This window comes from Chelonia mydas, chromosome 3 (assembly GCF_015237465.2).
Source record: "Chelonia mydas isolate rCheMyd1 chromosome 3, rCheMyd1.pri.v2, whole genome shotgun sequence".
Taxonomy (NCBI): Eukaryota; Metazoa; Chordata; order Testudines; family Cheloniidae; genus Chelonia; species Chelonia mydas.
The window spans coordinates 173,690,095-173,762,183 of NC_057851.1; the positions used below are offsets into that span (position 1 = coordinate 173,690,095).

General features: G+C 41.5%; 1 long non-coding RNA gene across 1 annotated transcript; it reads left to right on the plus strand.

The window, feature by feature from the left end:
* Positions 1–8,391: 8,391 nt before the first annotated feature.
* On the plus strand, positions 8,392–39,655 carry LOC122464856. The gene is made up of 4 exons (XR_006289250.1): positions 8,392–8,631; positions 9,450–9,462; positions 25,594–25,597; positions 39,627–39,655. It is a non-coding gene; the product is annotated as an uncharacterized LOC122464856 (long non-coding RNA).
* The last annotated feature ends 32,434 nt before the right edge of the window (positions 39,656–72,089 follow it).

A 72,089-nucleotide genomic window follows, 5' to 3' on the forward strand; every position in this document is an offset into this window, starting at 1 on the left:
TTAAAGATGGGCACTATATTTGCCTTTTCCCAATCATCCTGGACCTCCCCCAATCGCCACGAATTTTCAAAGATAATGGCCAATGGCTCTGCAATCACATCAGCCAACTCCCTCAGCACCCTTGGATGCATTTCATCCAGCGCCATGTACTTGTGCATGTCCAGCTTTTCTAAATAGACCTTACCCTGTTATTACACCACTGAGGGATGCTCATCTTCTCCCCATACAGTGCTGCCCAGTACAGCAGTCTGGAAGCTGACCTTGTCTGTGAAGACAGAGGCAAAAAAAGCATTGAGTACTTCAGTTTTTTCCCACATCATCTGTCACTAGGTTGCCTCCCCCATTCAATAAGGGCCCCACACTTTCCCTGACCTTCTTCTTGTTGCTAACATGACTGTAGAAACCCTTCTTTTTACCCTTCACATCCCTTGCTAGCTGCAACTCCAGTTGTACTTTGGCCTTCCTGATTATACCCTTGCATGCTCAAGCAATATTTTTATAGTCCTCCCTAGTAATCTGTCCAAGTTTCCACTTCTAATAAGCTTCCTTTTTGTGTTTAAGCTCACCGAAGATTTCTCTGTTAAGCCAAGCTGGTCGCCTGCCATATTTGCTATTCTTTCTGCACGTCAGGATGGTTTGTTCCTGCGTCCTCAATAAGGCTTCTTTAAAATACAGCTATCTCTCCTTGATTCCTTTCCCCCTCATATTAGCCTCCCTCAGGATCCTGCCCATCAGTTCCCTGTGATTTTTTGAAGTCCAGGGTCCATATTCTGCTGCTCTCCTTTCTTCCTTTTGTCAGGATCATGAACTCGACCACCTCATGGTCACTGCTGCCCAGGTTGCCATCCACTTCTACTTCCCCTACCAATTCTTCCCTGTTTGTGAGCAGCAGGTCAAGAGGAGAACGGCCCATGGTTGGTTCCTCCAGTAGTTGCACCAGAAAGGTGTCCCCAACACTCTCCAAAAACTTCTTGGATTGTCTGTGCACGGCTGTATTGCTCTCCCAATGGATGTCAGGGTGATTGATTTCCCCCATGAGAACCCGGGCCTATTTTCTGGAAACTTCTGTTAGTTGTCCAAAAAAAGCTTCATCTACCTCATCCTCCTGGTCTGGTGGTCTACAGCAGATGCTCACCACAACATCACCCATGTTGCTCTTGTCTCTAAGGTTAACCCAAAGACTCTCAACAGGTTTTTGGAGCTCTGAGCAATCATACTGCTCTCTTACATACAATGCAACTCCCCCACCTTTTCTCCTCTACCTGTCCTTCCTGAACAGTTTATACCATGACAGTGCTCAAGTCACATGAGTTACCCAACCAAGTCTCTGCTATTCCAATCACATATTAGTTCCTTGACTGTGCCAGGACTTCCAATTTTTCCTGTTTGTTTCCCAGGCTTCTTGCATTCACGTACAGGCACCTAAGGTAACTAGCCAATTGCCCTACTTTTTCAGTATGAATCAGGAGGCCTCCCCTGTTGCACCCTCCTCCTTGTGTTTCCTCCCGGTATCCCATTTCCCCACTTACCTCAGGGCTTAGTTCATCATCCCCTGGCAAATCTAGTTTAAAGCCATCCTCATTAGGTTAGCAAGCCTGCCTGTGAAAATGCTTTTCCCTCTCTCCATTAGGTAGATCGCATCTCTTCCTAGAAATCTTTTTTCCTGGAACAACATCCCATTGTCGAAGAATCCAAAGATCTCTCTCCAATACCACTTGCGTAACAACACATTTACCTCCACACTTCAATGGTCCCTACCTGGGCCTTTTCCTTCAACAGGGAGGATGGATGAGAACACAACTTGAGCCTCAAACTCCTTTATCCTTCTTCCCAGAGCCACATAGTCTTCAGTGACCTGCTCAAGGCCAAGGTATGTTAAGCTTAGTTTGTGTTTTTGTTTATTTACTATGTAACCTGCTTTGGTCTATTTCACTTATTATCAGTTAAAACCTGTCTTTTGTAGTTAATAAATGTATTAGTCTAAACTGATGAGTTTGCATGGAAGTGCTTGGGAATCTTAGCTCAGAGCATTTCCTCTCCACATTCAGGGGGAGGCGAACTGGATAATAAATTCATACTGGTTGGGGTTTGGACCAGGGCAGGACAGTACAGCTCTGGGGCCCTAGGCTGGGAAGTGGGTTAGTTTGACTGTAGCCTCTCTATTGTTGGTTTATGCAGTGGCTGGTCAGGCAGCCAGCATATAACTGCCGTTGGATGCGTCCCTACTGTGTGAATGCGGGAGTGGGTCTGCCACTTGTCACAGCATCTTAGTGTGAGAGGGAGTCCAGGTTGGTGGGTCAGAGGGCTCAGAGGTACTCCAGTTTCAGGTGGCACCCCTGGGGGAATCCATCACAGGAGGTTTGGGGCGTGAGGGTTATTTTAACTAAACCAGTTTTCCCATTCCTATTTGTATCCTATTCCTATTTGTAACCATAAAATCATGAAACATGATAGAGCAACAAGAATTTTCTGTAGCCTGATCCAAACCAGTACATGAAATGCTAGGTCGTGACAATCACATAAGTAGTGAATCATCCATCTGTACAAATTTAGAATAAAAATCTCACTTAGATCCTCTCTGGGTTTTGGCTGTCTTTTAATATTCTTCCCAGCAAACAGAAAGGTTGATTGCAGCTGGCCTAATTTATTATGATTACAGCTGGCTGAACATTTTTCCATCAAAACTGTTAAATGGAAAATGGATTTTGACTAGATTAAATTTTTCAGGAAAAGTGTCTGCTTGCTCTGGAAAATTTTGAGATTTCATCAATTTCTTAAATGAAAACAAAATTTATAATGGAATTTTTTGATGAAAATGATTTTTCCTCTCTCAAATTTTCAATGGAAAAATATCATTTCCCAACCAGATCTAGTTCTGACCCACCTCAGACATTCTTTTTGGGGAAAACCATGGACGGATCTTCCAATGAGTTGAAGCCATTCATATAAAAACAATTCATTATGTGTGGGAAGACTGCATTAGTTTCACACAGATTATATCATTTCACCTCTGTTCCAGTTAGTCTATATCAATGTGAGTCAACTGCACAGTATTTCAGACAGTAAAAGGCTATAGGACTGACATACTTTTATGCACTGTTTATAGTTTATCCTACAAGATGGCCATGGCACTGATAATATCTTGTGCAAGATATATAACCTATGGACCCCCTGTCCAGTTTGTGAAGATTAGATAAATTCTGACCCCTGTGCAGCAAGAAAACAATATACCAAAACAGCAGCTCTAGCAAATACTAAGATGACATTTGCAATTACATCAACCCCTTTGAGTTTGTCTAGCTCTTTCTATTAACATCTCTGGTACTCTTCCATCATTCCTGGCATTCACAAGTACATGTATCTGCAAAAAAGGAGTCCAGAAGGTCATCAAATAGCTGTCTTTGTCATCAGGTTTTATCTGACAGAAACCATCTTTGGTATCTGAAACTGGCAAGGTCTTTACCTCTGTGAGTTTTGGCAGAATTTCTTCCTTTCTTTGTTAATGGGTGGTTTTAGAATGTTATTGAGGTTAAAACATATGCAAATTTTGTCTATATGTTGTTGTTTTTTTACAGAGCTCCCATACCGTTGATCCAGTCTATGAGTCATGTAACTTTCTTTAAGACTTCCATTTCTACAAAGTTGTCAGGCAAGAAGGTCCTGCCAGCAAGCTGGTAAGAATCCACTCCAGAGTGACAGCAACCCACAGAAGATATGAGCAGAGCCACAGGTTGCAGAAGCCTACAGAACCAAGGGAGGTCGTAAGGAGGTAGCAGGACAATTGTTAAGGACTGATTCTGCCTGCCTGAGGTTAGGACCCTGAGCTGGAACCCAGTGAAGTGGGTGGTCCTGGGTTCCCCTACCTAGCCCTTAACAGTGCCTTAAGAGTCAAAGAGGATTCCAGCCCATCCAGGAGAAGGCCCAGGTGACTCCTGCACAACATAAGGGGGAGTCTGCACACCCCAGTGGGACGGAAATTAATACCCTTGCCTCCAGAATAGGACTAGAGACTCAGACCAGAAGGGCAGACTGACAGCCCCTCCAGTCTGAGCAGACTCTGTGCAATGCCCTGTCTGACCAAAGGGGGATGCTGATTAACTGGGACATCAGCCCACAGTAAACTACCTGGGTGTTGGCTGTCCCATTGGACATGTAGGTGGAGATGTCTTGAGATGGCGCCATGTAAAGAGTACTTTGTACCTGTGAGGTAGGGTTGCCAGGTGCCTGGTTTTTGACTGGAAAGTCCAATTGAAAAGGGGAGCTGGCAGCATCTGGTCAGATGTACTGACAGGACACCAAAAGTCTGGTTACCGCCGGCCGGGGGTGGGGGAAGCACCTGGTCATTAACCTGCACCATCCCTGCTCAGCTGGGTCCTCCTCATACCTGCATCTTGTTAGCAGGCAGGCTCCACTTCAGGCTGCAGCTCTGGAGCAAAGGGAGTCCAGTTGGGGGGGTGGGATGGTGAGGATCCAGCTATGAGGAATGGGGAGAGAGGAGTGAGTAGGGGGCGGGGTCTTGGGGGAAGAGGTGGAACAGGGCGTGGGGCGGGGGCCAGTTGTCAGTAGTTAGAAAATTGGCAAAGCTAAGGGAGGGACTTAATATTAATATGCAAATGTGGTGGTAATGCTGCTCTTCTGTCCATTCACTATGGAAGCTTCCTGTGCTGACCCCATTGGCTCATGCTTGGTACATTTTTACCTTCTACATGGAAAAATTACAGATTATTTTTCTTGGTCCCCAGTTAGGCTGTTTTTGTGTTTAAATCAGTGGCAAACAAAGATATTCTTAATGTTGAGTGGTTTATTGCAGTGTGCCTTGGCAAAGACTTATTTATATTCCCAACATATGTATCAAATTGTTTGTGTGTGTGTATGTATGTGTGAGAGAGAGAGAGAGAGAATACATAAAAATGTTATCTACCAATGTTCCTTTAATCAAAAAGCAAAATTAATGAAATATAAACCAACCTACCTGCAAGAATAATGTGCACTGTATGCATTTCTTTTAGCAACAACTATCTGCACTATGTTTTATCAACATTATTAAAAGTGATGCATGGTAATTAGAATGTGCTTGTTTAGTCCTTCTAAATAAGCATATGCCTCCTATCAAAGAGCAAATGAATGATCTTAAGTAAATTAATTCTCTATATTCAGTCATCTTATCTTCTCACTGATTCATACGTTGTCATAGCAACAATTGACTTCACATGGCCTGACTCAGCTCTGAAGAAAATATGAAATCTCCTGTTTTCTGTAATCTGGTGTAAATCAGAGGTGATTCCTTCAGATAACTCATTAGCAGTAGATGATGCCTAAATCTGAATTTTAATTCCTGAATTTAGTACAATAAATAATTTATTCAAGATGAATACATTACCTTTCTTGTTCTAGTAGCTATTTGACAGTAGATCAGTTTCATTGAATGAGTGTTTAGAAAGCAAAATCTTAAGTATTCAGCTGGTGAAGACAGGAATCCTCACCTTTTTGAATTATTCTATTTTCAGAAATATATGAATTCTGTATATAACTCAGAATACAGTACAAACGTCTCCAAAACAAGCATCTATGGGCCAGATTCTGCAGCCTCTGTTCAAATTTTTCATCACATGGGGCTTAGCTGCACAAGGCCAGACAGGACTGGGATCTTACTTGCTGAGATTAAAAATTCCAAATTCATCCAATAGAAATGGTAGAAAGATTAAGAAATCTTTAGGGAAGCAAATGGAAAGTAAAAATAAAATGAAGGGATGAAGTTGTAATAATAATTCTACCTTGGAGCATTCTTTAGATTGAAAAATACATTAAAATATACAACATTATGCAAAGGAGAAATTATAGTTTAATTCAGCTCATAAGTGAAGGTACTTCTTCATATATAACCTAATATATTCTTTTTGTGAGCTTCACAAAACAAGGATAATAAATTAATTCCCTCAATCAAAACATTTTATGCATATGGCTAAGTTATACATGTGGGTGGCTGCCTTTGAAGACAATGACAATTATTTGCATTGGCCCAAGAAAAGAATTTTGTCCCTATTTTGAAAATAGCAGGTGAAATCCTGACCTTGTTTTAGTCCAGGGGGCCAGGATTTCACCCAGGATATTTCCACTAAATTTACTTGCTTTTATGAGTCTAACTCATATTCTTATTTTTATAGTAATTTAAAATGTGGTTCATTCTGAAAAGCGATTCAAATAGGAAAAAAACTCACACTGTGGAGTTCCTTGTTTAGATTAAATCTGCTAACTGTATAGATTAAAAAGATTTATTTGTAAATACAGACTATAGTTATTCAGCATAAAATCTGAAAGCTGTGCTGGATTCTTCCTGGACTGAATAGCACCAACAATAAAAATTCTAGTTTTAACATTCTTAACAATTCAGAGAATGATGCACAAGCCAGATCAGATTCCAGCTCACTCTTCCAGAATTATATGGGTTCTGTAGTTCTAAGAGGTGTAAAACTTACTGTAAAGTAAACAGATATAGCTTTGAATAGACATAGGGAGCATAGTAAGAAGTTGTCATTTATACACAGTCACATTTCAGAGTATTAATGGTACTTCAGTTGATTTTATGTGTAATATATACTATATACATATCTGTATATGATATTATGTAAAATAGATTTCTGACAGTATATAAAGGCTAACTTACAACTATTTGGGAAAAAAAAAGTGCAACACAATTACCAGCATGTCTTAACAAAGCAAGTTATCTTTCTTAATGGCATTATGTCAAAGTTCATATAAAATTAAATAACATATCCCTATCTTTTAAATTCCTACATATCTCTACAGATTAATGTAGGTACGTGCTGCATGTAAAGCAGTGTCCCTGCATGTAATTGGAATAAAATGCTTTTTAGTAAGAGTTAATAATTATTTAAAAGCTGGTAAAATTAAGAGGACTTTTAATGGATGCTCTAATTAGACAATGTTTCTAGTGGGAATATTGCCTAAATTAAAACTGGGACAAATATGTGCAATATGCTCATTAGCATTCACTGGAGAATTATTGGGCATCTACGCTGATTCAGTATAAACAAGGGGAAAAGGTGCTGCCCTGAGGAAATGGTTGGGCTAATTTTTTTTGTCTGTTTGGCAAACCAAAACACAAACTTTCAATTTGTGAACATTGAAACATTTTTCCTTCTACATTTTCCATCAAAATGAAATGTTTCTACATTTCCAAATCAAAATTTTCCATGAAAAAGTTTCATTATTAGTACATTCTGTCCCAATTTGTGTAGAAAACAAATATTGAAATATTGGAATTTCCTGTGAGACAGAGTTCAATTTCTGGCCACCTCTAACTGCACTCCTAATATTTACAACTTTCAAAAGGACACAATCAAGATGATAAAGAAGCTTTCCTATTTTTTGAGTACCTTAACTCTCAAAGTATTTGAAAAATTAAATTTACTTTTCACTGTTGGTTATTACTTTTTATATTTTGTTCACCTTGGCCAGTGAGATTGTACCTAGACAATTAAGTCAGTTTTGTTCCAGTGTTTAGGTTTCTAGAAATCTAGGGGAATGAATAATTCCTCCCCGGAAGAAAACATTTTCTGTAAGAATTCCCTCTTACAAGCTTTTTACGTTTTTCAAAATGTAAATTTCAGATGACAAGGTCCCTTGAACAAAAATGAGTTAATCCTGTTATTTCTTTGCTGATGTAAGTGGAAGACTTAATGGGAACTTCACAGGGAGCATAGCAAGCAACCTGCACAGCACTTGGAGAGAGGCAGGAAGGAAGAGTTTGGAGGCAGCACCAGGAAATCAGTCTGTGTGCACATGGCTGGAATGCCAGCTATGATTGCAGTATCTCTGTAAATTGTTCTCTTAATAAAGCACCACTTGAGTTTTAGAAACATGCAGTCTTCTCAAGTTATTACCCAGCATGCGGTACATGAAATAGGGACTGTCCAAGTGAAGGAGAAACTTTGGCAAACTTTCCCATCACTTCCACTTCACTGCGTGGGAAAATTCCTGGGCCTAGAGGTAGTGTATTGGAAGCTGTACCTGGGGATTAGCCATTCTCTAAATATACTCTCTCTCTCTCTGATAGTGTGGATATTTGCAGTTGCTGATCTGGGCTGCTGTGGGCAGTGTGGGTACCAGAACTGAAATCAGGGAGCCTGTCGCTCCTGTGCTCTAAATGCCATCTCCATGATGGGCATTTAGATCGCAGGCAGTGTGGAGAAGCAAGCTGCTTAACTCTGGGACAAAGGGGATGCCAGGAAAACTTGCAGGAGCAGTGGGGAAGTAGATTGAGACAGTGAGCCTGGAGGATGGAGAGTGGGTATGAATCAGGATTGCATACCGTATACTCAGAAAGAACAGGATACTTGTGGCACCTCAGAGACTAACAAATTTATTTGAGCATAAGCTTTCGTGGGCTACAGCCCACTGCATCAGATGCATAGAATGGAGCATATAGTAGGAGGATATATATACATACAGAAAATATGAAAAGGTGGAAGTTGCCAGACCAACTCTAAGAAGCTAATTACTTAAGATGAGCTATTATCAGCAGGAGAAAACAAACTTTTGTAGTGATAATCAAGATGGCCCATTTCAGACAGTTGACAAGAGGTGTGAGGATGCTTAACATGGGGAAATGTTAAGCAGCCTCACACCTCTTGTCAACTGTCTGAAATGGGCCATCTTGATTATCACTACAAAAGTTTTTTTTCTCCTGCAGATAATAGCACATCTTAATTAATTAGCCTCTTAGTGTTTATATATATATATATATATATATATATATATATATATATATATATATATATATAATTTCCTTCCCCATAAGGTCTCAGATTTACCAATTATAAAAACAAAACAAGCAGCAATTAAGTCCTTTTTGGGGGTTGGAAAGAGGGGTTTGGGAGTAATAGCAACAACAGCACAAATGCTTTCAATGGCTAGTCTACCCAGGGCTTGGCATTTTTTTTTAAATGCAAAGTTTGCTAAGAAGTTATCACTGCCTTGATGATTCACTTTATCCAGCAAGTAATGCCCAAAGGGCCAGTCATCATGCAGCAAAGTGTGAAAGGGTACATAACAGAACTGGGACAGAGCAACCCTCCCAGGATATTACACTAGCCCCATTTGCTTAGCAACAATGTATCCATTTACAGTCCATTAATTGTGATGGTACCTAGCCTATTAGCTTCTTCTCTCAGCTTTCCCAGGAAAACAAAATAATTGTATCATTCAGGATATTAACACTAGAAACAAAGCTGACTACATCTTCTGCATCCATATCAGAATTTATTGATCTATAGTGTATTAGTCTCCCAATCCCCCAGTTTATCAGAAATGCCTAAGAATGATCATATTTGACAAGTATGAACATCACATCTTACTTTTGTTCATATTTTATTAAATGACTTTCTAGCAAAAGGTTGCTGGGTTTCTTGGCATATTTGTGATGGAAGAGATTAAATGAGTGTGAAATAAATGCTATTCTCAGCTGGATTCATAAATAGGAATTGTTAAATAAATAGGCATCCCTCTTTAAATATCACAATTTAATTACCAACCATAGGTATTAGAGATGGAAAAGACCATTTAGGTCATGTAATTCATGCCTCTGGCAATGCAGGTTTCCTCCTTGTGGTATATTTTGTATGGCTTTGTCCAGTTTTAATTAAATTAAAAACATCTAATTAGCAATGCAAGGAAAGACCAACTTTCTTGCAGTTTATGTTTCTCAAAGGAATCTTAAAAACATGTTTTGAAAGTCAATCTGCAAATGGAAAATGTTATCTTACAAATTATAGGCAATGCTTGATAAATAGAATTCACACAGAGGTAAAAATTCAGTACAATATTATGCTCTAGGGTTAAACAATTATTTATTTCCTGTTTACTCTACCCAGCTGTAGTGGCCAATTCCACATGTTTCTTCTTATGCCATGCTAAGTCCTGTCCTTTTCCAGATGTGTGTGATAAGAGGGGGTCAAAAATTCAAAAGCAGATCTCTGAATGTATACATGAAAAGAAGTTTATAATCCGGTTCATGTCTCGCCAGTGGTATTATGCTGCCATATAACTGGAATAACACAATGGTGAATCAGACATGCATAATATAATAAAAGGAAAAATAAAATAGTAACGAGTACTTAACTATCTGATTAAAAAGTGCAGCTTGAGTGACTTCTGTTAATACTTTCTAAGGCCCCAATCTTACAAACTACTCTGTATGGGCAGACATTTACGTCTTTGGGCAGCCCCATTATTTCTCATGGAGGCTGGGGTCTGGAGCCCAACACAGACTATAGTACATAATTAGGGCATAAGAGATTTGTGCATTAAAAACTGATGTCACAATGTGTCCCCAGCTTGTTTTCCTTTTTTTATATCTCAGCTTCCAGGCAGAGACAAAGTGCCCCAGACTTCAGTCAGGGAAGAATTATTTTTGAACATGTCATGAGCCCATGAAAATACAGATTTATAGTGGAAGTGTGGTTAACATGACACTAGAATGCTGCTGATAAAAAAAAAAGGTGAACAGAGTTATGACTGGTGCATGGTATTTGTCTGTCTTTAAAAAAAATGGACTGTTTTAGTTTGACTGACTTAGCTTTTTCCTGGCTAAATATATATTTTCCTTCCTCTGTCTAGTAGGAAGAAATAAACTGTGAAACTAAATGTGGGAGGTAGACTGGGAATCCTTCCAATTAAGGACTCTTATAATAAATAAGATCACATGCAAGAAACAAAAATACAAAAAGATATAAGGAACCTCAAAGTTGACAGTAAATTATAATTATCTGCTGACAATTTCTGCTTTAATTTTGCATGATGTCTGGTATTTACGCTGTTTACAGTGACTAAAACAAGTCTTTTTTACAGACAATCTTTTTCCCAGTCATTAATGATGCATTTTACTTTAAATAATTTATAATATTCTTTATTGACTAAATATTCTTTATTGACTGACTTTTATATTTTCTCCTCTCACTTTAAAAAGTAACAATCTTTATAATAAAAATGGATTGTGTTAGCCGAGGAGAAAAGTGATGCAGGTGTAGGTGTAACTCTTCTCCCAATGACACTGGCAACAATCAAGGGCTGGGTCCTCATTTTCCAGGTTTTTTTCTAACACTTTTATAACTCTGTCTTGAGCCCCCATCCAGTAACCTGGGAACCTGTATACATCTAAATCACTTTCGGCACCACTGATAGGCAATTTATTCCCCACTTGCAAGCACAGTGATCAACAGGTTTTAAACAGGAAACCTTTATTGGGGCATAGAAGGGAAATGTCCCTTTTCATAAAAAGCCATGAGTGGCTGATGGAGTATTGTAACCTTCCCACTCAGTTGGTTGGTTGGTCAGGAAGTCCAAGGAGAATCTAGCTCCAGTTTGCCTAAGCAGCTCTGGGCTCAATAACCTGAGTAACTATAGTGACATTCAGCTGTGATGTTGGGTCAGGTAGGCCTCACCAGAGTTTCTAGGTGGGATGGACACTGGGGCCCATAATCCCTCAGATCTACTGTTTTCCATACACTCCGCCCTAAATAACACTTCTCCCCACTCACCATTGTTAATAGCCCAAACTGCCACCTTTCTCTATCCTTTGGCTGTGAATGGTAGCTCTGACCTATGTGCTGTTGATGGTGGCCTGGAACTGCAACTCCACTCTGGCCACAGACTTTATTTCTCAGTTGGGGACTGATCTGCAGCTCTGCCCCCATTACAGGATGCAGCTACTACTCTCAGCTCAGCTTCTTAAAAAAGGGATTAGTGGTATAAGGAACCCTACCTGACTCTAGGAACCCACCAGCGAGAGAAGTGCTTTCAGCAGCAAGTCACAAACATAACAGTCCTCTTTAGTTCTGGCCAGGGGTCTCATACCCAACCTTTGCAAACATCACTCGTGTCAGGGTGACCCCAAGCCCAGCCATTGTCCAGGCCTTGCCAAGGTGGTTCCCAGCAGAGTGGCATCTGAAATATTGTCCCCAATTACAAAACTTAGTCAATTTATACCTATTGTCCCCCAGTTATTCACAGTTAATCTGCAAATGAGGTATTGCTCAATCAGTAAACTCCCCTTGCTCTCCAGCAGATGCCAGAAGAGAGCTCACTTAGTTACCTCCCTTCTCTTATATGCTTCAGGCCACACAGGGAGGATCTCAATATTCACTACAATGAATGAAGTAGTTTTGGTTAGTCCTGGTACAATCATTAGGTAGGTACGAATACTTTTTTAAAAGGATGGTATATTTCATAAATAGCTATGGGGGAATCTCAAAAGGTGTTGTTTGGTTAACTGCCCAAGAGTACAGTATGAAATTCACCCACTGTGCAGAGATACATCACTCAGTAAAGATCCAAATGAACTTTGAGTCCTCCCCTCATAAAACTTCAGCCTAGTTTCTTCCTATTTGATGAGTTTATTTCTTTGGTTATGGTGAAGACCTGGCAGTCTGCTACTGTCAAAGCTAGGGTAAATGGCTTAGAGCAGGGTAGATAAAAGTATCTATGCTGGGTGCACACCAGGTCTCCACCAAAGATGTGGAAAGAGCTGAAAATTAATTGTGCCCATAAGGGCCCTCTACTCTACTTCTCTAAAGTGGTCAGGGAACACCCTGGGAGACCTATGGCTGCATCACCACACTGTCAGCTTGGGTGTGTGGCACTTTCTCAGGATGCCCAGGACTGTGAATCACTTTGTTACCCTCCTTCCACCAGCAAGTGGGAGATTTGCTCATGCTAACTTGGTGTCAGCACCCAAACATCACCAGTCTTTCAGTTACCCAAACAATCTCCTCAGGGCTCTGCCATCCCTGTGTTTGCCTTCCAGGTAATAATAGGTATGCTCCAGCGGCCAAGCAGCTCAGTTCTATGGACAGGTGCACAGGGAAACCAGGCAAAGTCACTTCCCCCCATCCCTTTGCCTCCTCATCCATTTTGAGGGGCAGCGTAGTGTGCTCCTGAAGGAGGGAGCAGCCCCTATACTTCTCTTAAGGAAGGAGGGTATAATTTTGCTTGGCTCATATGTGGGCTGCACAAAGGTAGCGTTTTGGGAGAAGGAACATTATACGCCTTCCCCACCTCTCCTGCCCCAATCTCATCACCACATAAAAAGGTCAGGCAAAATCTACCACTTTATTAAGTAAGATTCCAGTCTGTGTAGTACTGAGAATAAAGACTCCACTCTCTATAACGTCAATGCTACTTCTGGTAATATATATTTTTATTTTTGCAATGATAATTTTTGTGATTAAAAATGTAATTAGCCACTAAATGTGGAAGAATAAAGCAGAAGTCTCAGTGGCACAAGAGGTTCCTGACTCCTGCAAATATGTTATTCCCATTTGAGAGTTTTATGAGAAAAAACATGCAGCAGTAATTATCTAATTAATGGACATCACAGTTCACTTCTTTTCTGCAATCATTTTTCAATCTGTGTTACATTTATAGGAAGCGAATTTGCACATTGCAATAACTCCAGGGTTAACCTACCAGTAGGGCACTGCACAATTAAAACTAGAAATTGAGAACTGAAATGTTAATAAGTAAATTATGAATTGCCATTTCTGATAAGACTTCCTTCCCCTAAAAAAGTGAAAAATTCTCAGGCAGCACTTTAGATAGGTCAACACATGTATTTTACATTTTAAAAATAAATGCTCTGTGTATCTTGCTGAGGTTAAAGATCAATAAACTACTGTGTGTCCCTTTTATATTATCCATTTGTAAAACATTTCCATTGTCATACTCTTGTACCTGTCCAAAAACATGGCTATGACAGGTTCCCCTCAGGGTGCCACCTGGAACTGGGGTACCACTGAGCCCCCCAACCCACCAGCCTGGGCTCCCTTTAAACTGTATTGCTGTGACCAGCCTGCCAAGCCCTCTCCCAGGCTCCAGCACACATACAGGTAGGGACACACCCACCTGCAGTACATACAGATGCTATAATCAGCTCTGCATAGGGAGGTTACAGCTATGGAACTGCACAGCTACTCAAGTGCACACCCCTCTCTAGAGTGTAAACCCAAAATGATACCGTTTTGTACTGCACAGAGATCTGTACAGCGTAAGCTCATGAAACTCGTCCCCTCCCTCAGTGTGAAGAAGGATATGCAACACCTTTCTGCCCCAAGTTAGGACTCTCACACACTGGTTTTAGACAAAGCAAAAATAAGTTTATTAACTTCAAAAGATAGATTCTAAGTGATTATAAGGGAGAGCAAACAGATCAAAGCAGATCACCTAGCAAACAAACAAAATACACAAACCAAGCTTAATATATTAAAGAGATTGGGTATGAGTAGCAAATTCTCACCCTAAATGATGATTCAAGCAAGCTGCAAAGATTCTTAAAGGGCCAGCTGCACTTGCTTACAGCTTACAAACCCCAGGTGTTCCTTTCACAGGCTAAAAATCCCTTTAGCCTGGGTCCGTTTCCCCCCAGTTCAGTCCTTGTTCCTCAGGTCTTTCACTGTGTCCCTTTGGGTGGGGAGGCAGTGAAGAGCCATGATGATATCACTCCCCTGCCTTAAATAGCTTTTGACTATGGCAGGAACTCTTTGTCTTAAAGCTTAGTTCCCATGCCAGTCAGTGGTAAAACACTGGTATTCCAAGATGGAGTCCAGTACCAGGTGACCTGGTTACATGTCCCTGTAGTGCCACAGCTGCCATTGCTCAGAGGCCATTTGTAGCATCCCCAGGAAGACTCCCTAGTGGGAGATAAGCTCCTTCTAAGACCTATTATTTTTTTCCTAATGGATAAACCTGAATGGACGCTTCCCAGCCAGCCATCTTGACTGACAGTCTTTTGCCTAGTGGATGTTTCCTAGGTAGAAACACTTTTGTAATAGACATATATAGCCAATATTCCTAACTTCAGATACAAAAATGACACATGCATACAAATAGGATAATCATATTCAGTAAATCATAACCTTTCCAATGATATCTCACATGACTTATCTTGCATCTGAGGATGCTAAAGGAGTTGGCTGATGTGATTGCAGAGCCATTGGCCATTATCTTTGAAAACTCATGGCGATCGGGGGAGGTCCCGGATGACTGGAAAAAGGCTAATGTGGTGCCCATCTTTTAAAAAGGGAAGAAAGAGGATCCAGGGAATACAGGCCAGTCAGCCTCACCTCAGTCTCTGGAAAAATCATGAAGCAGGTCCTCAAAGAATCAGTTCTGAAGCACTTGAGGAAAGTGATCAGGAACAGTCAGCATGGATTCACCAAGGGCAAGTCATGCCTGACTAACCTCATTGCTTTCTATGACGAGATAACTGGCTCTGTGGATGAGGGGAAAGCAGTGAATGTGTTATTCCTTGACTTTAGCAAAGCTTTTGATACGGTCTCCCACAGTATTCTTGCCAGCAAGTTAAAGAAGTATGGGCTGGATGAATGGACTATAAAAGGTGGATAGAAAGCTGGCTAGATTGTCAGGCTCAACGGGTAGTGATCAACAGCTCCATGTCTAGTTGGTAGCCGGTATCAAGCGGACTGCCCCAAGGGTCGGTCTTGGGGTTGGTTTTGTTCAATACCTTCATTAACGATCTGAAGGATGGTGTGGATTGCACCCTCAGCAAGTTTGCAGATGACACTAAACTGGGAGGAGTGGTAGATATGCTGGAAGGTAAGGATAGGATACAGAGGGCCCTAGACAAATTAGAGGATTGGGCCAAAAGAAATCTGATGAGGTTCAACAAGGACAAGTGCAGAGTCCTGCACTGAGGACAGAAGAATCGCATACACTGCTACAGACTAGGGACCAAGCGGCTAGGCATCAGTTCTGCAGAAAACGACCTAGGGGTTACAGTGGACGAGAAGCTGGATATGAGTCAACAGTGTGCCCTTGTTGCCAAGAAGGCTAATGGCATTTTGGGCTGTATGAGCAGGAGCATTGCTAGTAGATCGAGAGATGTGATCATTCCCCTCTATTCGGCATTGGTGAGGTCTGATCTGGAGTACTGTGTCCATTTTGGGCCCCACACTACAAGAAAGATGTGGAAAAATTGGAAAGAATCCAGCTAAGGGTAACAAAAATGATTAGGGGGCTGGAGCACGTGACTTATGAGGAGAGGCTGAGGGAACTGGGATTATTTAGTCTGCAGAAGAGAAGAATGAGGGGGGGATTTGATAGCTGCTTTCAACTACGTGAAAGGGGGTTCCAAAGAGGATGGATCTAGACTGTTCTCGGTGGTACCAGATTACAGAATGAGGAGTAATGGTCTCAAGTTGCAGTGGGGGAGGTTTAAATTGGATATCAGGAAAAACCTTTTCACTAACCTCTCACCAAGATGGAGTAATTATGACGATGGGAAAGTGCTCTCCCATCCATATAGTGCATCTTCACCAGATGCACTACAGTGGCAATGCAGCTGCGCTGGTGTAGTGCTGTAGTGTAGACTGGCCTTAAGTCAATGTTTAGTGACAGTTATCACACAGTGGGATTGAAGACACTACAGTACTCCTCTAAATTTAGAATAAGGCATAAATGTAGTATATCTCAGAGACCGCTCTGTGCTAACTCGGTAAATGTTGGCCTCCGAGCAGTGTGACAACATCCCTTAAAGACACATTATTAGTATGAACGATGGCCCCTTTTGCAGGTGGAATGGAAATCCATGAGTTACAATCTTATACTAGTTAAATAGGAAAGTACAACTGAATATTCAGTATGTGATTTTCAAAGTTAGAAGAGGATTTGAACATGCAATTTCCATTAATTTCTAGTAGGAACTGTATCAGAGGGGTAGCCGTGTTAGTCTGGATCTGTAAACCATCTGCTCCAACCCCTCAGACAGAGACCAACATCTACAAGATCTTCACCATGCATCCTCGAAACTATGATACCTGCACGAGGAAATAAGGAAACAGATCAACAGAGCCAGACGTGTATCCAGAAGCCTCCTGCAGTGAGACAAGCCCAAGAAAGAAACCAACAGAACTCCACTGGCCATAGAATCATAGAATCATAGAATATCAGGGTTGGAAGGGACCTCAGGAGGTCACCTAGTCCAACCCCCTGCTCAAAGTAGGACCAATCCTCAACTAAATCATCCCAGCCAGGGCTTTGTCAAGCCTGACCTTAAAAATATCTAAGGAAGGAGATTCCACCACCTCCCTAGGTAACGCATTCCAGTGTTTCACCACCCTCCTAGTGAAAAAGTTTTTCCTAATATCCAACCTAAACCTCCCCCACTGCAACTTGAGACCATTACTCCTTGTTCTGTCATCAGCTACCACTGAGAACAGTCTAGATCCATCCTCTTTGGAACCCCCTTTCACGTAGTTGAAAGCAGCTATCAAATCCCCCCCCCTCATTCTTCTCTTCTGCAGACTAAACAATCCCAGTTCCCTCAGCCTCTCCTCATAAGTCATGTGTTCCAGTCCCCTAATCATTTTTGTTGCCCTCTGCTGGACGTTTTCCAATTTTTCCACATCCTTCTTGTAGTGTGGGGCCCAAAACTGGACACAGTACTCCAAATCAGGCCTCAACAATGTCGAATAGAGGGGAACGATCACGTCCCTCGATCTGCTGGCAATGCCCCTACTTATACAGCCCAAAATGCCATTGGCCTTCTTGGCAACAAGAGCACACTGTTGACTCATATCCAGCTTCTCATGCACTGTAAACCCTAGGTCCTTTTCTGCAGAACTGCTGCTGAGCCATTCGGTCCCTAGTCTGTAGCGGTGCATGGGGTTCTTCCGTCCTAAGTGCAGGACTCTGCACTAGTCCTTGTTGAACCTCATCAGATTTCTTTTGGCCCAATCCTCTAATTTGTCTAGGTCTCCCTGTATCTTATCCCTACCCTCCAGCGTATCTACCTCTCCTCCCAGCCTAGTGTCATCTGCAAACTTGCTGAGGGTGCAATCCACACCATCCTCCAGATCATTTATGAAGATATTGAACAAAACCGGCCCCAGGACCGACCCTTGGGGCAGTCCACTTGATACCGGCTGCCAACTAGACATGGAGCCATTGATCACTACCCGTTGAGCTTGACAATCTAGCTAACTTTCTATCCACCTTATAGTCCATTCATTCCGCCCATACTTCTTTAACTTGCTGGCAAGAATACTGTGGGATACCATATCAAAAGCTTTGCTAAAGTCAAGGAACAACACGTCCACCGCTTTCCCCTCATCCACAGACCCAGTTATCTCATCATAGAAGGCAATTAGATTAGTCACATACAGTCTTCAGCTAAAACCTTTCCAATGCATCATCAGTGATCTACAACCCATCCTGGACAATGATCCCTCACTTTCACAGGCCTTGGGAGGCAGGCCAGTCCTCGACCACAGACAACCCTCCATCCTGAAGCATATTCTCACCAGCAACGACACACCGCATCATAGTAACTCTAACTCAGGAACCAATCCATGCAACAAACCTCGATGCCAACTCTGCCCACATATGTACACCAGCGACACCATTACAGGATCTAACCAGATCAGCCACACCATCGCCGGTTCATTCACCTGCACGTCCACCTATATAATATATGCCATCATGTGCCAACAATACCCCTCTGCTATGTACATTGGCCAAACTGGACAGTCCCTAAATAAAAGGATAAATGGACACAAATCAGATATTAGGAATGGCAATATACAAAAACCTGTAGGAGAACACTTCAACATCGCTGGACACGCAATAGCAGATTTAAAGGTAGCCATCCTGCAGCAAAAAAACTTCAGGACCAGACTTCAAAGAGAAACTGCTGAGCTTCAGTTCATTTGCAAATTTGACACCATCAGCTCAGGATTAAACACAGACTGTGAATGGTTAGCCAACTACAAAAGCAGTTTCTTCTCCCTTGGTGTTCACACCTCAACTGCTAGAAAAGGGCCTCATCATCCCTGATTGAACTAACCTCATTATCCCTAGCCTGATTCTTGCTTGCATATTTATACCTGCCTCTGGTAATTTCCGCTACATGCATCTGACGAAGTGGGTATTCACCCACGAAAGCTTATGCTCCTATATGTCTGTTAGTCTATAAGGTGCCACAGGACTCTTTGCCACTTTTAGTAGGAACTGAGCGTCCAAATCTTTTAGGGGGATTTGATAATCCCACCCACAATGCAATAAAGTTTTAATTTAACATAAAGACATACCACCTTCATAATTTTGTCCACTGATGGTATAACAGCCATATGAAATAGATGGTGCTGGGTTTAGATTGCAGAGATGGCTATACGTTTGTATTAGCAAACCACTATGATTTATATACACATAGGTCATTATAGTGATTCACTGCTCTAATCATTTTGATAATGGAGCCTAACTGCTAAGCTCCTCTAGAACCTTAACAAAAATAAACTCTATGCTAATGCTATCTCAAGGCAGGCAACAGTATATTGTTTCTGTTTTGATCATAACTCTGATTTTTGAGGGAGGAAGGAAAGCTGAGTAAATAGCAGAATATCTGCTTGGTTCTACAATCCCAAGGTTAATAGCCTCAATAATGATTATAAAAGTAAAGAGCTGTGAGAGCTTAGGAACAACCTTACAGGTGAGCAGGCTCATTTTAAAAATAGAAGATTACCAAGCTCTCAGGAAAAAGTTTAATTAAATATATTCTGGAAAGGATAAAGGGAAATAAAAAGCACTCACAAATGGTCTGGAAGCATCTGCCTTCAGTCTTCATCTCAGAGTCTTTTCTGATTCTCTAAAGTTCAGTGTGTGTGTACACAGATATAATATCCCCACATCAAATCCTTTTTAAACTTAAAGTTAAGGGTGGATAACTATATTTCCTCACAGCAATACATGCACTACAATGCAAGGAAATCATAAATTGAGGCAACACAATCCCAATTGGCAAGCATTAGCCTGCAAGCATCAGGACACTGAGGCACATCAACATACTGTCACTTTCTCTAGCACACTTACTTTCAGTTCAACAGATTTATTCCCTTCAGTGCACCCATAAAAACTGAAATTCACACTGCAGCTCTTAGTGTCCAACACAAGATGTTAAGATCTAGCTACCAGGGGAGAGCCAGTTGGGAGGGTTGGAAACCCAATGCTTTTAACACTTCACATTTGAAGGCAGGCATTGTCTTGGCACTCTACGTTCTTTTTTCCATTTTTCTTCAAAATTTCATTTTAACGCACATTTTCTGACCAACTGTAGTACCTGGTTCCTCAGTGCTCATACTGTGTGTTCCAGGTGTGTACTGCCTGTTATCATACCAGCTTAGGGCTTTAATTCGGCTAAGCACTTGTACACTAAATAGTTCATGTAACCCTGTAGTTCATGACCATCACAGAACTCACACAGTGCTACCCATGTCAAGGAGGGTAACCTATCTTTTCACTCGGCATGCTCTATCTCTTCAAAGAGGTCCCTATCGGAATGGCCCTCAACCCCCTGATTTCTCAGTATTGTGCTACAGTTTGAGCTGCACCATTGATTCCTCACTTGGACATGTTTGAAATTCACTTGTGGTTCAGCTGCATGGCAGTGTTGTTTTCAACTAATTTTTGATCATGGGCCTAAACAGCAAAGTCAGCAAGTTCACTATCTAAACCTTATTAACATAAGCTTGGTCTTTTTATCAGAGTTTGAAACTCTGGTAGATGGTTCAATGCAGTTCAGCTATTAATCAGTGCTAAGAAAATATCCCTCGTGCACATGGCCTCTCAGCCTCTACAAATTTGTCATTTATAATGCATCCGATTAGACATTTATTCCAAGCCTTTTAGAGGTAATACCAGTAATGCTGTTCAAAATTACTTTCCATTATGTCTTTTATGGAAACAAACTCTTAGAAATGAAAACTGAGGCAATTTGAATCCAGCATTTTGGGTTTAATAAATATGTGCATGGCACTTTTTCACCAAACACAGCGAGGATGATAGGGTGGTTTGGGGAAATTTAAGTCCTTGAAGTGAGCTGTAGCTCACGAAAGCTCATGCTCAAATAAATTGGTTAGTCTCTAAGGTGCCACAAGTACTCCTTTTCTTTTTGCGAATACAGACTAACACGGCTGTTACTCTGAAACCTGAATTAAGTCCTTGACGTATACATCAGCTTAAAAGCTTGTCAGCTACTTTGATGCATTAATTCAAGTCCTTTGTGCAAACCAAAGTTCCTGTTCTAGGCAATATTGGTGTAGCCACGTTTGTCCCCTGATATTACAGAGACAAGGTGGATGAGGTAATATCTTTTTCTAGAACCAGCTTCTGTTGGTGAGAGAGAGAAACTTTCAAGCTCACATAGAATTCTTTTTCAGATCTTCTGTGTTTATGTATTCCAGGCAAATCATATACTATGTCACTTAGCACATGACATGCTTTTAAATCACACTTTCTGCATGTGGACGGTGCCTTGTCCTGCAAACGGTGACAGACATGACTAGTCTATTAGTCATGTGTAAGGCTAAGATTTTGTCACAGAGGTCAAGGAAGTCATAGAATCCATGACTTCCAGAGACTTCTGTGACATTTTCCACTTCAGACCATTTTGTCATGGTTATTTTCAGTAAAAGTCAGCGACAGGTCACGGGCTTCCATGAATTTTTGTTTATTGCCTGTGACCTGTCCCTGACTTTTACTAAAAATAACTGTGACAAAATCTTAGCCTTACTCATGTGAATAGTTCTGCTGAACTCACTGAGGGCTATAAAAGTAAAACATTACTTACATGTAGAAGGGTTTGCAGGAGTGAGCCTACAGTTTACCTTAGCAGAAATGGTTAATGTGTGAATTTCCCCAGTGAGAAATGATGTATATGAATATAGTAACCTATGTAACATACATAGCAGTAAGAATGTATATGCTACATTTCTCACTAATATTCAAATTGACAATTCTCATAACATCATAGATCATTCGCTATGTTTACTGGGTACTGAACTTGATTTTATAAAGATTGTTTAATTAATCAGGGTTAATTATTGTAAGGGGGCTTATTCCTTCACCCACTTACTTCCCCGGTCCTTCCTTGAACAGAGAGCAACAATACCCGAAGTCCAAAGGTGCAAACAATTCGATGTTTATTGGGGTGAACTTCCAGCAAGCATGATTCCAGTTTCCTTCCTTAGTGTCTCCCTTCCCAGCTCTGACACCACAGAGCCTTACCTGTGTCCCTGTTCCCATTCCCCCCCCCCCTTAGCACAGCATGATTCCAATTTCCTCACCCCCATTCTGTTCCCATTCCCTCCCTTAGCAAAACATGATTCCCATTCCCACTCACCCACTCACTTCCTGATTGACTGCAGACTATATAGTAAAACTTGAGTTCTGCTTAGCTATACCTTAACCAATCATTTTACTGAAATTTAACTAACCAATCCTAACGTATTGTAACATGATTATGTAACCAATTATATCCCACCACCTTAATTAGTTTATACCCAGCAAAATTAATTATGCAGCAGATAGAAACAATCACAGAACCAGACGGAGGTTATACAGACAAACAATAGCAAAGTGGGAACTATAATGACAAAACAATACAGAAGTGAGGATTTCACATCCCAGCTATTGATAAGTGAGTTCTTGCCAGACAGGATGCTATCAAACTAAATTTCCTTTTACATTTTCTAGGCACTTCCCTTTCTCTGGAGGTGATGGGCACTATCAGGACAGGATTGTATTCCTAACAGCCCAATAGCACCTTATTTCAATGTGACTAGTTTGGAATGTGAGGATGTGACCAGTCGCTTCCCAGCTTATGGCTGCCTCTGTTGCTTAGCCAAAGGCCTTAGCTTAAGAACAGGGCCTCATACTGTCACAGTAAGAGAAGGCCCTTACACCGGCAGACCGTGATTCTGATTCTTTCTTTTATACCTCTAGAACTAGCCAAGTGATAAGAATACACCTAAATTCTTAGAGTACAGGCCTTTACAGACAGGCCTGAATATCTATATCCTAACAATTATAGTTTAGCAGATATATTTAATTTGAACTAAAGTTTACCAAGCCCTACTTTTGGAAATGGCCACTATTTTACATTGTTGGCTATTTACTTCAGCTAACTGCAGATAATTAGAGTTTGTGGCCAAAGTCAGATTCATAGGAAGGATTTACATTTTGAAGTATCAGAAGGTTCAAAGACCACTTATACATAATGCTAAAAATGAGTAATTACTGCATATTGGTGCTCTGATGTGAATACACTTTGGAGTCTTTGCATAATTGTGGATTAAGTACCTTTGTATAAAATTAGCTAAGCAGCAGATTTAACAGAAAACTTCATAATTTTTGTTCTGAATTCGGCATCATATGGTCAATAAATTCTTGAACCAGAATGTTCAAAATATAAAAATCCATAGCCTAAAAATTGTTCATCTAGACTATTTGGCAAATACATTCTCATACCTTTCAGAAGGACTAGTTGTATGGAGCTGGACAGAATTCTGATTTGTTCTCCAGAGTCTCAGCTTCATTTGTATTTTTTTTAAAAGTGAGTCTCTAACTATTAGAAAGAAAACCTTCGAATGTGAAGCACATGTAACATCTCATGCAGAGATGTTTGTCTGAGTTTGCAGAGAGCCTGGGGCAATTTTTTTGAGATATTAACTGCATCATTCATTTCAGTGGGTGCTGGAATTGACACCTCCCCATCTATTATTGGGAGTGGACTACATCCACCCTGATCGAATTGGCCCTGTCAAGACTGGTTCCCCACTTGCGAGGTAACTCCCTTCCCTTCATGTGTCATTATATTATGCCTGCATCTGTAATTTTCACTCCATGCATCTGAAGAAATGGTGTTTTACCTATGAAAGCTTATGCCGTAATAAATCTGTTAGTCTCTAAGGTGCCACCAGACTCCTAGTTGTTTTTGTGGATACAGACTACCCTCCTGGGACATTAAAAGAGAGTCAGGATGAGTAGCTGGTTTGAGAGAAAGACCTTTCTAAGTGGTAAGGATACCATTTAGCTTGTCTAATGTTCTTTGTAACTGTTTTGACAAAGTTCCTGCTCTACCTTGGTGAGTCTTGCGCTTATTGGAGGATTTGCTCACCTTGGAGCTTCACGGCAGCCCTCAGCTTGGCCATTTTTCTGAACTCACAGTCCAGGTCGACTCCTCCTGTGTCTGACCAGGAGTTGGGAGGATTTGGGGGGGACCCGGGCCCGCCCTCTAGTCCGGGTTCCAGCCCAGGGCCCTGTGGAATGCAGCTGTCTACAGTGGCTCTTGGAACAGCTGTGCGACGGCTACAACTCCCTGGGCTACTTCCCCATGGCCTCCTCCCAACACCTTCTTTATCCTCACCATAGGACCTTCCTCCTGGTGTCTGATAATGCTTGTACACCTCAGTCCTCCAACAGTCCGTGTTCTTATGCTCAGCTCCTAGTGCCTCTTGCTCCCAGCTCCTCACATGCACACTACAAATCGAGGTGCCCTGATTAGCCTGCCTTAATTGATTCTAGCAGCTTCTTGATTGGGTGCAGGTGTTCTAATCAGCCTATCTTAATTGTGTCCAGAAGGTTCCTGATTGTTCTGGAACCTTCCCTTTTACCTTACCCAGGGAAAAGGGACCTACTTAGCCTGGGGCTAATATATCTGCCTTCTATTACTCTTCTAAAGCCGTCTGGCCCGACTCTGTCACACTGTGTAACGTTTTTTGCCGCCTAGCTAGCTGTGTTCATTGCAATAATTGTTTAGCTAATTTATATTCTGCTTAAGTCATTTTGTTTTAAGTTTTCTCTTCAATTTAGACCCCATGACAAATAAACTTTGTTTTAGTTAGCAGGGGTTTTGTAGACTCTTGAGTGTCCTGGGAGACAAGAAAACACATTTCTGACTTTAGGAGAAGAGGCAGTGGATACAGAAATGAGCTAATAGCTTGAGCTCTCATTCAAAGAAAAGGAAGCTATACCTCTACTGCCCTAACAGTGGTGAAAGGGAGGAAGTGGGAAAAAATTGGGAGCTGAATGATTTGGAGGTGACAGGCCAATGCCGAGTGCTTTTGAATATCCCATTGAAGATGTCTGTAATCAGACCCAACTCAGCTGCCATGGAAGTCAGCTGGAGTTTTACAACTGATTTCAGTGGGAGAAAAGTTAGGTCAATGGTGTGCTTTTGAAAAATCGTAACTGCTTTTGTCCTAGGGATGGGATGAGAAGAAAACAGCTTGTTCTGTCAACAATGATGTTTAACTCAAATAAATAGTATCTAAAAATACATTTTAATCACTGCTACCTGTCAGTGTTCATTTCATTATCACCTGAGCCAGACATATTTATGAAGACTTCAATTATTAATTTATCTCAGGAAACATATTCCTGCTTGAGGAGCAATTAAGTATAGGAGGAAGGTCATTGTGTGTTCTAATTTATAGTGACAGCTAACACATTTAAGTGTGTACTGCATATGCACTAGGGATGGGATTTAAATGTTTGAACCTGCATCTGGTTTCTCAAGTTGCATATCTTGGACATTTCAGAGGATTTACTGTAAATTATCCTGAAATGTTTGTAGCACTTGGAGACTAATCTGTCAGGGCCATTGAATAATTGATTGAAGCTATCTAAGATTCCATAGCAGCTTCTCAATGGAGCTATGGGTATTTTGGGGGTTTGTTGGCTCTTCTCTATAACGCTGTTCTTGGGAGTCAAGAATGCCGTAATAAGGTAAGTATAATTCAGAGAGACTTGTTAATTGACTGTAATGGGAATGGGAGTCACTTAGGGTAATCACTTCAGAGATACACTTGGAGTAGTGGAGCTCTACCAATATCTTTATGCTTTCCCTTGATGGGCTTCATTATATTACTATTAAACACTGCCCAACATTGTTTATGAACATGTTCTTTTTCAGACAGATTTTAAATGCTTTGTTTTATACACACAGACACATTTATCATATATCCTAAAAAAGAAAAATATTCTGGGTATAATTCTGATCTGACTTACAACAAATACAAATCCAATGGTTACAATAGGGTTTCATGATATGTAAATTAGGGCAAACATTTAATCCTAGAATATATATAATACATCTTGATCAAGGGTCTCCAGAGCTCTACATTTCAGCACTCTGCTCACAGAACCTATGAAGTAATAGAATTACCATGGATTTGCACTGGTGTATATGAGAGGGGAATTGGCCTAATATGTGGGTGTAAAATCTGATAGGTGTCTAGTTTGTTTCTCAGAGACCATTTTAAAATATGGTTTCAGAGTAACAGCCATGTTAGTCTGTATTCGCAAAAAGAAAAGGAGTACTTGTGGCACCTTAGAGACTAACCAATTTATTTGAGCATGAGCTTTCGTGAGCTACAGCTCACTTCATCGGATGCATACTGTGGAAACTGCAGAAGACATTATATACACAGAGACCAGCAGGAGAGTGGGGTGGGAGGAGGTATTGTTTCATGGTCTCTGTGTATATAATGTCTTCTGCAGTTTCCACAGTATGCATCCGATGAAGTGAGCTGTAGCTCACGAAAGCTCATGCTCAAATAAATTGGTTAGTCTCTAAGGTGCCACAAGTACTCCTTTTCATTTTAAAATATGTTGGCTGTCCCCAGTCAGTCTCTCTTTCTTGCTCTCTCTCCCTGGGTATGTCTCTGTTGAGTTCCTAGTATGATCCCCAGCTCACGTAGACATAATCGTGCTAGCTCTCCGTGAGCTAATCCACTAAAAATATGTGGGTGTAAAATCTGATGGGTGTCTAGGTGTCAGTATACCTGCAGTAGCACGGGCAGTTGTACGTGGCAGCACAGGCTAGCCACCCTAAATGCAAACTGATCTGGACCCTGTGGGTACCTTCTTGGGGCAGCTAGCCTGTTCCACTGCTTGCTGCTTCCTCTGCTATCACAGCTAAATTACTATTTTGAGAGTGCTAGCTTGATGAGCGGTCATGCTAATATGTCCACACAAGCTGGAGATCACACCCCTAGCACCAAATGTAGATGCAGCCTCTGTGTGTGTGTGTGTATTTGTGGGATGGGGTGGAGAATAAAATACCGGTGGCTTTGACCACTGGTCAAAAATTAGAATTTCCATCCCATGGGAAATTCCATTCGTTCTATTTTTTTTTTGTCCTAAATCAGGATAAAAAGTAACTTTTTGTGGAACAGAAAGTTCAGAAAAAAATCAATTCAGAAACAGCAAAATACTTGGTTTCAAGTCAGTTTGATATTAGTCTGTGTCCCACTGAGTTACTGTCATGCCCAATAGGAGCTGTGGTTTGGATGATTCATTCCCCAGTCTCCTTCATGGGCTGGGCTCCCCAGCATGACTATCTCTTTCACAATGCACTGTGGTCATGGGATTCCTGTAATGCACCACTGTGCATCACCAGGTGCGAAACTGTGGTGCATCATGGGAAATGTAATCCAGCCAGGGAGCCCGACCCATAGAGGAGAATGGGGTCATGAGGCACTTCTGCAACTAGATCTTATTTCAGCTATAGTTTGTGGTTCTCAAGATCTGTTTACTCAAGACCTGAGCACTGGGAGCTCAAGTACTAGTTGGAGCTCAATAGCTTTACAAAAGCAAACTGCATTTTGTTACTCTGGATTTAATGCAGACCATGCCACAGATAGCATGTGATGTGTGTATACTGTCACATCCTGACCACACAAATATTTTGTCAACCTCCTAACCACAGTCTTGTGGTTTTATCATTGATAATGGGATCATTGTTGTAGAAATTGTACAAAGTGGCAAATTCACAGGTATACCAAATTGTGAGTATTATCCCAGTCTGCTGATTCATAATTCTCCTTATGAGAGATGGTGTTAATAAACTTGTTCTCCAAATTCTGCATCCTTTTACATTGCTTAATAAAAGCATCCAGAATTCTTAAAGCTACCATACAAGAGAAATACCAATCAAGCTCATTAACGATCAGCTGTGTGAAAGGTCCAAATGCCATATATTTAATGTGAAATCGAATGTATATTCACTTCTAACCCAAGAAAGGGGTGGTGCTCTGCCTGTAGAGTGCTCTCTGTTTAAAAAAAAAAAATTGTAGCATCGGGCCTTGTAGCAGTTACACATTCCTCAACCAGTCTTGTGGGGAACATGCAGAAAATTTTTAACATGATTGTGAAAAAGATGGCAGTTCTGCTTCTTCTGTGACATTGGTGAATGATTTATAAATAGTGCAAGATTTGACAATGACATATAAATTTACACTACAAAGTATTTACATCTGAGCTTTATCCAAGGTTTAATACTATTGAACTCACTTTTTAATGACGACAACCTGTATAAGAACAAAAATATATAAATAGAAGGTATTTCTCGTATGATGCTCTGTCAAACACAATTGGATGAAAGAAAGAGAGGACTGAACCGTTCTTCTTGCATCTCTCATTTTTCTCTGTCCTTTCAGCATCTCCTCCTCTAAATTGTGGCTCAGGCCCCAGAAGCATGTAATTGCTCTTGTCATAATAAAGCTTCAAAGTAAAGGCCTGCTTTTGTAACATCGCCTGTCTTTTATGCAAGCACCTATTTAACTAGCAATATGAGTTGGTCTTCATGCATATTGGTTTCTGACATAAAAAGTATGGCCTGCTTTAACTGCTGCCAGATATTTAAATATTTCTGTTTTTCCGGAGTTTGTGCAGAGTACACCTTCCATGTAGATGGGATTAATGATTAATGAGTGAGTCTGAATACTGAGATTGCAGAAGGGATCTCAAGGTTGAGCATGGAAACTTTTTTCCCCCTAACTTATCCTGCTTTCTCTTCAACATTACCAGGTTTGTGAACACGCTGACATAATTCAAATGTAAGCCAATTGTTTTATTTGTTTGGAAGTTTAAAACAGTTAAGTTTTATTATGTATGGATATCAGCTTCTGCCAATCAGGAAAGAAGCAGAGATACAGAAATGCCTCGAGGAGAGGCTATGGTATTTCATGGCAGTTCCAGCCCAACTAGAAGCAGGAAATGTCATGAGATTTTAAGATTCTCAGCTCAAGGTCTTAGATTCAAGAGATCTGCATAGTTGACAAAGTTTGAGCGTCTAAACTTGTGGATGCTCCACAGAATGCTTTGAAGTTCACCCATCAAAACCATTATGGCTGCACGATACAAATAAACATTAAAAAAACCTCACAAAACACTGATCTCTCATATGTAACACTGAAGTCAATTTACACCAGCTGAGGATCTGGGCGAACCAGAGGGTCCTCTTAAAAATGCCAGAACCTCTGTTTCTAATAATTTGATAGTGAAAAACTCCATCCATACTCCCCCCCCCCAAAAAAAAAAAAAAAAAAAGCTTTTAAATGGGTGGCTAATGAAAATACCTCTCAAACAAGCAAATTTATTTTCTGGGGTAGCAACAGGAAAAAGGACATTAAAAATCAGCCTAGAGTGAAATATTCTTGTTGAAATACCTTAAAATACAATTTTTTAATGAAACTACTGACAAATGCTCTGCCATCTTACTTGGTACTACTATAACATTGCTTTTCCTAAATAAGGAGACATGATAAATCATATTTGATGTACTGCTCACATACCACATAGGCAGGCATTTGTTACAGCACCTAGTCAGAGAGCGTTTACAGGGAACTAATTCCTTTGTTTCTTTGGTGTCAGATGTGATGTAAGTGCACCTCCCACTTAGCAATAATTTCTATTCTCTCATGACAGCTTGCAGCTTCTTTTTATTCACAGCATGCTTCTGGTGTCATCACTTCTCAGCTTCTGTCTTCTGCTAACACCAGGGATCCTCCTGAGACATGTCATCTCCACCACCGCAAGTCAATATTCATTTGCTTTCTTCAAGCTCCATAGCTCTGCCCCATACAATGCCAGAGAGAGCCTCATTGTTAAAGCAGTTAAGCAGGAAGCCAGTCACTTGTGGGCTTTTGGTCCCAAAGTACATAAGTCCTAAAGAAAATAAATGGTAATTTACCCAACTGATTATCCACTGCTTTAAAAACCAGTCGGCTGTTAACAATGGACTCATTTCAGTCAAGCAATATGAATCTAGAAACTGTAAAATCATATTGGGGATTTCAGAATCACATAATGAGGGTTTTTCTCTCTGTGTATATGTCCCTTTAGAGCTGGTTTAAAAATAAGAGTAAACAAAGCAATTTAAATAACATCTTGGAAATAATAAATGCTGCCAGTTCATTTTTTTTTAATCAACCAAAAATGAATTGGAATGAAGACAAATATGGAGTAAAATGTTGAAAAAATAATATTTTCCTTCCAAACTCCTATGCAGGTTCACTGAATGCAATTTACATGGAGTCAGCTACTGTTGATCATTTACCCACCATCTGAGGAGCAGATTTTCACCTCATTTATTAATTTGGTTTTGTTCTATTTAACCCTTTAGTGGAACCAGTTGAAAGGAGGACTTTCACTCCAGAGAAAATTTGGAAAAAGACAATCATTGTAGAAAAAAAGAAATGTACTTAACCAAGGTTTTCCTTATGTTCCTGGAGGTAACATTTAAGATATTGAAAAGGAGGACTTGTGGCACCTTAGAGACTAACAAATTTATTTGAGCATAAGCTTTCGTGAGCTACAGCTCACTTCATCGGGTGCATGCAGTGGAAAATACAGTGGGGAGATTTTATATACGCAGAGGACATGAAACAATGGGTGTTACCATACACAGTGTAACGAGAGTGATCAGGTAAGGTGAGCTATTACCAGCAGGAGAGAAAAAAAACCTTTTGTAGTGATAATCAAGGTGGGCCATTTCCAGCAGTTGACAAGAACGTGTGAGGAACAGTAGTGGGGGGAAATAAACATGGGGAAATAGTTTTACTTTGTGTAATGACGCATCCAATCTCAGTCTTTATTCAAGCCTAATGTAATGGTGTCCAGTTTGCAAATTAATTCCAATTCAGCAGTCTCTCATCGGAGTCTGTTTTTGAAGTTTTTTTGTTGAAGAATTGCAACTTTTAGGTCTGTAATCAAGTGACCAGAGAGACTGAAGTGTTCTCCGACTGGTTTTTGAATGTTATAATTCCTGATGTCTGATTTGTGACCATTTATTCTTTTACGTAGAGACTGTCTGGTTTGGCCAATGTACATGACAGAGGGGCATTGCTGGCACATGATGGCATATATCACATTGGTAGATGTGCAGGTGAACGAGCCTCTGATGGTGTGGCTGATGTGATTAGGCCCTATGATGGCGTCCCCTGAATTGATATGTGGGCACAGTTGGCAACGGGCTTTGTTGCAAGGTATTGTCAAAGTAAAGGTATGTTCAATGTGAATAGATAAATACAATTTTAGAAGCTAATGAGTTGAACAGGACAAGGAAGCAGCCAGCTAAATTAATTCACCTTGTTTCTAGCTCCTTCAAATGATCATTTATAGGAGTTTTCTGCATTCTTCACAGATGAGGTTCGGAGGCTTGTGGCTGAGTTTGCTATTCATTTTGATTGTAAGAGCCTCCGGGATTGAGGGGACTGTTTCACCTTGTTTGGGTTGGATGTAGCTTTGGACCAGGATGTCTGTGGTTTTTTGACTCCCCAGCATACATTTTCCTGCAGTTCACTAATACATTATGTCTGTGCTCCAGAGATTGCACTGGGTTTCAATTCAAAGTGCTACTTTTGCTGAATAAAGTCCTTCATGGTTTTGTCATTAGGTACCTAAGAGATTGACTACAGTATCTAACCCAACTGTTTCAGAGTAGCAGCCGTATTAGTCTGTATTTGCAAAAAGAAAAGGAGTACTTGTGGCACCTTAGAGACTAACCAATTTATTTGAGCATAAGCTTTCGTGAGCTACAGCTCACTTCATCGGATGCATACTCTGGAAAGTGTAGAAGATCTTTTTATACACACAAAGCATGAAAAAATGGGTGTTTACCACTACAAAAGGTTTTCTCTCCCCCCACCCCACTCTCCTGCTGGTAATAGCTTATCTAAAGTGATCACTCTCCTTACAATGTGTATGATAATCAAGTTGGGCCATTTCCAGCACAAATCCAGGTTTTCTCCCCCCCCCCCCAAACCCACTCTCCTGTTCGTAATAGCTTATCTAAAGTGATCACTCTCCTTACAACGTGTATGATAATCAAGGTGGGCCATTTCCAGCACAAATCCAGGGTTTAACAAGAACGTCGGTGGGGGGGGAGGAAAAAACAAGGGGAAATAGGTTACCTTGCATAATGACTTAGCCACTCCCAGTCTCTATTCAAGCCTAAGTTAATTGTATCCAATTTGCAAATGAATTCCAATTCAACAGTCTCTCGCTGGAGTCTGGTTTTGAAGTTTTTTTGTTGTAATATCGCAACTTTCATGTCTGTAATCGCGTGACCAGAGAGATTGAAGTGTTCTCCGACTGGTTTATGAATGTTATAATTCTTGACATCTGATTTGTGTCCATTTATTCTTTCATGTAGAGCATCCTCTACAGCAAACAGGGAAAGATAAAGAATGAGCTCTCAAAAATGGATACTCTCATAAAAAACCAACCTTCCACACAACTTCCTCGTGGCTGGACTTTACTAAAACTAGACAAGCCATTTACAACACACATTTTGCTTCTCTACAAAAGAAAAAGGACACTAAACTTTCTAAAATACTACATGCCACAAGGGGCCACAGCAATGGTTCCCTCAACCCACCCAGCAATATTGTTAACCTATCCAACTATACTCTTAGCCCAGCAGAAGCAGCTGTCCTATCTCAGGCCCTCTACTTCTGCCCCTCCACCGCCACGAACATGATACAGTTCTGTGGTGACCTAGAATCCTATTTTCGACGTCTCCGACTCAAGGAATATTTCCAACACACCTCTGAACAACATACTAATCCACAGAGACTTCCCTACCAACACTACAAAAAAAAAGGATTCTAGGTGGACTCCTCCTGAAGGTCGAAACAGCAGACTGGACTTCTACATAGAGTGCTTCCGCCGATGTGCACGGGCTGAAATTGTGGAAAAGCAGCATCTCTTGCCCCACAACCTCAGCCGTGCAGAACACAATGCCATCCACAGCCTCAGAAACAACTCTGACATCATAATCAAAAAGGCTGACAAAGGAGGTGCTGTTGTCATCATGAATAGGTTGGAATATGAACAAGAGGCTGCTCGGCAGCTCTCCAACACCACTTTCTACAAGCCATTACCCTCTGATCCCACTGAGAGTTACCAAAAGAAACTACAGCATTTGCTCAAGAAACTCCCTGAAAAAGCACAAGATCAAATCCGCACAGACACACCCCTGTAGCAAAGATCTTCTACACTTTCCACAGTATGCATCTGATGAAGTGAGCTGTAGCTCATGAAAGCTTATGCTCAAATAAATTGGTTAGTCTCTAAGGTGCCACAAGTACTCCTTTTTTTTAACCCAACTGTGCAGGTCAGCTGGGAAGCTCAAGGTTACAAAGATGTAACTTTTATGTAGGGAATTTAAGACAGGGCATTGCCAGCAGAGGACTCTCAGCTCTGGAATTTTCCATTTCTCTCCCTGATTCGACAGAGCTCGAGTCACCTGACCTTTAAGGCACTGCTATTCCAGTCTATATAGGTTCTCATACTGCCCTCATCACCATAAGCTCTGAGTACTTTCTAGTAATGCATTAAGCAACATGACTAACATCTGTCATGTTATGTTGGGGTGTCCACCGCACACAGGAGTGGAAGGGGTTAATGGAGACCAAATGGGCCAATTAATCTAGCAGATTCAAGGCTGAGAGAAAAGCCCTAATTAGAGGAACAGGCTCACCTGTGCAGGAACACATGGGTCCTGTATAAAGCCAGGTAGCTGGCTGCAGGGAGAGGCTGTAGGTAAAAAGGCTGCAATCATAACTTGAGTAGAGTGAGTTAGAGGCCACTAGAGAGGGTGGGCACCACTGATATAGGAAGAAGCCCAAGCAAACAACAACAAGAAGTAGGACTGTACAGGGGCTATGGCTGCTTGTTATAGGTCCCTGGGTTGGAACCCGGCATAGAGAGTGGGCCTGGGTTCCACTACCAGCCACTGGGGCATGGTGAATGGTGTTGGAGGTGCCAGCCAGACAGCAGGTTGGGAAAGACTGTGAATTCCCTGGTATGGGAGGACTTCATTGACCTGGCCGGAGCACCAAGCCATAGAGAGGAAGCTGCAGACCGGGGAGTGAGTGAGTGAGGCAGCAGAGCAGGAGAAGATATTAGAAGTCAACACCAGAGGGAGAGTGCAAGCTGGCAGAGCTAATCCCCAGGATGACTAACAGGAGACACTGCTTGTGGTGAGTAGACCCTGTGACAAGTGTGCATTTTGTTCTCTCGCCTTGTCTCTGTATGTGGAGAGTTGTGGGTACAGTGTGATTGATGTATGTGTCTTGTATGTGCACACAACTTTGTGTCTTAGATCAGAGAAAGCAGGTTAAAGAAAGGTGCCTAACACATGGACTGGAAGGTTGTGAGGTTTTTGATGTTCCTGTGGGAGTATGTTCCAGAGTCATGAACTGGTCCATAAGAAAGCTCTGTCCCCTGCACAAATGAGCTTTATTGCAAGATGCAGTGTTTGCTTTGTTTTCCTGGGTGGGTAGGCAGAGGCAAGAGGATTTAAGCTTGGCTAGAAGACTGTAGATGTGATTGGGATTTCTGGAAATCCCAACAAATGAATTGTGCATTTATGTGTATTACCTACTTCAGGCAGTTAAATGTTCAAGGAATATACCTTTTTGGGTTCTAACTTGCTGTAGATGCATAAATTGGTCTTGAATTACATCACATATATGTTATTCCTTGAAACAAATGTGTCTATATGGGGTAACTAGGCATGGGGGAATTTTTTTTAATTGCTTTGTAGTGTTGGATTTTTTTTTTCCTGAAATGAGAGACCAAGGATGCATCTAGGCAAAATAAAACGTTTTTTCTTGTCCTTTAAAGTATAGACATTATCAGTATTTTATGACATTGAGGACTTCTGGAGGTAAAATCAGAGACTATTGCAAAAGTAGGGGAAACTTCCTTTCCAATAATATGGCAAGATATGATCCTAAATACCCTGTAGGTGTTTACATTCAACCAGCCCTGGAAACCCAAATTATAATTTAAAATGAATGCATTTAAGAAGTGCTTTCTTCCTAATTTCCCAGCTTCTCCTCTGCTTGATACTTGGAAGGCTGTGGTGAAGCTGGTTAAAAATTTGTAAAATGCCTGATGAAAGGTACCTTTAAATGTGAAGTATTAATATTATCCTGTGGTGAAGTTCTAATGCTATTCTTTAAAAAAGTGTGTCTTTGAATCCAGGGATGGGATCAAATACCTGATTCTTAAATAATTAGTCAGGAAGTATGTTAAAGTGAATAGGAATTTTTGTCTAAGGGCTTGTCCACGCTACCACTTAAGTTGATGTAACTTACGTCACTCAGGAGTATGAAAAGCCAACCCACTGAGTGACATAAGTTACGTGGACTTCAACTGCTGTCTAGACCATACTATGTTGGAGGGAAATGCTCTCCCACCAACATAGCTTCTGCCTCTCGGTGAGGTGGAGTAACTACATTGACAGAGCAGTCTCCTGTCGACATAGCATGTCTTCACCAGATGCGATACATCAGCACAGCTGAAGCATGGTAGTAAAGACAAGCTGTCAGTACAGATATGGTGGTTCAAGGCCACCCAACTAAAGTTTAAGCTTTCCATCACAGCTAACTGAAATCTTTTTTGGCCCAGTGTTTGAATTGGTTGGGCTTATTGTCCTGTGTGACCTCTACCACTATCTGACAATGTTTTTTTTGTTTTATTTAATTTGAAAATAACCCCCAAAGACTGCAATACCTAATTTGGGATTATCCTTGGTTGTTTATGTTGTAACGTGTAGATAGGTATATTCCAGTTTTGTCTGGGCTGTAACTATAGAGGGTGTGGTTCATTTCCCCTTTGTGATTAAATCCAAGGCTAATCCTTTCTCCCATTAGCACAGGGAAGTTATTTTATTTTGTTACTAATGTCCATACTGGCAGACACTAAGGGACTCTGTAGGGTTCCAGAATTCTCTGGAGCAATAATACTATTCAGTCACGCTCTGCCAAGGAACATTATGATCACTGTTTGTCCTCAACCTGTAATGTAACCTAGCAGTGTTCCCTCCATGTCATTCTTCCTATTTGCTTCTGGATATAAAGAAATAGAATGCTTTAAAGATAAAAATCTGTGTTTAGGGCCTGAGATTCCTTTGCACCACCTTGACACACACGGTCAGCTAAGGCACTCTGGTTGAACTTTAGAGACTGGAATCTGGTCGTTCTCAGGAACCATAAATGAACTTTATATTTCAGATATGTTTTGTCTGAGCTTTAAAGCAACTTTCCTCTGTCAAGATGTAGATCTCACTACCTAAGCTTTCTGACCTCTAGCCCAGGATTTTGTCTTTTGTTTTTATTAGCTCGGAGATGTCCTTGCCCTTTTTATATTTATATTAAGGTGTGGCTGTGTGCATGCATTATGTGAGCACCCATAAAGCCCACACAGGGAAAGTTCAAGAAAGAAAAGTTCTGTGGGTTTAACAGACCTAAATATTGTCTCTTAAAGTGTGTACTGGATCTTAAAGTCTTGAGGGACTTGAGATTCTCATCTGTAATTTCTGGTAAGCATGAGCTTTTATACTTCTGCTAGTTCAGAATGTTCTGTTGTATTATTTTGGGGTATGGGGGTTTGGAGGAAAGGGTTAGCCACCACATAAAAATTGAAATCTACAGAGGAAGCATTATAAGTGACTGTGGTTCAGACATTAGATTATAATTGGATTCAGGGTTAAACTACATAATCAGATTTAGAGCATAGATGTGATTAATTTGAATAAAATTCTGTAGCTGGGCTTTTATAACCAAGTAGACAACAACCTTTAGATTCACTTTTAGAATTTGAGGATTATCTTTGGTACTGATTTTAATGATTTAATTCCAATGCAATATAGAGACTGACTTTGTTTATTTTATGTTGATTTGATGGTATATTGTTCTTAGTTTAATATGCTTCACAATAACTGAGCTTTGATTCTTTTTTTATTTTGGTTTGTTTGAGACTTGTAGTAAATGGATGAAATAGAAAATGGTATTGAAAGAACTCAGTAAGCAGCATAAAACCAGAAGCTTTTGGGACCTAGGGTGGATGAACTGGTGAACCCATGACCAATCCTCCCTAGGGTGTTTCCTGAGGATGGGTGAGATGCAGTGTTGCCAACTCTTGTTGTTTGTTCAGGACTCCATACGAGTTTGGCTGGGCCTGGAACCAATCTCATGATATGAGAAGCTCCAGCCCCACCGCAAATTTCATTTTAGGATGGAGGAAACCCCCTCTGACTGGCTGCCCCACCTGCTGGGAAGAGCAGCCAGTCAGAGCTGCTTCAGGAAGCAGGCAGAACAGTCTGCCCAAGCCCCTCAAGGAGGGAGGAAGGCAGAGGTGCTGGAACTATTTGTATAGTGAGGGTGCTGAGAGCCATTGAATCAAAGTGTAAACTCTGTATATAATAGAAACCACTTCAAGAGCGGGGTGCAGCAGCACCCCTAGTTCCCATCCTATGGAGGAAGGAGGGTGGAGCAGAAAGACCTCAGTAGCTCTGCTCAGTCTCGTGAGCACCGGAATGGCTTCTCTCCTTCCCTGCAACACCAGGCCTGGGAAGGGGCAGAAGGGGGGATGATGAACCCCTAGTAATGCTCCCTTGGGTTACCAGTTTAGGTTGGCCTTATTCCTGGAGGTTTTATCACATGCCAACCATCCAGGAATTAAAGATTAATTTTTAATTAAAGGTTTCAGAGTACTTGTGGCCGATGAAGTGAGCTGTAGCTCACGAAAGCTTATGCTCAAATAAATTTGTTAGTCTCTAAGGTGCCACAAGTACTCCTTTTCTTCAATTAAAGATTGTCAACTCTACTGCCCCTCCAGCCTGGAAGGAGGAGAAGGGGACTCTGCTGCAGCCTTTCCCCCACAAGGCCTGGAAGAGCGAGGTAAAGAGCCCAGGAGGAGCAGAGGTGGAGGGGAGGATGGATGGTTTCGGGGTAGAACTGATGTGAGGGTGCAATTCATGTGGTGGATGGGGGACAGAATTAATTGCTGGGTAGGGGGACTGGCAGATATGGGGGTGAGAGTTCCTACAGCAGGGGCCAAAATTGCCTTGAGAAATTTGGAAGCATTGACAACAATTCTTTCTGGAGGGAGGGGGTTTAAAATATCAGGACAGGCCAAACACACACACTATAACTTAGAAAAAAAATGCATGATTTTTGAACCTTTGGGGTTGGCAATAATGGAGATAGGGAGGGTTTTGTATATGTATGGTGGGAATGGGTTGGGGAAGGTATGCTGAGTACTGCTTGTTATCACCTCATTCCTACTCCTGTTAGGAGTAGGGGATTGTCTGTGGATGCTCCTTATTGTCAGAAGTACTGTCTGTACAGTGATTTGATTGCAGAGCAGATGTTTGTTTATAACCATGTTTGTTAAATATGCCATCAGCCTTTTTTGCTATGGAAGAGAGCATGCTGTGTCAGGTTCACCATAGTACATTGATTTCTGGAACCGATGTGACTGACCTGATGCAGTACACACTCATTTAAACACATAGCATTAGACAAGCATTAGCAACTGCAGAGAACCTGCAACTCCCAACAAAACCAGTGGAGATTATAGGTGCTCAGTAATTGTCCTGTTTAGTGATGAGCAAACATAGTATGAACAAATAGAAACATATCAGAGGGGAGGAAGATAAGGGTGTGATCCTCACTTTCCTTCTGGCCCCTGTACACCCAATAAAAGAACAGGCACAGCAAAAAGGAGCTTTAAAAGCCTCTGTTCTGGCCTGGGGAGAATTCCCTGAGCACAGGCATTGCAGAAGACAGTGGATAAAAGGGAAAATGGGACACTGCATGGGGACTAGGCTCATCCCTGTGTGCACGCGCGCGCATGCGCGCACACACACACACACACACACACACACACAGGGCTGGCCTGAGCCCTGCCACACAAGGCTGAAGCTGGCCTCACCCCAGCACTGGACTGCCATCACCACTCCCCCACCCCACCACATGTTCCTCCGCACCCCACTTTTTTGACACAAGTGGGCATTTGTCCCATTTGCTTTTGCCAACTGATCAAGTTGGCAAGAACAAATGGGACAAATGCCCATTTTTGCCAAAATATCAGGACCGGGCTTAAAGGGACTGCCCGGTCAAAACAGCATGTATGATCACCCTATCCAAGGACCACTACACAAACCCTTTTATAGAAAGAGGTGCCAGGGGCTGGGCGAGGAGGCAGAAGCGAGTGTGTTGGGAACAGTAATCACAAGTCATTGTGAAGATTCCAAGTCGTGCTGTTGCTTGTACAATAGTCTAAGAGTCTGATGTAACTTATAGAAGCCCCAGGGTTAACTGTTATGCCAGTGGGGCCCCTCTAGCCCCCAGAGTCCTCCTGGACAGGTAGGGTTCTAAGGTGGCTTAAGTCATAGCTCACTTCCCTTAGGATAAAAATGATGAGTCCTTGTGGCACCTTAGAGACTAACAAATTTTGGGGGGCATAAGTTTTCATGGGATATAACCCACCTCATCAGATGCATGGAGTGGAAAATACAGTAAGCAGATATAAATATACAGCACATGAAAAGATGGGAGTTGCCTTACCAAGTACGGGATCAGTGCTAATAAGGTCAATTCAATCAAAGTGGATGTGGCTCATTCCCAGCAGTTGACAAGAAGGTGTGAGTATCAACAGAGGGAAAATTATTTTTATAGTGACCCAGCCACTCCCAGTCTTTATTCAGGCCTAATTTGATGGTGTCAAGTTTGCAAATTAATTCCAGTTCTGCAGTTTCCCATCGAAATCTGTTTTTGAAGTTTTTTTGAAGAATTGCCACTTTTAAGTCTCTTATTGAGTTTCCAGGGAGATTGAAGTGCTCTCCTACTGGTTTTTGAATGTTACAATTCTTGATGTCCATTTTTGTCCCTTTATTCTTTTGTGTAGAGACTGTCTGGTTTGGCCAATGTACATGGCAATGTACAGAGCTCCACCAGGATGTGAGCTCTGTGGCACAGCACAGAATCTCACTCTGTGTTTAGTGTAATATATTTGAAAATATAATTTTGTGTTAAACTATACCTAGGATAACCAAAATATACTATACCCTTGTATTATCAAAACAAACTGTTAATATTTTGAAAAAGTAATCAATGTTTATATTAAGATTTAATTTTTCAAGTAAGCTTCCAGAAACCCACAACAGCAAGTGCTAACAATATCCACAGAAAACAAATTCCCAGTAATGTACGAGCATGCTGCAAAATCCATTGAAATTGATAACACTCCTACTGACTTCACTGGGCTTTGGATCAAATCCTTGAAGGAAGAGCAAAGCCCCTTTCACTCTTATGTCTACGCAGTATCTTCTAGTCTGTTTCATTTTCTTTAGAGCATATAGTATGTAGACAAAAGCAGTCCCTTTTTTAAGGGGCTGTTTCATTTGAAATCAACTGAAACTGCACAGTGTATTGAACGATTTGTTAAGCACATATAATTTTCTCTTAAATATATTGTCCTACTGGCCTGAATCAGAACTATGTGGTCAGACCCTTTATATATTGGTATGTTTGCTGGTGATAACTACAATATATTTGGCGGACATGCAGTTGATAAGTATATTATTACCTTGATTGAAAGAAAATCCCATGAGATATGAAATGTTACTGGGGGAAAGGTTACAACTATATTGAACTGTGGATCTAACTTGATTTTTTTTTTTTAAAGGGACAGAAAAGATGCATCTGTCATAACTTTACTGGGGTTATGTACAGTCTCATGGTCTTCTCATGCTGGTAGAGGCAACACAGGTCAATATACTAAGCCACATTTCCCTTCATTTGCCTTGGGCACAACATGGCTGGCCAGACCAGCCCAATTTTGGTTTATCTCTGCCCCCTTTGTGTCATGTTGACTTTACAGTACCAGGACCTCTGCTAGGGTCTACACCAGCAGAATATAAACTAGACCATGTTCTGGATGTGCTTCAGTATATTTTAATGTCATTGTCTTTGGATCAGATCCCCAACTATTGTAAATGGCTCTGTGGCGATTCACGCTGGCTGAGGGTCTGTTCCTTTGTCTGCTGTAATTAGGCTTTAAGAGGCATATCTCTTTCTCTTGTTGTTTAGAACTCTGACTCCCAGATTCTGAAAGAAGGCATGTGACAGAGAACATCACCTCATTCAGCTTTTACTCTCAAAGTCAGAGTATCAACAATTTTGTGGTTTTTCCAATTTATTGCAGTATGTAAGTAAATGCTGGTACGTGCCTTCTCCAGATTGTATTCAATTGTAAGAAGTACAGTAGTTAGAAGCCTTGTAAGGGACAGCTGCCAGAAAATGGACATTGATATCTGTCTGAGCTCTTTGCTGAAAAATGGAGTTGTAGCTTATATCTTTTTTTTCCTTTCTTCTCACTCATTCCCCTCTCTTCACATACTATGCAGACAGAATTCTCTGCTGTAAGAGACATAAGCCCTTTAAGCTAAAAGATTACTTTAAGATTAAATGCAATGATTCCTTACTGCTATATAGAAAATAAATCCATAAAAACCATTAGTTAAAATGCTACCTTTCCCTTACCTTTTCACTGCTGAAGGACTGTAACCTAATGGTTTGCATTGGCATTGCTCCCATCCTGGTGTATGTTTGTTGTTTGTTTTTTTTCCTCTGTGCAGCTGCTGGTTTTTGAACTCCCACCACCGCATATTGTTAAAAATCATAGATGTTTTGCGTCTATTGCAGGAACTAACTATTGATTCATATCCTGCAATTCTAGTATCATTTCTACATGTAGAAAATTAAGCAGGTATTTCTTAAAAGGCATTTTATAGCAATCTTTTATCAATATAAAGAATGGTTTTGAACTCCTCCACTTCAGCATTTATAATAAAATATCAGAAAGGGATTTTTGTACTTTAAGTCTTTCAGATCTTGTCTCCATCTACGTGTCAAGAGCTCTTGTTATAAGTTCTGCAAGTCTTTTGGAGACAGCTTTTTAAGTTGAAGTATGTTCTGTTGGTATTAAAACACACTGGCCATCTTTTTAAATATATATACATAATCAGAATCCTTAATATTTTTATATGTAAGGATTCTGAATCAACTGTAGGTATGTAGTCTGCTCTTTGGGAAGTTGTCTTTCTTTAGGATATTCAAAAAAGCAATGTTCTCTGATGATGGCTTTAATGATTTGTTGTCTCAAAGTGCCAACACAAGAGACTTCCTAATGGTGGATTTCATAAAGTGTACTATTCTGATGCATGCTTATTTACTATTTACGATTCTGCTCCCATTGAAGTCCACAGTAACCCCCCCCATTTATTTTAGTTGTGCAAGATCAGGCCCTAGATCACTGACATGCAAATAATAAAAAACTGATTGTTACTGCAAGAGGGGTTTTCCCCGCAATTTTTTACAAGCATTACAGAAAGCAGGACCTCCCAGGATGTTTGTGTGTGCCTTTTGTCAGATATTCAAATGCAATAAAACATATTGCTATTACAAACTGGACCTTGACCGATCAAAACAGTAGCATGATTCCTTGAATTTTTTTCCAAATGAAAAATCTGTATGTTCAAATCATTTGCATGTACATATGTATCAGTGTTTAGTGTAAGAGCTTAAATTGAAGCAGTATGTTTTAATGGACTGTGATTGAGACTAATTAGAATTCATGAGGAGATGGCGGAATTTTTTGGCTAAGACTTTATCGCCTCTGGAAAAATGAACATTCAAGTCAAGCAAAATGTTTTGAAAATTCATGCTGATTTTGACAAACTGTTTCAATCAAAACAAAAAAGAAAATTTGGAAATCCATTTTGACCATATCGGAATAAAAAGTTTAGATTTTTGGGGCTAGATTCATAAGGGGATTTAGGTGCCATTCACAAAACTGGAGGATGAGGATGTTTTAAAGCCCCTGCTCCAGAGTGGGGATTTTAACATGTCTCCTACATCCCAGGTGAGTGCCCTAATCCTTGGACTATTGGGCACAAAACCACCACTTCCTCCTGCTCTTCCTTCTTTGTGAATCTAGCCCATCATTTCCTTTGCTTTGATTTAAAAAAAAATTATAAATATTTTGTTTCAGGTCAAACAAAATGCCTTTTTTTCCTGAAATTTTTTCTGTTCGGATTTACCAAACATTCAATTTCAGTTCAACCCAAATAGATTTTTGTTCTTGTTGGATCTGTCAATGAATCAAAAAAAAATCCATTATTCACGCAGCTCTACTCAGGAGTTGTTGGCTTCAGGCTCTGCCAGTAATTTGCTGTGTGATCTTTGTGGCACAGTCACTTAATTTTTATTTCTCCATCCTCTAAAAAAGGAATACTACTTTTACCTACCTTATAAGGACATTGTGAGGTACTGGCTAATATCTGTACAGCGCTTTGAAGATTTGAACATACCTTACTGTAGGTATGTTATCTTACCTGTTACAAGGAGTGGCATTTTGAAATGAATATTTACAAATTAACTTTACCGTGAAGCTTGTTAAAGCTATGGAAGTCATGTTAATTCACTGGGATGAAAGTAAATTGTAAAAACAAATTTGATTTGTCCACAAGCACATGTTAATATGAGGACAAAACAAGTGCAGATTTTGAATAAAATCAACACTGGTGTACATGGTTTTAAGAGATGTGAGTAGCAGACTACTTGCACTGATACACGTAGATTAGAGTTATACTGCTCATGTTATGTTTTGGACTTGTATCTTCGTCACAATATGCAAATACTAACAGGTGACACATTTATGTTCACCTCCCACCCAGATGACTGGGGAGTGGTTGACAAGGGTGAGGAATGGGTGGAGGCTTGCATCCATCCCCCAAAATTGTAATCCCTGTATTGGGGGATGTTTTCTACTCGTCTAGATGATCAGTAGCTGATTACTGCTCCCTGGGAGTAACAGCAGGAATGAAGTAGAGCACTGCAACTCTCAGAGCTACAGTTGCCTCTTACTCAGGGTGATTGTGAACTGACCATCTAGTCCTTAAAGAGTGCAGTTACGTTAGTCATATAGAGCAGAATTTGCTGTTAATGGTTTGACTCAGGAAAAGGAAGTGGATTCAAAATCTAGAACCAGAATAGTCCTTCAGCATCAGCAGATTTGTTTGAGTTGTTGGATGCACGTTCTGAACTGATGTGCATCAGCAGCCATAGAATCTGGATCACATACACATTCCCATTATAGAATTTTATGTTGCATGCACTGTGGAATTCATGTTATGTCTAGTCATTAGGCATTTATGATTCACACATTGTGGCGTTTTCATGCATAAACCAATGTGGGATTTAGAGTTTTTTTTTTACTTTCCCTGTCCATACCAGCTCTAAGTATCCTTATGACAGGTAAAAGATTACAAACTAAAAAAAAAAAAATCATAAAAACACTTTACATTTTTAAAGTATGTATATACCATATAGAACGTCAGTGTTTTGTTCAGTACATGTAGTGCTCAGAATACTGTGGAAATTGTGATGTGAACATTTGCTGGGAAATATATGGCATGCACTAATAGTTATCTAAAGCTTTTTAAGATAGAGCTTGTTTTAATGCTGTTGGACTAGCTTTTTTTAGTCATTACTAAAAGTGTGCTGCATGTGCTATAGAATCTATTGTACCTTCCAGATTTGCCTGTGTTTCGGTAGTTCTATACCTCTGTACTCACTCTGCAGTCTCTCTTCTGAGCTGCGATAATAGCTATAGCTACATAGATGTGCACTCCGCTGGGAGATTCTTCGTAGCGCTGTCCTTGTGAAATAGAAGGGCTGGTAATCTAGTATAAAGGGTTCAAGGGATGTCAAAATAGATAGATCTGAGAAGATATCTATTTTGTGCTGCTGAAAGCCACTACATTAAACTAATTGACTCCCTCTCTTTGCTTTCCAAGTGGTTCTGTACTTTGATTCTCTGATCTGGACCCTTGTAATATCACAAGCACTGCAATCTCATCACTGAAGGATTTAGGAAAATCAGACTGATTATGAAGGATAAACAGTATGGTAATCTGGAATGATGGGAACATACATATAGGAAATGTGTGAGGTTTTTAATGGAGCTTTTAATTGGATAATTGATGGATTAAAGTTTTTCTCTGTGTAACGGTGTCTATTTTGAGTTGCATTTACAGAAGATGATATTGTGGGTGGAGTAACTCTTGTGCAGACCATTGTTTCACCTTAACCCTGAAGCTGAGGTGTCACAGTAACTGACATGAGCAACTTGACCAGAGAGTGACTTTTGAAAGTATTCATAAATCAGGAGATGACTGTGTTTCAGTGTCTTATTTCAAGTCAACATGATTTCTAATTATGCTGGGCTCTTCACTGGAGCTACACTGTGGCATCTGATAACCTATCACACATCTGCAGACTTTCACTAGACCCCAGAGACAGAAAATCCAGACTGTGAGAGCTCTAAAGTACATTTTCAGTTAGTAATTAGTCACTCTATCTTAACTCTAAAAAAAACATCTGAGTCTCTTAGCTCTAATAAATCAGAGTTCATAAAAGAGCCATTTAAGCTAATATTATGACTAGACTTCTAGTAGCTTATATTTAATTAATCTTCTGAATTACAGTTGAACACCAGAAATACAAACTGACCAGTCAACCACACATCTCATTTGGAACCAGAAGTACACAATCAGGCAGCAGCTGAGACAAAAAAAGCAAATACAGTACAGTACTGTGTTAAACGTAAGCTCCTAAAAAAATAAAGGGAAAGCAGCATTTTTCTTCTGCATAGTAAAGTTTCAAATCTGTATTAAGTCAATGTTCAGCTGTAAATTTTTGAAAGAACGCTTTGTTCAGAGTTACAAACATTTCAGAGTTACGAACAACCTCCATTCCCAAAATATTTATAACTCTGAGGTTCTACTGTAAGATACGTTGGACACCCATGTACAATTAGGGCTTCTAGTTTTTTTCCTTTTAGCTTTGCAACTATCTGATATAGAAATTCCCATAAAATAAACTGAACTCAGAGGCCCTGCTTGTAATTTGATAGTCATTAATATAATAGGTCTCTCCAGCTTTAGTTAGTAGATCCCTTACCAATCATGTCGGTAGAAGTCAAATATGGCATTTATTGAGAACTGCAGCCAATGGGAGCTGTGGAGGCAGTGCCTGCAGGCAGCGGCAGCACACAGAGCCCCATGGCCCCCCCTCAGGGGCAACAGGGATGTGCCAGCCGCTTCTGGGAGAGGCACAGGGCCAGGGCAGGCAGGGAGCCTGCCTTAGCCCTGCTGTACTGCTGACCAGGAGCCGCCTGAGTTAAATACCGAATGGCCGGAGCCCACACCCCTCACCCCTGCCCACACCTCAACCCCCTGCCCCAGCCCTGGGTCCCCTCCAGCACCCAAACTCCCTCACTGAGCCCCCTCCTGCACCTCAATCCTCTGCCCCAGCCCAGAGTGCACACCCCCTCCCGTACCCCAACCCCCACCCCAGCCCAGTGAAAGTGAGTGAGGGTGGAGGAAAGTGAGGGACGGGAGATGGCGTGAGCAGGGTGGGGCCTGAGAGGGGTGGGGCAGGGGAAAGGGCAAGGGTGTTTGGATTTGTGTGATTAGACCATTCACAACCCCATCGATTTACCTTATGCTTCTTGGGGAGCTGGAGTACAGAAGTAAACCAGAGAGCACTCATCAACCTGGCAGATCTTCACCAGACCCACTAAATCAACACCGCTGCATTGATCACAGCAGTGCAGATTTGTCTGTAAGTATAGACATACCCTGACTGACCGAAGACAAGATGAGAACAGTCCATAGCTACCAAATGCTAGTGCAAGAAGAGAAATCTCTGAATTTAGGAGTAGAATCTATACGACTATTATACTATTATGAGTGGTGTTGGAACTAATTGCTATAAATTGTGCATTTAAATAACTATTTTATCTATAAAAACAACAAGGAGTCTGGTGGCACCTTAAAGAGTAACAGATTTATTTGAGCATAAGCTTTCGTGGGTAAACACCCCACTTCAGATGCATGGAGTGAAAATTACAGATGCAGACATAAATATACTGACACATGAAGAGAAGGGAGTTACCTCACAAGTGGAGAACCAGTCTTGACAGGGCCAATTCGATCAGGGTGGATGTAGTCCACTCCCAATAATAGATAAGGAGGTCTCAATTCCAGGAGAGGCAAAGCTGCTTTTGTAATGAGCCAGCCACTCCCAGTCCTATGGTGTTAAATTTGCGAATTAATTTTAGTTCTGCTGTTTCTCTTTGAAGTCTGCTTCTGAAGTTATTTTTGTTCAGCTTTGCCTCCCCTGGAATTCGCACCTCCTCATCTATTATTGGGAGTGGACTACATCCACCCTGATCGAATTGGCCCTGTCAAGACTGGCTCTCCACTTGTGAGGTAACTCCCTTCTCTTCATGTGTGAGTATATTTATGTCTGCATCTGTAATTTTCACCCCATGCATCTGAAGAAGTGGGGTGTTTACCCACGAAAGCTTATGCTCAGATAAATCTGTTAGTCTTGAAGGTGCCACTAGACTCCTTGTTGTTTTTCCAGGAAATTGTCCACTTTCTGGACACTACAGTGCAAATAAGTGATGGTCACATAAACACCACCCTATACCGGAAACCTACTGACTGCTATACTTACCTATTTTCACTGGGCTGAGGCAGGGGGTGAGAACTCCAGCTGCAGGTGTGACCTCTGGTGTGGGGCTGGGGCCAAGGGTTTGGTGTGGGGCTGGGGCCAAGGGTTTGGTGTGGGAGGGGGCTTTGGGCTGGGGCCAAGGGGGTTTGGGGCAGGGGCTTCCAGATGCTTCACATGAGGCTCCTGGAAGCAGTGACATGTCCTCTGGCCCCTAGGTGCAGGGGCGGCCAGGGAGGCTCCACATGCTGCCCTCGCCTGAAGACATCACCCACGCAGCTCAGGGCAGGGGCAGTTCACAGAGCCTCCCTGGCTGCCCCTGCACCTAGGAGCCACAGAGACATGCGGGCAGGTTCCAGGAGCCACACAGAGCCAGGGCAGGCAGGGAGCCTGCCTTAGCCCGGCTGTGCTGCCGACCAGACTTTTAACAGCCCAGGCAGCAGTGCTGACCAAAGCTGCCAGGGTCCCGTTTTGGGTTGAAAACCAGACACCTGGCAACCCTAGTCAGCAGGGGTTGGAACTCTGCAGGAAACTAAGATTCCTCTTGACTTATTTTGGCAGGTGTGGCTCAATAACTTCACCCTGGTTGTATCAGAGGTGGGATCTTTGAAGGGGAAATCCTACAAACATTCAAGCATAGGCTGAGCTTTACATTTTAATTGTATTTGATTTACATATAAAGCCCATCTCAAGAATGGGGAAATGGACACTCTGTTTAGAGCAGAGTGGGAACTACACCTTCTCACAGATGGTAATTTGTGAATTGTTACATTTACCTCCCCAGAGTTTCTCCTTGCTACATGAAAGTACCTGATTCTTCTCCTATTGAAATTGGCATAAAATTCCCACAGACTTCAGTAGGCACAGGAGCAGACACTAATGTGAAATGTCTTATGTTAAGTAGACACCCACTCTGATATCTGAGCATCTTACAACAATACACATTTCAACTTTGATTTAGGTCTCTCCTTTGCCCAGACAAGTAGCATGCATTTTTAAATGATGTATATTATTGGAAAGCTATAGAAGAAAGTTGGATCTTGCATTTAATTTCATAGCTGGTAAATTTTACAGTCCCAGTAATCTCTTTTGGAAGAAGTTCTGTTATCAATGACAAAGAGTGTCCTCCATGCATCTTGCCACTGAAGGTAACAGTTCTGTTGCTCCAGAGGATAGGATAGCTGACAAATGAATGGAATAGTAAATGAACACCATGTTTAGGTTATTTAGCCTGTAGTGTCACTTGGATATGAGATTATTCTTAGAAAACTATGGGTCAGATCCTTAATTGGTGTAAGTGTAACTACCTGACTTCACCTATTTACACTAGCTAAGAATCTGGTCCTAGATTTCAGCAGAGAGCTTTCTAGAAATACATCTTGATGGCTCTTGGTAGCTCAGAGGAAAAAGGTAGAGGTACCTTTCAGACTGTTATAGGAAAATTTTTCTTTTACACTGATATGTGTATTCTGTTTTGAGAAGAGTCCTCAGAAATAGGGATCTTTATCTCAAATTGAAGCCACCCTAGATGAAATCTAAACATTTTACTTATATATGCTCTACATACTTTAATATGTTTCTATGAAATAAAATGAATTGTCTCAACAGAATAGCTTCTTTTTACTGCTGTTTCACTCTGCAATGCATTTTCTGCAATGTTTAATTTCCCAGTAGCAATTCAACTTAGTTAATATACTACAAATGTGGAATTTATATTAAATCTGTGAAATGACTGCTCACCCAAAAATCTCACTAAAGAAACATCTGCTAAAATCTGTTAATGTATCCTAATAAAAGAACATAATGGCTTTTTACAAATTTTTTTAAGGACTATTATAGTGCCAAAAAGCACTTCCTAGAACTTACTCACCTAAGCAGTGCAATAAAATAAGGTGTGCAAAAGGTACAACCCAGATATATGTGCATGAATTACGTGTACAATTGGGCATACAGCTGAACTTGACCATGAGAACAAGTTGGGTGGATTTGCCCTGTCTCGCCTTCCGCAGGGGTGGCAGGTCTTATTTGTTACAAAACTGATGCAGTTGTGTTGTACAAAGAGGACTTCAGAACTACAGAAAGTGTGGGAGCCACCTGTCCATCAGCAACAAGAGCTTCATGAGGGGATCACTGTCCAGTGCTCACGGAGGCTTCCTCCATTCTCCCTACCCAACATGTCCACATGTACAGGATTTAGCTTGAAGAAAGCAACAGATGTAAGTTTCCCAGAAAACTAGAGCCACTATTTTTCATGCCTGATATTTAGTCTTAATGATTATTGATATTTGTCATTAAAAGTGGTAACTGAGGAAATATATGATCCCTGTAACTCTGGTTTTCCTAATTTAATTTCTCACTTACTAAAAAAAGTTATTGTCAGATAACAATACAAAATATTGCCCAAAATGTGTTGTATTTAATTACTAGCACAAAAACCCAATAACTGTTACATGTCCTTGTCAGAAAAGCAAAGATTTGTCACCTCCATGTTCTTCGTAATAGGCCATGGTCTTTCAACATTAATGCTGGAATTTCTTTCTTTCAGACTGCCATAGATTTAATTGACTTTCATTTTGTGCTTGTTTCCATTCCTTTAATTTCCCTTTCTCTTGGTTTTCAATTATCAATAATTTCTTTCAAAACTATTTAATGAAAATTAAACAGGCCACATCTCATGAATTCTAGGAACCTTAAATTGAAGCCCAATTTACCTTTTTTTTTTGTCATTTTTGTCATTATTTTCAATGTGTATGAACATCATGTGACTTCATATATTCCCTTGTCAATTTTGGGTTCATTAATATCTAGCTAATCAAAATGAGAATATATGTATATAGTAGCTGTGAAGTGATGGGTAGAGCAACATACATATGCAAGGACTAATCAAGTTATCAATCAAAAAGATTACTAATGAATATTAAATTGTATGTCTCTTCAGCTGAAGTCAAAACTTCTCAGCAATATGCTAAAAAAGAGAAACTAGCAGACATTGTTTAATTGAGGACTGTGGAAAAAACATCCCTTCAATAATCTGATAGCACAGCTGTGCTTGCATTATCAGGACACTGAGTTTGAAAGCTGGTGTTGGGTATTACATACCCATATTAACTTCACCAAAATCATGCTGTTTGGGATGGAGATGGGATTTGTGGGGGACAACTCAAACAACCTGTAGTTCAATAAGAAAGAACATATGCTACCAGAAGAGGTTGTAGCTAGTGTGCTTAGTATGTATGTGGCCCAGTCTTGCAAATGTGAACTGAGTGAAACTATTCACAATAGTATACACTACAGCCAAGATACCAATCACTTTTGAGTCATTCTGGGGGCCTCAATTTTTGTGTGCCTAATTTCATAACTTATAAAAACTTGACTTTCTAAGAAAAATAAACAAAAAAAAAAATCCAGCCCCTTGAAGGCATCTCAGTTTTGGCACCCCAAACTGATTTTAAACCTTTCAAAGTTTTGGCCAAGTCTGGTAGTAAGTGCATGCAGGATCAAGATAAGTAAAAACCACTGACCTTTCTTTAGCTAGAATCAAGAGTAAGAAATTACCATAAATAGGAGAAAAAGTAATTTTGTGGAGCCTAAGTAATTGACTTAGCACATCTCAACACTCAGGTGGTTACTATTTAATATGGAAGGACCCACGTTTTTGCCTTTTATGAGCACTACGAATTACTTGTGAAAGTTGTTGCCACCATTTCTGCTGCTTACATGCTCCCTGAAGTTTTGATCTTCTCTGCTCCTCTGCAAGAATACACAAGTAACTGCTTTTTTGTATTATTCAATATTTTTCTATTTCTTGCTTTTTGTTGCATGGATAGCACCGCTACCATTGACCCATTGTATACTAAAAAGTGAGTGGGACGTTCAATTAAATAGTCCATAGAGATTGCTGTTTCAAGTGCATATGCATCCTGAATTCTGATGCCCTCACTTTGCAAGTAGACTCACTCTTTTAAATGGGACAACTTGCACACTAGGGTATTGGTAAGAACAGCAGAATCTGGCCCAGAGTGAGTGCTGGCTGCATCAGTTCAATTTAAACCTTAGGTAGCTTGCTTGACATGATTAATGATAGTTTTTTTATGGCACACACTTTGAAAGGATAAGGCAGGACAAACTGAAAGATTGTAAGGACTTTGGATGGCTATGAATGATCAGTCCTTGACCTCCATGAGTGTATGCATGTCCCTGTGACTTGCATACACCCTTAAAGTATTCTAGTACTTGTGTGTGTACACACAACCATTAATACTTGCAAATGTGGGCACACAAATGTAGCTGCATAATTTTATGCACATACAAATGGACACAAAGTCAAAGCCTGACTGGAAATTTGGCACAAATTTTGGACCCTATTTTCAGCTGCTATAAGCTGGTTTTGCTCCATTGAAGCCAACTAGGCTATGCCAACCTATAACAGCCAAGGACCCAGTGTATATAAGCATTGTGAATTATACCCTATAGGGGTGTGTGTATATATAACTATGTAAATAACCTGGAACCAGGTTGAGTTGGTGCCTACGATATTTTGCTTTCATGTAAAGCAAGGAAATTCAGCTACATTGCCTTCCAAACACACCAGGACACTTCAGTCATCTCCCATCTTTCTAAATCATGGCAGATGAGGACTGATTTCCTAATGTGCCCTTTGATGTAGTTAAACTTAATTCTCAGAACAAGTTCATTTGTTAGTAGCGAATTGAATCCTTCCTGCTTTGACTCTTTTGAGAATACATTTTTCACACACTCCCACATACTGAAGATAGGGTACCAAGGAAAAGTGAACTGAGATGGAATGCAGTTACCTCCTTTCTCAACGTCACTGGTTGCAAAATATAAACATGTGGCAAATGTCTTATCAGAACATTTGCTTCCCATTGAGATTTCCTTTTACCTCTACTGATGCTTTGTTTATGTAAACAGAGTCAGGATGAGCTCTACCCTGACATCTGGTGGTGGGTTGTGGAAATGAACTTCAGGGACTGATCTCATTTGCATAGGCACACCCACCCCGCCTAGATAGTCACTTTGTCTGCTGTAGGAACTGTTCTTGGCCTTTTGTTATAATGGAGGAACTCGCCCTCAACTAAGCAGCACTCGCTAGGCAAGGGTCATGGGTTCCAAAACCCAGTCAATTGAGAGAGGCTGGGGACAGATATTAGTACCTGGTGGTATGGGTCCCTGATGCGGGTCTGAAATACTGATTATACCTTCTCCTCTCTCCACTGTAGAGTATTAGAGCTAATTTTGATTCTATTAGGAGTCTAGTTACAGGCTGCTGAGCTGAATTCACTTTGGGCCAATGGTGCACCAGCACTGAGGCTCCCCTGCTACAAGCTGAAATCACTAAAGAGCTAAAATTACTAAGAGCTGAAGTCACTGAGCACTGTGTTAAGTAGTGGGGGTGGGAGGGCTGAAGATATATTGTGGGATGGCTGGAGCAGCTCACGGGGCGGCTGGTGAAGCAGAGTGGCCCAAACATTGGAGCCAGCCAGCACAACACCACTGCAAATGGCCAATGTACTGATGACAAGCCCGCAAAAATATAACCCTTCTGCCCATCAGAGTTGGCAGCAACAAGGGCCGGGTTCAGTGTCTAGGGGTTCTGTTCCAATAACACAATGCAAAACCAGATCGAGCCCCCATCCAGTGATCTGGGACAAATATATACCACTCCCCCTGGGCACCTCTAAGAGGCAATACTTCCCCTCTCGCAAGCACAGAGTCTGAATGTAGCAAAAGCCTTTTAATAAGAGAGAAACAATGTGGTATTATGTTGGGGAAACACCACCAACAGGATTCATAACACAAACCATGAGCACAAACCCACCCCAGGCAAATTGGGCCATGTCTTTCCCTTTGGTCCTTGAGTCCGGCAACCCCAAAAATCACCCAAGGTCCCAAAAGCCCAACAACCCAAAAGTCTGTCCCTGGTCAGTGCAGCCCCAGAGTTCAAAAGTTTATCTGCAGAGTTTTACCTCCCAGCCTGGGTGGAAATGGGAGGGGTTAAGGGGCACCTTATGTGGTCCGAAGCCAACAGCCCCGACTCTCCGTGGGGCTCCGCTCTGCTCCACCAGCCCCCCCCCCCAATTAACACAGTGCTCAGTGACTTCAGCTCTTAATAATTTTAGCTCTTTAGTGATTTCAGCATGTAGTAGGGGAGCCTCAGTGCTGGTGCACCATTAGCCCAAAGTGAATTCAACTTAGTAGCCTGTAACTAGACTCCTAATAGAATCAAAATTAACTCTGATACTCTGCAGTGGAGAAGATGTAATTAGCATTTCATCCAGTCCCAGTCCTCAATTGACTGCGTTTTGGAACCCATGACCCTTGCTTAGCGAGTGCTGTTTCGTTGATGATAAGTCCCTCCATCTTAACAAAAGGCCAAGTACAGTTCCACTGTCCTTGATTCACATAATCAGGATAATAACAGTTTATTCTTCCTGCCCCCAAAAAAGAGAAATGGAGGCTTCTCCAGCAGCCAAAGTGACCATCTAGGTGGGATGGGTGTGCCTATGCAAATGAGATCAGCCCCTGAAGTTCTTTTCCACAACCGGCCACAACTCACCACCAGGTGTCAGGGTAGAGCTCATCCTGACTGCTTACATTTACAATGACAGCAACAAGTTTTCAGCTGATTGTTTGGTTCTACCATATGGGACAGGCTCTACAAACAGTAGAGGATTGCTTACGTCTCAAACCTTAGCAGAAGGGTATTAATGCTAGCACAATTCTAGTGACTAGAGACAATACTGGATTGTTTGTACTTTGGATGGATCTTATTTTCTAAGTTTATTTCATGCCCTCATTACTTCCCCCCTCAGTCGTTCCTTCCTACTTTCAAATTCCTTTAGAAGGACCAGGCAATTGCTGTCAGATTTGTCCTTTTCTGTAGCTGATTTACATTCTGTGAGGCACAGCTTACTCACTGCAGTCTGTTTTTCTTTCTTTCTTTCTTTTTTGTATGGGCAGATTGATTCAGCTGTGTAGCGGGGTGGTCACCCGCTTCTGCCCTGAAGGACTTGCAATCAACCCTGGGAGAGGTCTGAGGCTGCGAGAGGGCTGCTACTAGGGAAAGCTGCAAGCCTTCGCAGATTGGGGAAACAGCCACAGCTATGGCCACACCCCAGCTGGCCTTTATAAGAGGGCAGTGGGCCAGGAGGACAGTCTCTCTCTAGATGTTGAGAGGGTGGGGCCTGACTGCTGGGAGCTGAGCGTGGGTACCTAAAGTAGAGCAGGGCTAGAGGAACTCCAGCCTGAGAAACCCTCAGTCTGCAGGCCTTCACGAAGGCCTAGGAGAAGGGTACTGGGGTTGCAGAGGGCAGCCCAAGGGTAGGCAGAAGCAGCATGTCCAGACCCTCCTTGCTGATCATGAGTGGCAATTATACTACAGTCCGCCCCAGGGAGCAGGGGCTAGATGGTGACTGGAAATAGCCAAAGACTGAGGCAAAGTGGGGATGGAGGGTGGGGGTTCCCTGGGTGGGAAGGGGAGATCCAGATCTATGGGGTACTGCCAGGGGGCAGCAACCCGGCATAAAAGGGGCACCGGGGTCCGGGAGGGACTCAGGGCCCAGCGGCAAGTGGGACACCAGCCTGCAGAGGGTGCTCTGGAGGCTGGAAATGCTAATTCCCTGGATGATCAGCAGGAGGTGCCACAGGGGTGAGTCCCGCCCTGCTACACGCAGTATAAGATTAGGCACTCAAGTTTGGAAGTTGAATGGAATGGAAGTTTCAACTGAAGTTGAATAAGAGCCATAGCTCTTCACCGTTATTTGTTCCAAATCAAAAAGGAGGAAAATAATATCCTTTTTTGTTTGTTTGTTTAAAAGGAGCATTTATATGAAGAAAGCTGTGATTTTTTTCCCCATATGTAATGATGAATCTTTTGAGATGGTTATGAAAGTGAGGCAGCTGCTGATTTTTTTTGTGTGCCTTACAGGGACAGCCTCTTATTGGTATAGTGCAGAACTTCATCACCTCAGCTGGAATGGAGTGGCTGACTGAGGAGCTCTGGCCTTGTGTGATCATCCTCCTGTAAGGATGTGCTTAGCTACTTGTTCCAATATTTGATCTTATTCCTGCTGCTAGGCAGGGTACCCAGCGCAAGATCAGGTTCCCAAATGCTCCCTGTCCTGTTCATCATTTATTACCTTATACTTATCTGCATTCAGGTCAGGCCCATAGTACCTGTGGTAGTAGAAAGGGAATAGCCATTTCTTCAGCCTCTAGCTCCCTTGCTGCTATTTCTAGATCTCCCCTTGGTCTGACTCTAAGCTGCCTTTGTACCACATCCTAAGGAGTGCTGAGCACTCACTGCAATGGGAATTCCAGTCAGCTCCTCTCAGGATTTGGTTTAACAATAGCAGAATGCTGGGTATTCTTTGTGGCATTTTCTCCTGTGGAAGGAAGAAAAAATGAGAATCAATTCTGTCAATGCAGGGATAGATTGTTGCTATGCCACATGGCCTGAGAAAGGGACAGTGCATAGTTATGCTGTTCCAGGACCAGATCAGAGCTTGGAAGTGTGGTCCCTGGTTATGCTCTTTCCTGCTCCAGAGGAGCAGTAATCTTTGCTAACCTTGTACCTAGCACACAGTACTTCCTGCTGCACTGGATGGCACATTGGGAGGGAAGGGGCACAGTGAAGGCTTGGCTTGACTCAGTCACTGCCCCTGCCTTTCCTCTGTCTGACCATAAACAGAGAGCCAAGACAGAGCAACATTCAAGCTTTATAATTGCTCCCTCCACATATATTGTTGTCTCACCAAGCATTTCCTGAAAGTAGGGTTCTCCAAATTTCTATAATCACATTATTGTGCCTCCTATTGGGAAAATATTCATTGTAATACTCATCCCATCTAGGTAGGAGGGGAAGTAGCATCCTAGTGGAAGCTGCCCTCATGCTGGCTTCACAAGGGAATAAGAGGAGTCCTTTCACCTCTTTATTCCGTGTGTGGACGTATGCCGCAGGTCACAATCTGGCCCTATCTCTTGTCACCAAAACATGAATTTGAAAAGTATGAATGTTTTCAACAAACTACAGCACATGCATTCCATCCCACATGTGTTATGTGAAGATGTATAATAAAGTCATGGGAAAAGATGTTTTCCCTTTTCAATTTAAGGAAGAAAGCTGAACGTAGTTTCCTGTTAGGAAGGATACTTGACTCTGAGAAGGAACATTCAAGCAAATGCCTTCAGAGGCCATCTGGAAATACACTAGCAATTTAATATAATCTGAGATCAGATATCACAGTCCAGTAGTGTGTACTGTAAGTTTAAAGCATTCTAGGCACCACTACTAATTTCCATTATGGGCAAGTTTTTATGGACATCATCAATTGTTTTTGAGGGTAACTAAAATAAAAAAATCTTTCTTAAAGCGATCTAAATCATTTGCAGTTGTGAAGGTTTAATGTATGCTGTAGCTACTCTCTGCAGAGCTTTTCAAATGTCTGAATGCTATTTTTATTATAAGAATAATTTCTAATTTCTTTCTAAGAGAAAGAATCTATTGTGTATATTTAAAATTCACTTTTTTCTGCAAAAATTGTAATAACCTCAAACTAAGTGAACAAAGTACTGAATTGAAAGTAGAACTTTACAGAAGCAGGGGGAGAAGTCCCTGCAGGCCCTAATTTGTTTTGAAAGATGGTAGCTATTTAAGAAAACCGACTTCCACTGGAATGTGCTTCAAGAGCACATTGCTTCACATTAATGTATCTTCTTAAATGTCAAAATGGAATTTGAGGTATTAGAATGACTTTAACATTGAAGTTACAGATATGGTGAGTGACGCACACTGGGTTTGCCCTTGCTGTGATGCTTGCTGATTGATTGAAAAGCTTTTGCTCAGTAATGCAACCTGAAATAAGTCAACTGTATGGATTATATCATTGTTGATGCACACTTATTTGGTAACTAAGAGTCTAGTTTTTCAACTTGTAATGATATGAGCAATCCTCGTTTGTGCAAGTAATTCCATTCACTTCAGCAGGGCTGCTTCTTTAGGACTGCTTTCTTCAGTAAGGGGTGTAGGTACAGGTGCTAGACTCCACAATGGACAGTGGTACAACACAAAATAAAACATAGATTTAATTTTTTGCAAACTTTTTCAGTTCTGTGCTGAGTTACACCCTGTCAGACCCCACTGTCTTGTGTGGGAGTAAGGCCATATCTTATACTACCACTCATGTCGGCAACACTTATATTGCTTAGGGGTTTGGGGGGAGGGGAACCCTGAGTGACATAAGTACCACTTATGCTGGTGAAAATATGCACAGTGCTATGTCAGCAGGAGAAGCTCTCCTGATGACATAGCTATCGCCACTTGTGGAGATAGTTTTATTATGTGGATGGGAGAGCTCTCTCCTGTTGGCATAAAGTAGCTACATAAGCAATCTTAGAGCAGTGCAACTGCATCGGGTACAGCAGTGCCACTAAGCTCGCTAGTGTAGACATGGCTTTAGTGGGGTGTAGACCAGCACTGTGTTCACCCCAAGCTTATGCTCAAATAAATTGGTTAGTCTCTAAGGTGCCACAAGTACTCCTTTTCTTTTTGCAAATACAGACTAACACAGCTGTTACTCTGAAACCCAACTAAAGCAGTTAAGGCCCTGATTCTGTGAGCACTTGTAACTAATATGTGAGCAAAGGCTGCAAATTCAGGCCCAAAGGCAGTCTACTCTACAAAGCAGAGTTCTGTGAACTAGTTAGAATTAAAACAAGCACAGAAAAACCCCACCCAACAACTATCCTGACAAATGCAGTGTATAAAGTGCTGGAATATTTGGATAATTTCACCAGTGCAGTTGCTGGAGATCTCCCAATACAGCCCATGCTTTTGAGATTGCAAGCTTGGGCTGGAAGACAGAAATTTTTCAGATATCTGAAGCTTCTCCAAACTAACGTTTACCTAAGCTCCAAGATTGAATAGATTCATCCCCACAGTGTGCAGCAAATATGGCTATAACCATAGGTGCCGACTCCGTGGGTGCTCCAGAGCTGGAGCACCCACAGGGAAAAATTGGTGGGTGTTCTGCACCCACTGGCAGCTCCCTGCCCCACTGCCCCAGCTCATTTCCACCTCCTCCCCTGAGTGCGCTGCTGCATCCTGCTTCTCTCCCTGGCTCCCAGCGCTTGCGCTGCGAAACAGCTGTTTTGTGGTGGCAGGTGGTGGGAGGGAGGGGGGAGAAGGGGAAACGCGGCGCGCTCAGGGGAGGAGGTGGGGCTGTGGTGGGGATTTGGGAATGGGTCCAGTAGGGGCATGGAGGGGGTGGAGTTGGGGCAGGGATTTTGGGGAAGGGGTTGGAATGGGGGCGGGGCAGCGGCAGGGCAGGGGTAGAGTCGGGGCGGGGCTGGGGTGGGGGGGCACGAGCCCCCACCGGCTCTGGGAAAAGTGGGCGCCTCTGGCTACAACAGCACATTTTGCAATCAAAGCCTTCAGCTTGCCTGAAGGGTCTATGGCTATCTACTCTCACCATCTGAATGTTAAAAACCAGCTTCATTAAATGAAGTCTTGTCATACATGAGGTTTACTTCGTGACTGGCGTTCAAATTTCCATTGCAGCTTCCCTATGGTAGGGGGGGAAATCCTACTCGATTGGGTAGGCATGCTAGGCTCCCAAATAGCAGGACGCTTGCAAGGGGGCAAAGATGGAAAGGTGACACAGGAGGACTTCTTGTCCTCTGGGAGCCATGGAGCGTCAATATATGGTGGATCTCCAAACTGGGGTTTGGAAGCAGAGAGTTACCAGTGAGTCTATAAATAAATCCACTGCTAAAAATCCCCAGGTCAATGGCCGCAGTAATAATCAGTCAGAGTTGCTTCCAAATTGTGGGGGAAGAATTCCAGTCCCTCAGTCCTCATGTAGTTCCCCTGCACAAAACCTTTTTACTTGTGCTTTGCGCAGGAAATTGAGAATTTGGCTCTGTTAGCTTGGGCAGCTAGTTTCCTATACAAATAAGAGAAACTGTAAAAAAAAGCACCCCTGATTGATTTTGCTATGTGATGGTGTCTGTGTACTTCCTTGTTTCTTATTGGTGAATAATGTGCCAGTGGGGAATCTCTTAAGGTGTCTAGAGGAACCCTAGAAAGGTGGATGTCTAGTTCTAAGTACAACAGGGGTAGTTGAACTCCCTCTCCCTCAATTACTGTGTGGAAAAAACTGAGCTACAACACTTATCTTGCATTAACTGATTATTTTCTTTTTAACTTTACAGTACAGCCAAGCAATCCATGAATCAACCAATTCATTGTGACCAATATTTATGATAATTTTCAATATATTGAGGAACTTGCTTTATGGAAGTAATTCAATATCCATCATGCTTCCTGTAGCTCCATGAGTAGGCCCTGCAGAGTTTGCAGATAAAATGTCATAATGACTAAAATATTAAAAAGGGAAAATGTGAATAACTGCTCTTCATGTGCCATGGTGGACAATTTCCTGCAAAAAATGAAAACCTGGCATAAAAGGAAACCCTTACATACAGGCATGCAAAGAAAAGCATCTAGCTGATGCTTGATATGTAGGGAATTCAGACATGGCAGCTGCCGTGGAGAGGGTACTTGGAGGCAGGACAGGGATGAAAGGAGTATTGTGGCCTGGGGAGAGGTAGAGACTGGAGAAATGTCTGGTGTCCTGCATGCTCACTGATATTGCACCACAGCTGTGATCTATAGTGGCCATTGCATCAGGGGCACAAGTTAGGGAGCCCTTAATTTTCTCATGAGCTGGCCCAGAAGCCAAATCAGCCCCTGAATGAGGTGGTATAAATCACTTCCCATTTTCACCTACATTGGTCCTTGTCCCAGTGCATGAATAAACCTGGCTCATGGTCATGGACTGTGGCCCTGAGCCTGTGAATGTTTTTATGCACATGTAAATGTACACTTACATAACTTTACAGATTTGCAAGTGTTTGCAGGATTTGAGGACTAAACATCTACTTGCCCTGTGTGATCTGTTCTTAAAGGGTTTTAGTTTTGCAAGGGATGAACGATCACAACAAAACCAAGGGTGAAGTACCAAATTGTGAGGGGGGGGGAAATCACTTTTCTTATGGTTAACCTGACTTTTAATTGTCAGGATGTCAGCTCTTTAGAAATGGAAGATTAAATAATTTAAAATCTGTTTCTACCCCAGGCTGATGGTTTCAGAATGCCAAATAGGAATATTCTGGTTTTTCCCCCATCTGGTTTAAAATACTTTGAAAACCAAAAATTTGGGTAAGTATGCCAAACTTTGAAGTTATGGGGAATATATCCTAACTGAATCATAGTTCTTCCATTTATTCCATCTCTAGAAGGACTCTGCTGGTAAGCAGAGGGTAGATTCCTACTCATAATTTTGATAGCAGAAACATCTGCTCACAAAATCACTGCCCCATGCCATAGTATAATGATATGAATTGGCAGGCAGAACATACTGTAGCTATTTTATGAAGACTGGGGTGATGAAGATAAACCCCAAGCTAATTTATTGACCAAAAACAGTCAGCTTGAGCAAGTCTTCTTGTTTAAAAATTGGATAATGAGAATAATTCTAATGTTTTAAATTATGCAGCAGAAGAGGAGCTGGATGCATCCTCCTTTAGTTAGCTCGGAATTGTCATCTCCAGTGGTAATGACAGGATAGGCCAACATTGTGAGGGATATAGCAGCTGTTTAAAAAATCCTCTGGTGACAGTCTGGAAAATCTACAGTTGCTTATATTTTGGAAAATAACATCTGGCATTCTTTTTTTCCCCCCTGACAATGGGAACCAAATGTTTATCATGTCATACATTCCTAGGGAGACAGTAGGTATTGACCCCTAAATTTTTAGCTTTTTCTTCAAAGTAAGTGTTTTTTCTACAAGAAAAAGCTATGCCTGGAGCACGGTAACAATAAGGTGGGCCAGATTCACCACAGCCAGATGTGGGAATGGGAAGAATGGGTAGGCGCAGCACCCATTCACGCTATGCCTGTGTGGGGGTAGCTGTGATGAAGAGGGGGATTCACTGCAGTACTGAATAGGCAGCAATACCCATGTTGCTCTAAATTAGACTGGAGGATTGACCTGATGCACGTCCAGCTTAAAAGTGGAGGAGTACTCAGATGGCTCAAAGTTGCCTCTGTACTCCCCTCCTCCAAGCTGCATTGTGCGCTCCTTGACCACAGCCTCCAAGCTCATGGAGATACTCCTAGAACATTTGGATCTCTTTATCTTGCCTACTGCAGAGATGGGCAGTGCAGAAACCCTAAAACAGAGATAGTATTATAAATTTCTATCACCAGTAGGGCTTGCTGAAGGTGGCCACTGGGGATTGACTATAAAGAGCTTTGATTTTTGATGAAGAGGCCATTCTGCTTGAGTGACAGACATTTTCCCCACATGTTTTCACATTTATACCTATATATACAAGCATGTAAGTGTGTGCTCAGATGGTCTTTCTGTATTTCATAGGACTGGAAGGGACCTTGAGAGATCATCTAGTCCAGCCCCCTGTATTCATGGCAGGACTAAATATTAATTAGACCAGTGGTGGGCAACCTGGGGGCCGCATGCAACTCATCAGGGTAATCTGATTGCAGGCCAAAAGACGTTTTGCTGATGTAACCCTTCTGCCCGTCAGAGTTGGCAGCAACAAGGGCCGGGTTCAATATCTAGGGGATTCATTCCAATAACACAATGCAAACCGGCTCGAGCCCCCACCCAGTTACCTGGGACAAATATATACCACCCCTGCTGGGCGCCTCCAAGAGGCAATACTTTCCCTCTCGCAAGCACAGTCTGAGTGTAGCAAAAGCCTTTTAATAACAGAGAGAAACAATGTGGCATTATGTTGGGGAAACACCACCAACAAGATTCGTAACACAACCCGTGAGCAAAACCCCACCCCAAGCAAATTGGGGCATGCTCTTTCCCTTTGGTTCTGAGTCCAGCAACCCCAAATCACCCAAAGTCCCAAAAGTCCAATGACCCCAAAAGTCTCTTTCCCTGGTCAGGGCAGCCCCAGAGTTCGAAAGTTTATCTGCAGAGCTTTACCTCCCAACCTGGGTGGAGATGGGGGGGGGCGGGGGGGAAGAGAGGTAAGGGGCACCTTATGTGATCTGAAGCTGACCACCCCACAGCTCCATAGGCCTTCACTCCACTCCGCCAGCTGCCCCACGAACTGCTTTGCTCGGCTCCGCTCAGCTCCGCTCCGCTGCCCACAAGCAGCTCCCGCCGTCCCACAAACTGCTCCACCAGCCGGTCCACGAACAGCTCCGCTCCACGTCCCACAAGCAGCTCCTGCCGTCCCACAAATTGCTCCACCAGCCTGTCCACAAGGCACTCCAGCCGTCCTGCAAACTGCTCCACAATATATCTTCAGGCTCCCCCACTACTTAACACAAAGCTCAGTGATTTCAGCTCTTTGGTGAATTCAGCTTGTAGAAGGGGAGCCTCAGTGCTGGTGCACCATTAGCCCAAAGTGAGCTCAGCACCTGTAACTAGACTCCTAATAGAATCAAAATTAGCTCTGATATTCCACAGTGGAGAGAGGAGGAAGTGCAATTAGCATGTAAGGCCCTCACCCAGGGGCCCATGCCACCAAGTATTAATACTTGTCCCCAGCCTCTCTCAATTCACAGAGTTTTGGAACCCATGACCCTTGCCTAGCAAGTGCTACTTAGTTGATGGTGAATCCCTCCATCATAACAAAAGGCCAAGTACAGTTCCAAGCACAGTTCCCATAATCAGGGTAATAACAAGTTATTCTTCGTGCCCCAATAACAGAGACACTGGGGATACCACAGCAGCCAAAGTGACCATTTGGGCAGCTATAGCCTCATTCTAGGCGGGGTGGATGTGCCTATGCAAATGAGATCAGCCCCTGAAGTTCTTTTCCACAACTTGCCACACCTCACCACCAGAAGTCAGGGTGGAGCTCATCCTGACACTGCTTACACTGATGTTGACAGTCCACAGGCACAGCCTCCCACAGCTCCCAGTGGCCGGGGTTCGCAGTTCCTGGCCAATGGGAGCTGTGGGAAACGGTGGGCCACAGGGACATGCTGGCCGCCGCTTCCCAGAGCTCCTGTTGGCCGGGGACGGCAAACCGCAGCCACTGAGAGCTGCAGGGGGCCGTGCCTGCAGATGGTCAACGTCAGCAAAATGTCTTGTGGCCCGCAATCAGATTACTCTGATGGGCTGCAGGTTGCCCACCACTGACCTAGACCATCACTGACAGGTATTTGTCTAACCTGCTCTTAAAAATCTCTAATGATGGAAATTCCACAACCTCCCTCGGCAATTTATTCCAGTGCTTAACCACCCTGACAGTTAGGAAGTTTTTCCTTATGTCCAACCTAAACCTCCCTTGCTGTAATTTAAGCCCATTGCTTCTTGTCCTATCCTCTGACGTTAAGAACAATTTTTCTCCCTCTTCCTTGTAACAACTTTTATGTACTTGAAAACTGTTATCATGTCCCCTCTCAGTCTTCTCTTCTCCAGACTAAACAAACCCATTTTTTTCAATCTTCCTTCATGGGTAATGTTTTCTAGACATTAAATCATTTTTGTTCCTCTTCTCTGCACTTTCTCCAATTTGTCCACATCTTTCCTGAAATGTGGTGCCCAGACCTGGACACAATACTCCAGTTGAAATCTAATCAGCATGGAATGGAGCAGAAGAATTGCTTCTCGTGGCTTGCTTATGTGGAAGTAAACAGAGTCTTTACACTGAGTTTGTTAGCAACACGTCAGAGACCATTTATTTATGCAATTGCAGGGAAGACAGCAATTGCACAGAGTGTCTGTCCTTAGGCAAATTTTTAAAGTACAAACAATATAAAACAATATTTATACCCTTTTGTTACATATAGCTATGTCCTGTTTATATATTTTTTTCATTGTTTTAGTTAACAGTGCATTTTATTTTTATTTTAAAGCAAGGTCTCTTGTAGTTTTTCCATCTGCCTTGCACAAACCCTGCTTTTACAAATCTTGCATAATTAGGGTTAAGGTTGGCCTGTTTTTTGCTCTGTCTCTTAACCAAACTAAAATAACTGCACACACACATCCTCTTGTTTGTGCTTTTAGCATAACTATTTTTTTTAAAGCTTTGTTTTTCTTAAACCTTGTAGTTTTGACTTTAAATTAAATGGATTAGCCCCATAAGCTTTGGTTGGATGTAATGATAATGCATGGTTAGTATGGACATGAAAGGTATGTTTGTTGTTATATTTTTTAGAGAAACAATAACATATTTTTAAACTACACAAAAGCAATAAAAGCATTAACATTATTATTGTAATAATATGAAGAGGTTGTTTTGTAACCTTAGTTACATAACACAATACATTATAATTAGTACCTAAAGTAGGCACTTTATAGGCTGTATGGAAAGCATATTTTTTTAATTTGATATATATTTTGAAGCACATGGATTTGAACTTGCAATTCAGAGATTTTCTGAACCTTTGGTAGGAGGGAGAGTAGGTTTTGGAATTGGTCAGGTATTAAGGTGGTTTAAGTAAAAGGTACTTGAAACCTATGGTTTAATTGTAGGACTTTATTTCCAGGCCAATAAATAATATGATTTTTTCCAGCAGTGGTAAGATTAAAATGTAGGTTTTGGAAGGTGGTGGTTTTAACATTTACACAGCTATCATTTGTTTGGAAAAGCAGGTGTTTTGTTAGGATAGTTTTTTTGTTTTATACCTTTTCTAACAGACGTTGTTATAAACAGTGACAACTTTTGTAGCTTCAGCTTTTATTCCCCTGAAGCTGCGGGGGCTTTAAAGGCCAAAATGTTTATTGGCTTTTTATTTTTATGTAAACATTGGGTGTTATTTTAGGAGCACTGACTGGCGTACCAGGTGGTTTAATTTTTTAAATATTACGGTGAATTATTTAATTTTACAAGCATTTTTTTAAGGACCCGGCAGGATTTGGTATGTAGGAGCCCACACCCCTTTAACCGTCCCGTGTGCTTGGAAAGAGCACTGTGAGCGTTTGCAGTTTTACCCTGGAATTTTTTAAGTATGTTTTTATGGCCACAGATCAGATGGCATTTTTGAAGCACCAGTAAGGGCCACGCCTGATGCTTAAGATTACTTTGAATGGCCATGAGCTGGTCATTCAGAAAATCCTGAATTTCTGAACATGCCAGATTTCACTGCAATTTTTTTTCAGCCTTAGTACCATTTTTAATGATATTTAATACCATTTTTGTTAACAGCTTTTCGGTTATTGAACTAAGGGCAGAAAGAACATGTAATTTACCAACCCCAGCCTGTACCTGGGTTGACTGTGCTTCAATAATAAGACCAGTGACCTTTTTTAGTTGCCCTAATTTTTTATTATGTTGTTGGCCTTTGTAAATGTTTTAAATTGCTGCTGCACTATTGGCACCGTTTTATAGGGATTACTAAGGTGTAAAGGCCTTGGCCATTGGGTTTTATTAGAGTATATGGTATTGTTTGTATCTGGATGTGTTACACGGGTGATAGTGGTAGTGAGGATAATAGTGGGGGCAGTGGTCATGGCAGCAAGGTGCCTTTGGTATTTGTTGTTTGAAAGCCAACTAGGGAGGGCTATATATGCTGAAGGTACTTGTCCGAAAGCACAGAGCCCAGTCCCCGGAATAAACCCAAATCACCCTTAATACCACAGTTCCAAGCGCCGTTCCCACAAGGTTTTTTTTTTTTTTTTGCCAGGTTACGATACTTTATTTTTTTTTACCAGGGCCAATTTTTAATGTTTTTTGTAGTTAAGAATTTCTGGACTTTGGTGGTTTTAGCGGAACAAACATACCTTGTTTTGGAACAGTTGTGGTTTAGCGTTATACAGGGGAGAGGTTACCAGCACGTTACCCTGTAATAACTGGTGTGTTTTTTAGCAGATGGTGAATGTATGGTGGTTCTGTTAGTGGACAAGGGAGAGGTTACCAGCACTTTACCTTGTTCTTTTTTTCTGCTGTCCAGAAGGAGGAAAAGAAGTACCAGAAGAAGGAAGAGGCTGATCAGCAGTCGGAGGGTTATTTTGAGGTGCAGGGGCTTTTTTGCAGTGAGACGCATGGGTTTAGGCAGTTAGTTCTTGGCACTTTACAGCGATGTTGATAGTTAGCAGAACTTGGTAAGGGCCTTTTTATTGGGGAGCCAGAGCAGTTTTTTGCTAATGGATCTTTATGTAGACCCAGTCTTCTGGTTTTAATGAATGACAGGGTTGCTTAGGATTTTTGGGTAGTGCTTTTTTTACCTGTGAATAAAGAGACCTAACACATTTTATTAGTGCCTGGAAGTAATTGAGCCGGAAGTTGCATCGGACGTCCTGTTAGGATTTTATGTGGGCTAAGTCCAGTTTTTCGGTTGGGGTTGGCCCTTATGCTTATTAATGCTCTTGGAAGGGCATCTGGCCATTTTAAGTTTGTTTCTGTGCAAATCTTAGACAGTTTATTCTTTAGGATCCCGTTTTGATGTTTTACTGTCCCAGCAGGCTGCGGGCGGTGGGGACAGTGGAGGTTGTGTTGGATCTGCAAGGCTGCACATAACTTTTTTACAATTTGTTCAGTAAAATGAGTACCATGATTACTGTTTATACTTACAGGGTATGCCAAACCTTGGAATGAAATTCTTAAGCAAAATTTTTACAACAGACTTGGCGTCAGCACTTTTGCAGGGGAAGGCTTTAACCCAGCTTGAAAAAACATTAACTAATACTAACCCATACTTAGAGTTACAACCTTGAGACATTTGAATAAAATTAATTTGAATATTTACAAAAGGTTCCCAAGGGGTGCGCTGCTTTTTTTTTTTTACTCTGCCCTTAGAGGTTTTTAACCTGGTTTTTAATTTTTTTATTTGTTGCCTGCCTGCTTGCCTGGGCCCGATTTTGCTTTTTTTTGCTGAACCATTTTTTTTTTTATGGGCACACGTTTTGTTTTACTTCCAATTTAGCAAGGAGGGTGGGCTTTTAAACTAGTTTTTACCCCTTTTGCTCTTGTTTTTAAACATTCTCACTCACCAGGCTACCTGAGTTTTTTTTTTCCCCATGAGGCTTGCCACCTGAACAGAACGCGTGGCCAATTGGCGTTTTAGCTGTTGAATTTTCTTTGGCTGTTAACTACATGTGCTTTCTTTTCTTTTTTTTAAACTTTTTTTGCCCGGTTTTGCTATGACCGGGGATAGACCCACCTGCAGCCTTTTTTTATACTTACAAACACGCTGCTCGGGTTGGCCGGGCCTCGGGGTAGGAGAGAGAGAGAGAGAGAGGTGGACAGGAAGTTATTTTGTGCACAGGTTGTCCAGAGGTACACTGCAAAAAAAAAAAAAAAATCTTTAACTTGCTTCCGCTCTTGGGAGGGTTTTTTTGCCCTGGGGTTTTTGGGGGGGATCCCTTTTAGAGACCTTTGCTTGATATTTTAGTTCAGGCCGGCTGCCTGTGGCTTTTTTAGTGTTCCCAAACCACACCGGTTTTAGGGTCACAAAGGCAGACTGTTGGGTTTTACTGGGCGGCCAACCTTTCCAAATGTAATTTTAGTTTGGCAACTTGTGTTGCCTTTGTTTATATTTTTCACAGCCAGCTGGGGCTGAAAGCAGTTTATTTTGTTTTTGTTTTTGTTGTACTTGGCATGATCTGTGTTGATTCTTGACCTTGAACACAGAGCAGCTTTTTTTTATTTTTAGGCCAAACTGACTTTTTTAAATTAACCCTTTTTGTTTGTTTGTTTTGTTTTTTGTTTTGTTTTTTACTTTTAGCCTTAACTTATTGGGGATATAAATGAGCCGAGGGAGTTGATGTAGTAGTTCAGGTAGGGAGATACTTTACATTTTGTTATTTTAAATCCTGCGCTTGAGTTTTTAATTTTGCCTGGGAGTCCTTTAGACTCCACACTTGAGACTCATGGAATCTCTTTGTGGCTCTTTCTGAGGTGAATGATTTTATTTAGATCAAAGGTACCTTCTAGTGGGAGCTGTTTCGGTGGATTATCATGCGTGTAAAAATTTCAATTCTTTAAATATCTGCAGGTTTTAGGATCATAATGCATGTACATGTAGTATACAGGGGTGCCCTTCGGTGGTGTAGGGGTATTCTTAGACTGTTCCCCACCCATTTTTTAATTACACAGGAGTGTCCTGTCCGCTGAGTCAGCAGCTCATAAACTAAAGAAGGGTTTTACACACTTCGGGGAAAGGTGCCCTGTCCTCTGGGTCAGCAGCTTATAAACTAGGGAAGATTTCCACTTTCTCACACCCCAGGGAAAGGGTTCACCTGGTCACAGGTTTCACCGACTAGCGGCTTAAGTCTGGACCTGGTCACTTGCTCATAAGTAAGGGAAATTTTTTATTCACTGGGTCACAAGGTTTGGCTGACCTCCCTTGCTTTCAGAACCCCCACATGGGGTAGCCCTGGTGTGGCTGGAGTCAGCTTACGCCTTAGACCTGATCAGCGGCTTATAGCCCCCTTTTATTCACTCATACTTACTCTTATTCATTCCCCATACCTAGGTGCATCTCATTTACTTAATTAAAACACCCTTGGGCTCACTTTCTCAACTCCCCTCCCCCCTAACAGCACTTCCTCTTCCTGGCACTATCAGCGCTTCCCACCTCAGGACAAAGATTTAAAGGGACCATGCTTTCTAAACCCTATATGAATATTTATTTCCTATATGAACATATATATGATAATGTATTTCTGTATTTATATGTATTCAATAAAATAACAACTCCATTAATATGATTTTTATTACCAAAATACGATAGGTAGGGTCTCAGCACTTCAATGGCCTAACTGTTAAGTTTGTATAATCATCACAGCAAAGGAGGATTTTAAGAAGGGATTTGAAGATGGATAATAAGGCAGCTTTGTCAATGTTTGTGGGGAGCTCCTGTCAAGCAAGAGGGGCTTCCTGGAGAAAGTACAAAGATGCTTGTTTGAAAATTTAACAGATGGGCAATGAAGGCTGGCATAATGGACTGATCAGAAGTGGCAGTTGACATCTCAATAGTGAATGAAAGATGAACAGGGTGGGGATTGACTGCGAAAGGCCTGGAACATGAAGAGAAGCTTACATCTGTTCTGATAGATGTTCCAGTTGTAGCAGTCACTTGTAGTAGTGGTTCAAAAATCAATGAACGGGAGAAGGTGAGCCCTATTGACAAGGGACTTTGATTGCTCTGGGTACTTTCCTCATCTACTGTCAATAAAGGGCATGCTAAATACAAGTGGGGAAAAGTGTAATCATTCCTTTGGCCTACCTGCCCTTGGTGCATGACCAATGGAGGACAAAGATGGCTTTAATACACCATTGTGTGCCTATGGTCTCTGTTCTAAATTAGAGCAATCTTAAACCTTAATCTATGGCGTCTGGATGCCATTTCAGCAGGAGGGGCTCAAAAAGATGTTGCAATATCCAAGCCATGAACCTTATATCAAGGGAGGCATAGCATTCCAGATGTGGTAGGACTCCTATGGATAGTTTTGGCACCTCAGTATTAACAATAAAAGAGAATTCAAAGAAAAATAAATGATGGTTGGAATGGATACAACTATCTAGATGTATTTGAATGCAGTAAACTACACAGAGGGAAACACATTACTTAGTGTGGCTCACTGGAAAATTAGCAAGAGAGATGGGAGATTAACACATAATTTAGATGTATTCTATCAATGTGAACATACTGTAGAGGAAGTCTGGGTGTGGGTGAACACAATGTCATTTCCCACTGAAGACAAGCCCCTCAACCTTGGAATAGTCTTCTAGGAGAAGTGGTGGAAACCCTTCATTAGTCACTTAAAATGATACTGGATAAATTAGTTGAAAAGTCCTGCACAATGCATTGCAATTAGAGATGTGCTGAAACAGTGTTGTTTAGATCTGAATCTGAATTAGGTTTGGGTTTGGCTTTGAGGGCAAACACAGTCTAGCATGCTAAGGTCTCCCAGAAGCTTTTCTCAGGAGAATTTGTTCCCAAATCATGGTCTCTGGAGATTGCCATCATTTTGGGTCTCATCCAAATCAGGGTAAAAAAACAAAGGCTTTCCAGTTTGGCATCTAAACAGGGACCTAAGCTTTGTAGGGGGCTGGTTTACATCCAGCAAATGGAATTTGACTCCACCCATGAAAAATCTGATACATGTGGGAGAGGTAAAGTGAAGTCTGGTTCAGCCCCATCTCTAATTCTAAACTATCTTTTCCATCTCTAACTTTTTATGATTCTATGAATGAAGGGGGGAAATGTACTATTATTCACTTACATATCAAGTGACTTTTTCCTCAGGTAAAGTATCTAAAGGGCCAAATTTTTCAAAGGATCTTAGTACCCACAGCTCTCATTGAGACACCTAAATGGATTGGCCAGAATTTCAAAATGCTTGGCACTCAGCTGCTCTCACTTAGAGCAATGAGAATGCTCTGTCTCAAAAAAATCTCCATTGGGAAAGGAGAAATATTTTGTAGGACTATGATCCACAGTCAAAAATTGTACTGCAGACTTCAGTTATTATTGTGTGGGAACTCTGGACTGCAAGTTGTTGTAACTAGGACATTGTGCAACATTATTTTGTCAGGAAATAGAGTTTGGAGCAAATAACCCCCAAACTTTTGGACCTAATACATGTGATTTAATCATATTAAATTTGTTTTTCTCATTTACAGTAACACTACCAGCAAGCAAAACAGTGATTCTGTGTCATTAAAGTTTCCCAGATGCAATCTGTGCCAGAGACTACACAGACATTGCCATTAAGAGTCCCTGAGAGGCTGCTCTGAGAAGCAGAAAATGTGCTTACATTTTCCGGATGTCCTCATAAGGCTGAATATGAAATTAGACTTAGTGTTTGAAACCAAAGCATGCATATAATGAGCTAATAAATAATAGACTTCAATTGTGACACCAACTCTGAGAACATGTATAACTCTTTTTTTTATTTTCATATTTAACACCATATGATATTTCATATTATTGTCCTTTCTATTGCCCTAGGATCTCAGATTGGTTTTCATCCCAGGATGGACAAAAACTTTATTTAAGTTCAGATGATTTAGAAGAGAACTTCCTGAGTAGCCTTGGTTTTCACTTCAGGAAATGTTTGAGGATGGCATACAGTGTATAGCACAACATGAAATAAATTGTGTGCTACCTAAAATACTTCTTTTCAGTAACTTTTTTATTGTTTCTGAATCAGCCAGGCAATTTTGTTTTAGAAGGAAGTAAAGGCAGACTTTGAGATTGAGTCAAATCATGCTACTGTATTAAAAGTGTTAGCCTATCTGAAATGTACTTTTTTTTCTAGCAGAAGATTGGAGGGTTCTGAAATCTTTTTAAAACACTTGGATCTTACTTTGAACTTGAAATCAAACCTGAACATTTTTTAATTAGCCCAGCTGTAGTCCAAGCTGAATCTGACTGCATCTTTGTGGTGGTGATGGGGAGTGGGGAGGTATGTTTCAATTTTGCTGCCACATATTTCAGCACTGTTTCAACTGTCAGAGGCTATATTTTTGATCTGTGTTTGAATGAGTTTGTGTGTAAGGCCGTTGTTAGTAACGAGGGGAGTAATCTCATACTGGAAG